This window comes from Thalia democratica, chromosome 6 (genome assembly GCF_965202585.1).
Source record: "Thalia democratica chromosome 6, ktThaDemo2.hap1.1, whole genome shotgun sequence".
Taxonomy (NCBI): Eukaryota; Metazoa; Chordata; class Thaliacea; order Salpida; family Salpidae; genus Thalia; species Thalia democratica.
In genome coordinates this window covers 24,474,300-24,535,247 of record NC_139170.1, presented here as the reverse complement: position 1 = coordinate 24,535,247, position 60,948 = coordinate 24,474,300, and the positions used below count along the sequence as shown (strand labels likewise).

Genomic DNA, 60,948 nt, shown 5'->3' with positions numbered 1-60,948 from the left:
AAAGTGTACCTTCGTGCATAATTGACACCTACCCACTCGTTAATACTAGCTCTTTTAGACGCTTAAGGTTGAGAAACTATGGCTTTCACAACCGTTATATTTACAAATACTCAAGTTATAGAGTTATACTATGCTTTAAATGAGCAACAAAATTTAATGACAAGTCTAGCAATAACTTTTTCGGCTGCTATATATCGATTTTGCTAATTAGATTTCAAACATCGTTACTAGATTATTTATTAATTTAGAATTTGAAGCAACAATTTTATGCTCACAACGGTAAAAGTCAAATTAAATTGAAAGTATACATTAAGTTAAACTGTATAACTTAAGTTTTAACAATTAATCAGAATTTTCAAAATGGCCAGAGTGGATACTGTAAACTATCAATATTACATTTAAAAAGTTCTTAAACAAAAAAAAAAAAAAATTATACAAAACACTGTATTTTGATGTACTAAATTTATTGGTATAAAAGTAACTATTGCACAACAATTTAATAAAAGGTAAGCATTAAGTATGTGTGTAATTCCAGTTTTTTCTGCAATACAAATGGACTGCTACATCATTAGGATATCTAGCAAAGGCACTGAAAAAATTGTAATTAAAAACAAATACTGTTTATGCGTAAAAAATATATAATAAATGAAGTACGTTAAAATAAGACATTGAATTTAATTTTTTTTTAGTATTAAAAAAAAAAGTTTTGAACAAAAAGTTTTTAAAGTTAACCAGAAAGACAAGCATTAATTTAATTAAAACTTTAAAGGTAATCGACAGAAACCTTCTATTCTTAATTAAAACTATAAAATAGCATAAAACTGTTTTTTTTTGTTGTGTCAGATATTTTTGGTTAAAATTTAGTTATAAATGTTGTACTATTTTTAAATCCTAATTAATACATTAAGATTTAGTCAATAAAAAAAAGGAGTAGTTGTTATACAAAAGTAACTATTTTAAAGAGAGCCAACTTCCCTAACTACTTAGAACTTAAAGCGTTATATTTATATATTGTTTATATGTCTCCTTTTTAATGTTTCACATAACAATGTACTATAACATAAAAATTATATGATTTGATTTACTTATGAACGAGCATTTATTTATTAAAATTCCTACAATCCCTTCTAACTCCCATTAAAGCGTAACGTTTGCTTTAAAAGCACTTACTTTTTTCTAGTGTAACACATTACAAATATTTTAATGTACAAAAGCAAGTAAATTCATTAAATTTTAAAAGTATATAAGATATTTTATTTAGCAAACTTCAAATTAGTTAAGTAAAAAAATATTGCTTACATGTAATCTTAAACTTCGTTTTTTTTTACTACCTTACATGCAATAACTAGTTTTTCCTCGACGCGTAAAAACTAAAAAAGAAAAATAGTACATTATTAGGATTTATAAAAAGGATATTTTAATTTTTACGGTATTGTTTAATAAAACAAAAACAGTTCAAATGTTTAAATATTCTTTCTTAACCTGTTACCGACTTGCTTTCCACAAACACCACACTTTTTATCTTTTGTTACGCAACATTGAACATTTTCTCCTTTTATTTTGTTCCTCTGTACCTAAAGTAATAATATTTAAGTTTCTTAACTCCTTAGTATGTCAACCGTTCTTTGTGAACTTTTTGTATTTACCTTATATAAAGAAAATATATATATATATAACTAAAAAAATCAACAAAGGTTTAATTTTAAATTTATTATTATTATTACTTTGCCAGAAAGCAGATAAATTTTACTGCCTGAAAATATCTGTACTTACAGTTATTATTTTGCTTGCATGCTACTAACAAAACTTTAAAAACTATTTAAATCAATAATAATGAGTTTAAAAACAAAAGCTTTTTTTCTCTTTGAAATATAACTTTTTTATTTTGTAACTAGTATTCTATACTAAAGAAAAAACTAGATTTAATCAAAGTTGATTAAAAATCTACATAAGTTTTACTAATACTACAAAATCCTATAAAAAATACTGTACGTTATATTAAAAGCCTAATTATATCTACAAAGTATATAAAAAAACAAACTTGTAAGTTTTCAGACATTAATAAATTATTTAGCATTTGTAATTGGTGTTTTTTTTTGCTCTGGTGTTCTAGAGTAGTGCAAATAAATTCTTCTAATACATTTAGTGGGGCACATTCAGGTATTAGCAAGATAGCCTATAAGTTTTTGATTAAAATAGCTTTTTATTGATATTTAAAAAAGTACAATTAAAAATACCATTTTAAGATTAAAAGTCGGTAATGATTAATTTGGAGTATACACTAGGGTGCTTATAAAAATTTTAGTGATCTACCGGATCTAAGATCCGGTTACGCCCATTTTTTTCTTGGATCCGGACTCGGATCTGGATCCAGTTAGTTTGGAAAGACTCTGTTTTCCGCGATCAGCTTCTTTCAGTTTTATATTCTTAGATTATTGTGTTTTGAACATTTAGTATTTATAAAATTAGTCAACCGAAACAGACTAATTAAAGTTTAAGTAATTCAATCATTTGTTGTAAAGATACAAGTACATACATCCGTTAGAGTAAAAATATTGAATTGTTATTTTAAAGTTTCTTGACGATTAGATTTTTCTACTGACTGTATAACTTAGTTCTATTTATAAACTTAAGATATTTTCTTTTGTTAATGAAAACTATATACTTAAATTTTGATATATTTCAATTTGTTAAAAGTCTTTAGAATTTTAATTTAACTATTTTAATCTCATTTAATATTTGATTACTATAACTTTAAGAGGCAGCAACTGTTCAACAAAATTTTCTGCGCGACAATGCATTTAACATAAAGGCTAAATAACGGCTTTAACTATTATGTTGTTTTTAGAATCCTTTTCAGCACCCTGTTTCATTCACAAGCTTCAACTGATAATTAAAGATTCACTGTTTTCAAAAAACAACATAACAGTTAAAGCCCGTCAAACTGTTAGCCACTTTAACTATTCTTCTACAGTGTGCGAGAAACTTAAAACAAAACCAAGTCAGTAAAAGTGCATAAGTGTCAATGCAAAAAGCCTTGCTACTTGTGCAAGATGTTGAAACAAGGTGGAACTAAAACTAACTTATGCTGATAAGATTAGAAAAATCACGAACAAGCGTCCAGAACTACGTCACTAAGAACAAATTTAAACCCGAAAATATTCTAACAGCCGATAAATGGAAACCTGTTAGCCTCTTAATGAACTGCTCGAACCTTTTACATAGTAACGCAGCAGTGTAGTAAAAACAACGCATTGCTGTCAAGTGTAATCCCGCATGCAGCAGTACTAAGAAAACTCTAATCATAAAGCTTTAGTACACCAGGTCAAATTAATTCTACGACCTTAGCAACCTTGGCAGAAAATATAAAAGAGCTTTCGAAAGAAGGTTTTATACTATTTATAAGAGCACACGAATAAACATTTATGATAACAGTTTGTTTTTACTCACAGCAGCTGTTAATCCACGGTATCGACTTGACTTTTTCCCTGCTAATCTCAAACAGAAGGTTGTAAGGCTACTAAAATCAGAAGTAAAAAGTTATAGTTGTCGTGCGACTGGTCAAAGTTGTCAAGTTTCTCTAGTACCGCCTAATAAAACTAAAGCTCAACTACTTAAAATGATGTTCCAAATTTTTTATGTCAGTTTATTCTACTTTTAAATCGGAAACAAGCGCAACACTCACGACAGTGAGCAAAAAGATTCAGTTGATCAAGAGATTGAGACAGAAATTAAGTTTTTTTCGGCTGAAAAAAGCTTATTTGCTGAAGAAGTTAAAAAAGCTGAAGTCTTGTTTTGGTGGAATTCAAACAAAAACAAAATACACACATGTTGCCAGGTTTGCAAAAAAGTATCTTTTAGTACCATCATCTTCTATTTATTTTGAAAGGTTATTTTTAGAAGCTGGTAAATTGTACGAACAAAAGCGAAACCGATTGCTTCCAAAATTGGCGAAAAATTGTATACCTTCATAACAACTTGAAAAAACAAGAGTAGGTTTCTTTGTAGCTTAATGACGTTGATATAAGCAAATTTTATTTACTATATTACTTACTTTCATTTATATAAACATAAACAGTTACTAAAGAAGTTATTGTTCATTTGATAGTTCGAACTTTTATAAAAAAAAGTATAATGTAAAGCTTAAGGGCATAGGGGGGGGGGGGGGAGGGGGAGGGTAAACACCAATTTTTGGTTTTTGATCTTATTTTATATAGTTTTTACTAAGTTACAAGATGCTTTTTACAGATTTAAAAAATTCAAAACAATTTTTGAGATATAGCCGGTCAAAACCGGAGGCAACAATAGGTTTCTTATGGGAGGCGCAAACTAAAACGGCAAAAATAGACTATTTCACTAAAAATCTATCTTCTCCTACGTTTTTTGAGATAACTACCTTAAACTTTCAGGAAACGTTCCTTGATATATTTAGAAAATTCTGTCGGAAGGAATTCTTAAAAAATTAAGAAATAAAAATTTTATAAAAAAATAAACAAAAAAAAACTGTTTTTTTTTAGTTTTTTTATTATAAAATTTTTATTTTTTTTAAATTTTGTTCCGACAGAATTTTCTAAATATTGCAAGGAACATTTCCTGAAAATTTGAGGTAGTTATCTCAAAAAATATAGAAGAAGATAGATTTTTAATGATTTCTAGTTATTTGCCGTTTTAGTTTGCGCCTCCCATAAGGATCCTATTGTAGCCTCCGACTTTGACCGGCTATATCTAAAAAATTATTTTGAATTTTTAAAATCTGTAAAAAGCATCTTGTAGCTTAGTAAAAACTATATAAAATAAGATCAAAAACCAAAAAAGGGTGTTTACCCCCCCCCTATGCCCTTAACATAATTAAAGTATTTAAAGTTTGGTATTTTATAAAGCATTGTTACATTTAAATTCTTTTTATTGTACGTCATACAGGGTACAAAATTCAAGTTTGGTCGTATAAGTAGCTTGAAATTTAACATTTAAACAGAGATTTCATACAGGTAGATTTTTTTATTCTCCATTGAAACTACATAAAACTTATGACAATTAGGATCCAAATTTAGATCCGGCCGGATCTTGAATTAGAAAAAAAAATCCGGATCCGGTAGATCACTGAAAAATTCGTCCTTCGAGTTTTCAGCTGTAAAATTTTACAAGTAGCAAGTACCAGAAAGACACCTTGTTAAGAAAAGTTCATAAAATATTGGCCCGATTAAAAAAATCAATATTATCAAAAATATACCTCTTTTGTAAGTTTTAGCACAACATTAAAAAAGAAAACTTTGTGCATTAGCTTTGATGTTTTTGGGTATCTTGAAAACATTTAAGAATTAGTTTAGCACCATTTTATACAAATTTCTTCAAAAATATGCAACATAGAAGTGAAAAACATTTAAAATTCAAACTTAAAACTCTAAACATTGTATTCGTTTGAAAGCTTTGTATTTTTACATTACAAAATTACTATTCTACCCTACCTCAGCTGATCATACCAGTAAAAGTCCGCACTTTGTTTTTGATTCTAAAAACTTAGTGAATCTAATGTCGGTATTTATTGTTTAGAAATATTGATTAATCTGCAGCATACACTTTATGATATTTTTAAGAAGATATAAACTTAAGAATTCAGAAGTATAAAACTAAGTTAAGTTCTGTTGTATGAAACAAACTAAGTTTTTTTTAGATGAAATAATTATATGAACTTTGGTTGGTAGTGTCGAATAGAAAAGAAGGTTGTCACAGTATCGGTATTAAGCAACTAGGAGACATTCTGAGCCTAGGAACTAAATTAAAAGAAAAGTTTGCACAATAGCCTCGAGTGCTATGAAGAACGAACTTGACAGCTGGAATTGCACAGACAGTGCTTTAAAAATGTTATTTTATACCACAAACAGTAACATTGTTTTTACCAGTGGTGTTTGTTTTCAGTTTTAAAAAGCAAATTTTAATGGCTTGCTTGCCGTTACCACGTTTTTGAAGTAGTATTAAGTCATGTCCGGAAATTCCTTGATGATGAAACATTTATAACTCGAAAAATTTGATTTTAAAGAGTACAAGAAAACTTGAACAAAACTAATTTTACTATAAAAGACTACCTTAAACTTGTTCAGCTATATCTGTTTTATTGAGGGACTGATAATAGCATCAAAACCTGAAAGTGTCAGCATATCAAAACAGATTTAGAAAACTTTTTATTCCCTGAATCTTTGCTGTCAACACAAATAAAACATCCGTGTTTAACCCACCTTTAATGAAAATCATAGAGCTCACAAACTTTTGTTTTTTGTGTGTGTTTTATGATAAATGACATCACTTTTAGAATTTTAACCTCCATATAATGATTTTAACTTTATGCAAGAGCTATTTGCTTATGCTGATGCTAGTATATCATTTGCATTTTCTGAAGTAAATTGTTTTAACGTGGTTTGTGGTACCTTGCTGGAGAATTTGTTCCTATGTTCTTGTTAATAAGAAACTAAAAACAAAACAGAAAGAAATTGCTACAAAATTAGGTTATCTTAAATGATTATATTTTTATGGGTAGATGTGAGAAATGCACAGTGCACCACTAATGCACTAACTGAAATTTGTTTAATCAAAAAGTCCAACTTTAAGTTAAATTAGCAAACTATATTTTATTTATTGAAAAACAACGTTTTAAAGCAAAAAAAAAACATATATAAGTTCTTAATCAGAACAGTTTAAGCTTGTGCATTTGTGACCTATTCCCACTTTTATAATACTTAACTATACTTGATTGTAAAATATCTCAGAACTTTGTGAACCCATATTTTTTCTAAAATGAAAGAGAGTTAGAAGTATAATCATTGTCAGAGTTTGTGCAGTATTTATTATGGATGTTTTTTTTCAAGCTATACAATGGTGCAATGCAATGGTACTTTTCTTTAAAAATAAGAGTTGTCAAATTTCATATGTATTCTGTATATGCATTTATTCTGTATATGTATTCTGTATATCTGTATCTGTATTCTGCAGGTGATACTTTTCATTGGCCCCAACCCATTTAAAATAAAAACATGCTCGCGGGCAGAACTTTTAGCTTTTATGAGCTGCATGTGACCCACAGTTTGCCGAATCCTGTGCTAAAGCTAGTAATAACTACTTTGTATATTTATGATCTTCATTTGAATTGAAACTTTGTTAAATGTGTTTTAACTAAGTATATTTATGTAACTAAGTATGATGTAATTATAAGAATATATAAGTTTAAAATTTTCTTCATTTTGCTACAACTGTATATTACACTGATTAAAATTGTAGATATATATTAAAGTTAAATAAAATACTTCGTTTGTTTTTAATTAAGTATAATAGTACACTAATATCAAAATTTTTATTTATCAAATTTGGTAAAAAAAAAAACAAAAATAATAACAAATTCTAGGTTTTTTCACGATTTTTGTAGAAAATTTCAGGTTTTATGCTTTTTGGCCACCCTGTTTAAATATTTTCTAAAATTTGTTGAATAAAATTTAATATTTCTCCTTGTATTTACAAAGTTAAGAACTTTATATTGTTCAATCTAAAAATAAATTACAACATTGTAAACTTATTAATTAAAATTAATTCTACAAAGTATCTTTTATTATAATTTCACTTACTTGTAACGGATCTAGTTTTTCCGAATGTTTATGTAAAACTCTTAAAGCAGCATCAAAGTTTTCTTTTGACTGTAAAAACATCTTGAACAAACTTAAGAATACCTGCGAAATGGTTTAACTTAAAAATTGTCAATTACAAAATATTTTAGTAATTAAATATACTTCAGGTTCATTGAACTCAACAAGATAGTCGAAAAAAAATTAAATAATGCTTTGCTGCAGTTTTTCGCGTATGTACACTAGTATGACATTTTTTTTTGCATATAGTTTTACAAAAACTTTTTAGAACTATTGTAAGAAAGTTCTTAATATTTTTCACTTTTTTAATATGCTTCATTACTAGCTTACAGGGTTACCGCAGATCGAGCTGAAAATTAAAACTTGTGACTTTTATAAATCAAATTCTTAAGACCGATTTAAAAATACATAACGAAAGACTTTTAAAATAAAGAAAATAAATATTCTAATTTATTTCAAAAATTCATTTAGACCCGGGAAAAATAATTGCAAAATCAAAAGTTTTTTGAAAATAACATTAGCAAAATGCAGTTTATAGATAGTAATGATAAACTTTCTCATTAAGAGCATGTTTATATCAAATTCCTGACTTCTTTTCAAAAACCAATTTTTTTCCTCACTTTGTGGCAACTCTGAGATTTAGTAAAAGTATTTATAAAAAATATTATTTTTCATGTGAAGATTGCGCTGACAATAAATTTTTATCAACTTATGAATACAAATACTAAAAATTAATAAGTATAGTGCATCTTGGTCAGTTTCAATCGCTTATAATCAATTCGTTTCAAATCAATGTTTTCACTTTAAAACTTAAAATTCCGAAACGAAAATATTTTGTTTATCATATTGTAATTTGCTTTTAATTAAACAATATTAAAGTTCTCAACTTTAGATAGTTATAAAGACGAGTTATATTTTATTCTCATACAATGTTTCACTCTTATATCAAATATATTTTTAAATTAAAACATTGTATTTTAAACTGATGATCTCATATAATTTGATACAACAGTGAAACATTGTGCTAAGAAATACATATCTGAACAGCTTTTTTCCGGTGCATAACTTATCTAAAAATATAACAGAATACATTTAATTTTTCTTAAATTTATTTTAGTACTTTCGTAGTAAGGCTTATCAGAAATTGTATCTTACTAAGTTAGAATGAATACAAACTAAAATAAAACCATACTGTAGTTTAAAGTTTTAAAATATAAAATGACATAGTAATCGAATGTTAAAAATTAACTAAGTGCTTATGCTATATACATTTGGTATAACTGTTCAAAATATAGTTTTAATTGTTTGCTAACAAAAGATCCTAGTAAAGTAACTTCACTGGAATATAAATAAAAACAAATTATACAGTAATCTTCCTTTATTCTACCAACATATGTTTCTGTGTGTCAACGAATCAACACACTTCAACTGGGTTGTTAATAGGAAACTGGATTTAGTTATCTTTAACTGGATTAAGTTATCTTTCCTATTAACAACCCAGTTGAAGTGTGTTGATTCGTTGACACACAGAAACATATGTTGGTAGAATAAAGGAAGACTACTGTATAATTTGTTTTTACATTTGGTATACTAATAAAACTCGTTAGAATCAAAACAATCTAAAATAAACAAGCGATAAAAATTAAAACTATGCTTTGAAAAAAAATTTAAAAAGAAACTAATTATTTTAAAATTACTTAATATAAGGATTTAAAAAGTCTAGTTTGGTATTAAACTTTTTCTGCTTACATAAACTGGGCCTTAAAGATTGAATACATAAGGCTTCCAGAATATGCAGTTGAAAAGAGTTCTCCGCTCTAACTGAGACTGAAAAATTCTCCTTTTTATAATTTTTAGCACACTCAGGATTGTCCAACAAATGTTGCCCAATCGCCGAGAAGTATTTTTTTGTTTGTTTTTCCGACTTTATTTTTAGTTGATAGGGCTAAATATCTGCGTTTTTTTCATAATCTCAACAAAAAGACACTGTCGGTTGTCTACTGAAATTAAAAAATAATTATGTTCGATATTTAAACGAATATTTTTTGAGATAAGCTTTTTAACTGTTTTATTCCCTAAACGAGACAAAGACTGAGAGAACATGGACAAGAATAAAAGACCATTTTGTTCCTCGACAATTGCTCTACCCATCCAATGAGCACGAACTAATATCAACTGGTGGCAAAATATTTCCAAGTTTCTACCTTCAAATGTTACTGCACTCTTACAAAGGTGTGCTCGAGTCAGTCAAAAAGGTTATAGAAAGTTTATTCTAAGAGATTTTGTATTGCAATCAACCTTCAAAATACAAGAGCATACTATCGTTGTCAACTAGAAGCCACATAAGAAAGTATGCCACAACTTATGCAATTTCGTGAGTTTTCTGCTAACATACGAGAAAGCACTGTCAAAAAAACCTTCAATTTTTTCCTTTTCGGTAAAAGTTCTGATATACATAAAACTTATTACAGTGGTATTTGTTTTGGTTTTATTGAATTTAAATTTTATCAAAGTTTTGTTTCGTTAATTTTTGTCTGTTTTAATAGCTTGTTTCGTCGAAAAAAATAATTAAATTAACGTAAAATTAAGTGTGCGTTTTTTATATGCATTGCATAATACAAAAGACGCAGATTATTGAAAACAAATAAAACAGTGTTTCGTACTTATCTGGCTATAATTACATAAAAAGCTTGCCCAAAATGGCCGTATAAACGAGAATGCACTGTACATTAAATCAAATACTTTATCAGAAAAATAGAAAGTATTTCAGTTTTTTGTGTAATTTTTAATTTTTATGTATTATTCTTGGAGTGTTTTTTGTTGTGTTTAAACATAATTTTCAATTTGATATCATTAATGTTTTTATTTTATCAAACATAAACAAATATACAGAAGTACTTTTCAACCACGCTCATCACTCGTGGTTAAATTTGCTGTAATAACATTAAGTAGTAATAACTAAGAAATTTAAATCTTTAATAAATTAATAAAACGTAACCCAACTGTACTAATTAACTAAATAAAGCATACATTTAATCACTTTCAATTTAAGGAAGTAAATGATATGGTCGAATAAACAGTTTTCTTTAGTTAGCATACTTTTGGTTTTAGGCTCAAGATGTAAATTCCTTCTAGAGTTTAAAAAAAAAGTCATTACGTGCACTTGATATTATTGTGAAGTTATCCACATTATAATAGTCAAAGCATTTCAAATTAATAATCAAATGTTAAACAATTTTTGAAGTAATGTTTACTTTCTGTAGTTTACCGACATCCTTCTCCCGCTTAGACAAATTAATCCTGTTTCAAAGATTTTTTGGTAGATGTTACTTAATTTTATTTATTAGATTGTAATTGGTACTACCTACGTATCTTTTTTTACAAAAACATACAAATTTATAGATTACATAGCTGGTTCAATGATGGGTATTACATATTTATTTTCAATCTTGAAGAGTTTATTAGTTTTATACACTACTCTTAAATTAAATGACCAGAAACAGTTCTCTATCAACTTCTTCAAACTATTTTGGACAGCTGGGTTTTAATTTTATGGTAACTTAAGATATACCAGACATTTTTTAGGTTCGAATATTAACAAAACAAATCTGGATTTTGTTATGATAATTGTAGACTTATGAGTCCAGTCGATATCCTAGAGCTAAAAAGATGTCTTCTACATTTGTCAGTTCTGTTTTAAACTTCTGCCCGAACAGATTTTCATTGCTCTATACGAATAATATAATGATAAGAATATAATAAATAGACTCTTTTTTGTTTAATAAGGCTGTATTAGTTGTATGGGATATAGTTACCACAAAGTTACTTTTTCTATAGATGTTTGTATAGAAGTTCTAATTGTGCCAGACTAGTTATTTTCCTTTAGTTTTTATTTTACACGAAGCTTCACCACTTAATTTTTTTTACAAAACTATATTCAAAGTTAAGAATTTTCAAAATTAATTAAGACATCATGACGTATTAGTATACAATTAAGCTTTAAAAAGTCTTATCGTCCTAATGTGAGTAAGAATCAAACTAAGCATATGTTAATAAATAAACAATTTAAAATGTTACTTGTCCTTCAGACGCAGTTTAAGTGTTTAGCTTTGGTTTTCGTTTTTAGATCAATATCGATTCCAAAATGTAAAGTACACACTGCTAAATTCAAGACTCTAAAACTTATTCAAATATTCGCGTTTTGGTACTGTGTAGTACTAAATAGTGTGTAAAATACTGTGCTGTTTCTAACAGTTCCGCTATAGTCTGCATTACTTCGGAATACTTGACGTGATGTCTCTCCTATATAGGAGATGCTTGATCGACTACGCAAACGTATTTGTAGATGACATTGCGTCGAACACTTTCAAACATTTGTTTTTTGTTGTTAAAATAGTTAGGTACTTATTTTTCAAGTGGATGTTAATTTCATTACTATAGCGTGTTTTTGAGAATCAGATTTGATAAGTTTTTGTAATATTAAAAGGTAATTTAACTAAGTAAACTGTTGTAAAATAAGAGAATCTTCCGATTTCAAACTTCAATTCAGTATTAATCTATTAGATTAATATAAATGAGTGACATAATAACTTTCATTGACAATATAATAAACAATACGTGACTTGTTAAAAATTACAATATTCATTAGAAAAAGTAAATCATTGCTGTAAAGCATTAAGTCTTTACTATAAAAAAAAATAAATATTTACTACAAGATTTGGAGTAAAATATATTATAAGCTAATAAAAATACTATTTATGGTTTACTGTTCAAGTCAAACATAATTAATTTTCAAATAAAAATAATAGGACAGAATAGCCTAAAGTTACAACATTATTATAAATTTAATAATATATTTTTCAAGCTAACTGTTACATTACAAATAACAATAGTTAAAACTCCAGGTTTTTAGTGACTTTTTTTTCGAAATTTCAGGTTTTTCCAGTGTTTTTTTTTTTGCATAAATTGTCTAATTCCAGGATTCTAGATTTTTTGGCAACCCTGATATTAGCTGTTGCTTTTAGACTTGAACAAAAACTTGAGACAACACGAATTATCATCTTGAAAGAAAAGCTAAACTTCTAACGTTTAATAACATTATAGATATTACTATCAGACAATTTTTCTTGGTTAATAGTTATTTAAGACAACACAATATTTTTTAGGAAAAATAATTTTAAAAATATTTAAATAGCTGATAATTGGTAAAATTGTATTTTTATATTATATTAGTCAGTTGAATATATTTGTTCTCCTTCTATTAAGTATAGATATGTTATTGTTTTTTTACAAGCAAAGCTATAGTATATAACTATCATAATCTAATTTTTTTTAAACTATTTATAAGTTAGTAAAATATAGTTTAAAAAGTTAAACAACAATAATTTGAAGTATACTACAAACAAACGCACAGTTTTATTGTTTTTCGGGTCTTCGTCATACAAATTTGTACAATAATGCTCTGCTTTATCAATATTGTGTAATTGAAATATGTAAATAGCGAGAGCTTTCTCGTGACTTCCCTGCTTTCCTAGAATCAGTGCTCGTTCCTCGTGCAACACTAAATTTAGAGTGAATTGTTATAAGTTAACCAAAAATATGTATACAGTTGACAACATAAAACTCGTTTATTGAAAAAAAAAACTTTCCATATGTCTATATAAGATACTGTTAAAACTAAATAATTAAATACAAGTTTATATAAAAATGAAACTTAGAAAAAAAAACTACTTATGAACATGTTTTAATACGATTAAACATTGTTCTTATAAATAGCTAAATATATATTTGTTGAATTAAAGTTAATATTTATTAACTAACACATGTTCCTGTTTGTTAACAAGTTAACAAACTTAAACGGAGCTCTAAAGAAAATAAACATTGTAATGAAGAATAGAAGCTAAAGTAGGTCTATATATGTGTTTTTTAACAAAAATAAAAACGAATACTATAGGTTATTGTGAATAATTTATACTTTTAATAACACATATATACACCTACTTTATCTTCTATTACTTTTTACAGAGCTCCGTTGAAGTGTGTTTTGTTTACACACAGAAACATGTGTTAGTTACATAAAGAAAGAGTACGGTTAAAATTTGTTATTGTCATAAATTCCAGTGAACTTGTTTCACTAGGATCTTTATTAGCAAACGATTAACTTTAAATTTTATAAAGTTATTTATTTACTATATCTTTAGGAAACAAAATTAAATATATGAGCCACAAATAACTATTTCTTTTTTAAAATTGTTTTAAATTTAGTTGTCAATAGAACAATAATAACAAAATAAAAATAATGAAAAATCAAGTATATTATAATTTGTTATTAACAACTGACTGTCTTCGGGAAATTCACTTAAAAGACACTGGGGATTGTAACTTTTAGAAATTTCTAAAAAAACAGTAAGCTTGCTTCGAGCTTCAACAAGACCTATGGAAGTTTCATGAACATCAAGATTGTTGTCTATAAGCAAGACTACGTCTGAAACAAATAAACTGATTGTATTGTAAGTTAACAGGTAACTTAATTATTTCATTTATTAAAAATAACAAAATAATAAACAATTTTATTGCAATATTATTAATTTTTTAAAACATGTTTTCAGAGTATGTTTATTTTTAACAGGGAAGTGTCCAACAAATTGATGATGGACTATCTAAGGGATTACCACTGGCTACCCTTTTAGCTAACTGTTTTTTAGTAAACTAGAAGATCTATTAAGCAGGGTTCGTGCGCGAATTTTTTTTCATTTAGCCTGACTGAGACCAATTTAGCCTGACATTTTTTCAAAGTAAGGAAAATCCCCTTTAGAATTCATTTTTGGTATTGGGAGGTCTTGATTAGTACTATTGTAGTCTTTGACTTCAACAAGTTTTATCTCAAAAATATTCTAAGCTTTAAAAGTCTGCAAAAAGCAACTCATAGCTTATTTACAACTCAATAATATAAGACTAAATTGTGAAAAAGGTGATTGACCCCCTATGCCCTTAACATAACAAATTCAGTGATAAGTTTAAATATAAGTGTTATATCTCATCTATTACTAGTGTAAAAATTTTGTATATAATACTAAACACAATTGTTTAATTTAATTAAGCACTAAGTAAAAACATTATAACCAGAAGATTTATAATAAAACGACGTGCATTGTTGCGTTTTATTAAAATTTAAACGCTTACACAAGTATTAAAATAAGTATAAAAAAAGTATTATAGTATTTTGACTAACACTTAAAATTGATACATAATTATAAATACTAAACTCTAAATAAATACAGTGATTGTTGATGTTGTATCAAATTTAAAAAGCTTACACTTAACAGGGTTCGTGCGCGAATTTTTTTCATTTAGCCTGACTGAGACCAATTTAGCCTGACATTTTTTCAAAGTAAGGAAAATCTCCTTTTAGAAGTCGTTTTAGGTATTGGGAGGTCTTGATTAGTACTATTGTAGTCTCCGACTTCAACCAGCTTTATCTCAAATAAATTTTGAGCTTTAAAATCTGCAAAAGCAACTCATAGCTTAGTTACAACTCAATAAAATAAGACTAAATTGTGAAAAAGGTGATTGACCCCCTATGCCCTTAACATAACAAATTCAGTGATAAGTTTTAATATAAGCGTTATATCTAATCTATTACTGCTGTAAAAATTTAATATATATTACTACACACAATCGTTCAATTTAATAAAGCACTAAGTAACAACATTATAACTAAAAGATTTATAATAAAACAACTTGCGTTGTTGTGTTTTATTAAAATTTGAAATGAAAGGTTTACACGAGTATTAAAATTCAAACAAACAGCTAAGTTGTTTAACTAAGCTGTAATGTTTAAACTGTATTTTTTAATGAATTTTCATAATTATGACGTATATAATTTACTAAAAACAAAATAATAAAGATTCTTAAAAGTTTTTTGAAGATTCAACAAAAGGTTTTAAGCCTTTATTTTTACAAATACTGACTGATTTTGTCTTTAATAACTAAATCATCATTAAAAAATAAATTCACATCTCAATTTGATCTTGAAAATATTTCTCAATTTTTTTTAACCAAAACTTTTTAAGCATTTGAACTGAGAAAAAATGAGATTCTCAAATTTTTAAATAGAAAAACTGGTTTAGCCTGACGCGCACGAACCCTGACTTAAATTGAAAAGAAAAAACCTTTAATATTTTGTTCTTGTAAATAAAAATGAATTGTACCCAAAATTTGTACTCCCACAAAACTTAGTACTTATATATTAAAGCTAAGTTTTAGTGTTGTGAATATCTCTAATTACTTTAAACAAACAGTAAAATATATGAATAAACTGCTAAGAGTTTTAATCTAAAAAGTATTTGGTATAAAGCCTTTAATTAGAAATTAAACAGTTCAATCAACTAAGCTCTGAAATACATAACTGATGTTGACAAATTCAAACAAACAGCTAAGTTTTTGAACTAAACTGTAATGTTTAAACTGTATTTTTTTATGAATTTTAATAATTATGACCTATATAATCTACTCAAAATAAAATAATGAAGATTCTTAAACTTTTTTTAGAGACTAAACAAAAGGTGTTAAGCATTTACTTTTACAAATACTGACTGATTTTGTCTTTAATAACTAATTATTTATTTAGAAATAAATTCACATCTCAATTTGATCAAGATTATGATTTTAAAAAGATTTCTCAATTATTAAAAAAAATAATTTCAAGCATATGAACTGAGAAAAACTGAGATTATCAAATTTTTAAATAAAAAAACTGATTTAGCCTGACGTTTTTCAAATTTTTTCAAAAAAATGATTTAGCCTCACTTAGCCTGACGCGCACGAACCCTGATTAAGGCAAGATAAACCTATATAGTATTGTAGGTATGTAGATGAAATATTTACTATATTTTCTAATGATAAAAAGGCAAATGAGTTCAATCGAAAATTGAACAATTTTATGAAGATCTTATATTAACTAGGGAATCCAGTATGTCGAACTAACTTCCCTTTCTTGACATAATGTAAAAATAAACAAGAACAAATTTACTACCTCAATTTACAAGAAACCATTAAATACAGGCGTTTTCCTAAATTCAAACTATTGTGTCCCACAAACATGGAGGAAAAAACTAATAAAATATTAACTTATCATAAATTGAAGGACTATATCAAAAGAATCAAAGAACAAAGAAATAAATAAGATAAAAAATATTCTACTAAGTAACGGTTATCAAATAAGTTTATATTTAATGAAACTGAAAAAGTTTTATCAAAGCCAATAAAAAGCAATACCTTCCATTAAAAAGGTTTCAGAAAATTCTATTTGAAATATGATAAAAAAAATTTAAATGATTTATATAAACATATAAGTAGCCTCTATAACAACAAAATGCTTCTCATTGAAAAATAAAATCAACAAATATTACAGGAGATGACTCATTTGTACGTTTAAAAGTCCAGGAGATATGGATACAAAGTATATTGGAGAAACAAAGCGATAACTGTTTGGCAGAACTATAGACTGAAGAACATACTAGACTAGACCAACAAATTAAGCAGTATTTTCCAATATTAAGCAATGTAAATTTTGTTAAAATTATGATGATATTCAAACTGTTTTGATGTAATTAAATTTGGTAAAAAATGAAGAAGTTTATTAGCGTTTTAAGCAATTCTGATTAAAAAAGTTTACACCAAAACTTAATTATCAACTAAACCCTGATAAAGAATCTAGAACTAAATTTAATTTTTTTGATAAGTCCATTTTTGTTCTTTTTATCTTTAACTAGTTTTTTTTTAATATGATTTATATTTTACTGACTGTTTTTTAAATTTACTCGTATTTATGTTTTATTAAACAGTTTGGTGAGTATTATTTGCTTTGAAAAGGAAATTAGTTAAAATTTGAAAGCATTGCTCAAATAAACCTGTTAAACAAAAAAGTATTTTTAATTGCAATTAATTGGTATCTTAAATCATGTAAACATTATTCATTACATTCATTTTACCACAATTTTTAAACTCTTCGTAACAATACAAGTATTACATATTTAAGAAAAATAGTTTACATATATCATTTAGCGATTGTTTCAATTTGTTAATTTTATTTTAAGTCACATTTTTTATTACTAATAAAACTTTTAAAAAAAGTATAAAATTTATTTTATACTTAATTTTTCTATGAAACCTAGCTACATCTAAACTACATAGTAAATGGGCTAATCAAAAATTCATTTAAGTAACAGCAATTTATTTTGTAAATTATTAAGACCCCAGATTAAGGGCATAGGGAGGGTAAAACAATTTTTTTTTCGAAATTTGACCTTATTTTATATATTTATATTTTCTATTTGTATAAGATTTATTTAAGCACTGACGAGGTCTTTGACAGAAACTTAGTTTGTAGATTAAACTTTTGAAAGAATAAGTTTATTATTTTATATAGTTTTCACTAAGCTACAAAATACTTTTAACAGATAATAAAAATTCAGAATAATTTTCGAGATATAGCCGGTCAAAGTCGGAGGCAACAATAGGATTCTTATGGGAGACGCAATCTAAAACGGCAAAAATAGACTATTTCACTAAAAATCTACCTTCTCCTACATTTTTTGAGATAACTACCTAAAAATTTTAGGAAGTGTTCCTTGATATATTTAAAAATTTCTGTCGGAAAGAATTTTTTAAAAAATAAAAAATTAAAATTTTATATTTAAAATAAACAAAAAAACATTTTTTTTTTGTAATAAAATTTGTATTTTTTAGTTTTTTTAAATTTTGTTTTGACAGAATTTTCTAAATATTGCAAGGAACATTTCCTGAAAATTTGAGGTAGTTATCTCAAAAAACGTAGGCGGAGATAGATTTTTAGTAATTTCTAGTTATTTGCGGTTTTAGTTTGCGCCTCCCATAAGGATCTTATTGTTGTCTCCGACTTTGACCGGCTATATCTCAAAATTTGCTTTAATTTTTTCAAATCTGTAAAAAATATCTTGTAGCTTAGTAAAAACTATATAGAATTTGATCAAATTAAGAAAAAAAAAGTGTTTTACACCCTCCCCCCCTATGCCCTTAATTTAGTCTATAGAATTAACAAAAAACATTTCGTAAAGTTTATATTTGTGTGAAAAGGAATACAAAATATTTATAAAAAATTTTTTGTTATTAGTATATAAGGTACATTACCTTCAGAATGTGTTAAATTTAATTGTGTATGTAATTTGATATAAAGGTCTTTGTACAATATTGCTAAAGTATTGTGAAATTCTTCGGTTTCATCTTCTAAAGAAAATATCAAATGTTCCTGTTTTGTTTTTGTTAATTATTTTTTAAAAATTTAAATAAACTTTTTAGAACTGTATACAGGGTTGCCACTTATTTTTTCAAAAATTTTCTAGGTTTTCTAAATTTATTTAAAGTTTTTAAAAGTACGCACTTTTGGGTCTAAGGTAAGATAATGTGTGTAAAATAGTGTAAAAACAGTGAAAAGATAATTTAATGAAAAAAATTTTTGATGAGGAGTAAAAATTTTTATTTATATGATAGAATTTTTGAGTCAAATCGAAATTTTACTACTGAACATGTGAAAATTGTTAAAATTCCAGGTTTTTTATTCAAAATTCCAGGTTTTTCCAGTTTTTTTTCAAAATTTCTCAAATTCCAGGTTTTCCAGGTTATTTTTGCCTAAATTGTCGAATTCCAGGTTTTTCAAGGTAAAGTTGCAACCCTGTGTATATATAGTCTTTTACCAAATACAAGCTTTAGGTTATTCTTAAATTAGCTTTTACAGTAATCAATAAAAATAAATAAACTTTTTAATGCACTAGAGTTTTTGATATTTGTTTTCTTTAAAATACAGTTTTATTCTATGTTTCATTCTTAATTAAAATATTGTATGTAGCTAAAATTTATATAACTAACTAGATAAGGTGTAACAAGGTTAGTAGCTTTTCCTTGAAAATAGTCAAGAACCGTATTTCTATCTAAAGACTCTGACTCAATTGTGTCAGCAGTAAAAATCTAAAAATATATTGAAACTATAAAAACTTTACATCATAGAGATATTCATAGAAATTATCTACTGGAAGAGAACAGTATGTATATTTTTATTATTATTACCTATAATAATTTTCTAGTTACAAATTAAACTAAATTAAATTAATTATACCTGAAGTATTAATTTTTGTCAAAACGCTTTTGTTACAAGAAAATGAACAAAGTGTTTAAAAATTAATTGATTTAGAACTAAAAAATCCATTAAAACTTAAGAAATACAAAAATAAGTATTGGTGTGTTATATACAGAGTTGTCAAAGGTTTTTTAAATATTTTTTGCCAGGTTTTCTGAATTTCTTTAAGGTTTCTTAAAAACAAAGTTTTGGTTTATTTTTAAAATAAAACAGAATTTAAGTTTAAAAAATGTCATAAATAGTATAACAAGATTGAAAAGATATTGTTAAGCTAATTACATGTGTTTTTTTATAAATTAAATTATAAATGCTACAAACAAAATTATCTATATGATAGATTTTCGTATCTAATCGAAATTTCATAACTTAACATGAGGTCGTAGGGTTGTCTCTGATGCTGTTGTTGTCGGTCATGTGGTAACGTTCATTATTTATTATAACTTAATATATAAAAACAGTTTAAAATTTCAGGTTTTTAAAAAAATTTAAGTTTTTCTAGGTTTTTTGGCCTAAATTGTAAGGTTTTAGGTTTTTTCAGGATTTCCATGTTTTTGGTAACTCTTTATATATAGAAGAAAAATAAATATGAATTAATAAATCAATATGCTTTTATCGGTCCGATTAGGGAAAATATATGACAAAAAGTGGAAGCTGAAGACTTTCTTACTTTCCATTAAATATTTTTAGATTTTCTTCAGTAAAAAGAAAACTTTTTTTAAATACTGAAATGGTCAACTATGTATAAATTTAAATTTGAGGTTCTAAATTGAACAAAAATAGTTCTCAACTTATTTGAAAATAAGGAGAAAAGTATACAACATTAATTAATCAAAATTTTATTTGCAAAACTCAGTTTCACCCTTTAAGGGATCTTCAGTTACAATTTAAATCTAAAAAATAAAAGTAAAACAAAACATGGAAGATACTAAAATGTAAAACATAACAAGTAAATTAGAATTTGTAACTTATATATGATGTTTAGAAAGTTTCGAGTCTTAAACATTAAAATTGTATGTACTAGAATTACTTAATAAATTGAAAACTTTAACTTAGGTATTGAACATAAAACTACTAAATTAAAAAAATACAATCAGCTTGAAGTAAATAAATAAACTAAATGACTTACATTTTACCATGAATAAAGGGATTTGAATTGAATATATAAGTTGATAAACTACTAGCTGTCTGTAGCTAAATTATACTAATTTAAAATTGCATTGAAATTTTTTTAGAATAACATCGCTTCTATTATTATGACGTAACTAATGTATACTTTGAACTAAGTTAATGTTATAATTTAGTTTTTATAATTTAAAGCTGGGGTTTTTTTTTAACTATTTAAAAGGGACTAAAAACGTTTTGCACTAATAAGTTAAAATGAATTTTAGTAAATAAAATGACATGCAAAACTAAATATCAAGCGCTTAAGTCTTGAAGTGAAGTTTTTTTAAGTGTGGACAATTAGCAAACAGTTCGTATCTTTTGTTTAAGTTCTTTATTTTATTGGCTCTTATTTCAATTATGTATTATTGTTGGAAGGTTTTTGTTCTAAATAAATAGCATTTGCAACTAAAAAGTAAAATGATAACCATTGTTATTTCGAAGCTTTTCGTCTTACTTCCATAAAACTTTATTAAGAATGAAAGATGAGTTAGTAATTAATTTGCAATAAGTTTGTAACTTGTAATATTATGACGTAAACAATAGATATTTTAGATTTGAAATGTTAATAACTGTAGATAGTAAATATAATAACTAAACAAAATTTAAAACAAAATTATAACAAAAAACACTTAAAACATTTAAATCAATATCTACTTGAAATAAAAATCTTTCGATGCGAATATCATTTACAAATATACTTGCTCTTAAGATCAGAACATCTCCTACGTAGAAGAGACATCCAGACAACTTTTCCGACAAATCGAAGACCACAAAGGATACGAAAAAAACAGCGCAATATTTCAACACATCTACAACTGTAAATCCTGCTAAAACACAAATATCTATGACAATTCTAAAGTTTTAAAGCGATATAACCTTTATAGGTTAGAATCAATGGTCATTGAGAAAGAAAACCCTGTATTAAATACGCAAATAACTTTGAATGGAAAACGAACAGTTTTAAGTATATATTGATTTAAATCTTTCAAGTGTTTTTTGTTATAACTTTGTTTTAAACTTTGTTTAGGTATCATATTTACTATATACAGTTATTAACATTTAAAATCTAAAATATCTATTGTAAACGTCATAATATTACAAGTCACAAACTTATTGCAAAATTAATTACTAACTCATCTTTCAGTCTTGATAAAGTTTTATAGAAGTAAGAGGAAAAGCTTCGAATTAAAAACGAATAAAACTATTTTACTTTTTAGTTGCAAATGGTATTTATGTAGGTCAATTACTATTTGTAAAAGTATTTCATACTTGTGAATTTTTGTAATTGATAGCTATTTAATGAATAATTTTATAGCAGAAATAGTATCAATGTTTTACAACAAATTAAAACGTACTTATATTACTATTTTATATATTATAGAAACTTTGAATCTACAAAAATACTCCTGGTCTTTCCAATTAATTTGATCCGAATGGAACTAGTTCTTTTTAAAATTAAGACCTGGCTGCACCCGGTATATTAATAATTGATAGATTATACAAATTTTGTAAAATATTTAATTGGTACTTATATAAAACCTACTATAGTACTATTTTTTTACTGAGTTGAACTACAATTTAAGGTAATAAAAAGCTGCTGTAGCATCATATAAATATATTTTATAAAGCGGTTGTCAAGTAATTTAAATATTGATATCTATTAGTATACTTAGCCATAAAAAAGAAACACTTGATTGAATTATAATTATTAAATAAGTTGTTTCAAAGTTTGGAAAATTAGAAATTCAATATTAAAAAATAATAATAATAAAAATTAACAAACTTTTAAACAATCCTGGGGGTTAATATCAAGAAGTTCATCTGCAAACCTTAATATCAAGTTCATGTGTGTGGGTCCTAAAAATAAGACTTTTGACTTTCATAAAAATACAAAACTATTACAAAATAAAATTACCAAGGTGTTGTAAGTATTCAACTAATTCAGATGCATGTCCGAAATTTTTTAATCTTTCAGATAAAACCATCAATGCTGTAAAAAAAAAAACATTTTAAAAACTAATTTTAAAAGTCAAAGTTTAAATATGATGTCTGTACAAAAAAAAACTGTTATAATCAATAATAGGTAAAAAAAATTAACCTTTTTCGTGTTTGTTTTTTCTTTTGTAAAGCTCAATTAGTTCTCTTGTCTTTGACATTTTCTTCAAAACTTTTTCTGACTCCTCTAAATGACAGTAGTTTTCTACTCTTAGCAAAGGACCTACCATTGCATCGTTAGTCTAAAAATATACTCTTTATATACTCTATTTAGAAACTTTTTATTTTTAAAAAAATTTATTGACTTTAAGTCTTTCAAACGGATGTACTAAAACTTGTGTTATAAAAATTAAAAAAGTTTTTTTTAAATATAAACGTTTAGAAAAGTTTAACTTGTAAATAAACACTTAAGTTTAAGAATAAAAAAGTAACTATATAAAGTTTAGAAATTAGGTAAGCAAATAAAATTCTATATTATATACACATAATCCAGCTATAATTTTGTTAGTAATATAAAAAGATATATTTAATCTGGTTAACATTTAATACTTAAGGTATTCCTTAACCATATTAATTATATGAAGTAGATCAAAAAAATACTTTATGTTTTCCATTACAGTAACCTGCCGCTTGAATATAAGAACGGAGGCATCATTCGTGGAAAAAGTTGATTTTATTTACACGCACACTGACAAGTCTACGTTTCACCACCGTCTAGCAGAGCACTGCATACACAGGCACAACAAACATTAGACTCGATGCGTATACTTGGTTTTTGGTTATTCTAAAATTTTGCAAGTCTAGTAAACGTGTCTAAAGCTTTACCGATGTGACAATTAACTTTTTTGACCTATGATGTATTTGACGCGTTACTTGAGTAAAGTTACAGAAAGTTTTTAACATGTTCTACGTATTGTCATCGATCTTGAGTATTGGTAGAATATATTTTCCTTGGACTAGGACTTGTTTTTTAAGGCTAAATCTGACTCAGTAGTATTGAACATTTTGGGTTGAGTAAGCTACGAATGCAACATCATAAGCAAAAAGAAGATTTTGTATTGTTGTTACTTGACTAATTATTTTTTAAAGATACATATATCAGTAGTGGACTTACAGTAAAATTTTAAGAAATTTGTTAAAAATTAACCAGAATATAGGTTTCTAGTGAAATAGTCTTTTTTCGCGTATTTTTGCACCTTCTATAAGGAAACTACTGAGCTCTACGATTTTGATTGTTTGAATCTCAACAGTTACCTTGAATTTCGTCAAGAAGTTTAAAATAGCTGATAGTTAAGACAAAACTCGACAAAACAAGATCGAATTGTTAAAAACTTTTGACTTAACAAAGTTGAAAAGAAAATTACGAGAAGAGTAAGAGCAAGTACGCATATTTACTTTAACCCACTTTTGAATTTTAATAAATCAGATACTTCCGTTATACTGGATAGTTGTCATTGTGTTTGTGTGAAAATACTTAATAATGTTAAAGAAACTTCGAGAAAATTCAATCTTTAACAATACCGCAAAAAATCCTTCCCTACTTAATAATTATTTTTACATAATATTTGAAAGTTTACTGGATTTAAGACAAAAAGATGTGAAAAAAGTACTTTTTTTTGTGAAAATACTATTTACTTTTCATTAAAACAAACTTTATATTTTTATTATACTTTACATAAAACATCATTTTAAAATAATTTTTCACTACTATGAAAAAATAGATGAATATGTATGCAAAGTTATTAATTAAAAAGTTTTTTTTCAAGGGTTGATTTTCTAACTTTAAAATTATCCATATTTGATTTAGAATAACCCCTTCAAATGACCTTGCGCCGATTGACAAAATTCAGTTGAAGAGATGTTTTTTTTGAAACTGTAATTTTATTAGAATCTTGAATTTCTGATTCTCGACAGCTAACATTTCTTACTTCTATTTGCGGCCGCAATGTGTGTTATATATATACTTACTAATAATACACTAAGTTTAACAAATACAATTGCTTCACTATTCTGTTAGACAAAACATCTCTTCAGTTTGTTTATTATAATAACATTTTAAAACACAAATCAAAATGTACATGAAATTAAGCAAAAAACTTTACAGAATTGTACGTCACTAAACAAACCATTAAAAATATAAGACACACTAAGTTTGCATAAACGTTCTAATTTATTTAAAACAAAATCTTTAAAAATGTTTACAATTACTAAAAAGTTAATTTCGTTTGTATAAAGCTAGACATGAACAAAAAATATATTTAAAGATTTATCTAATGCAAGATACAGGGTTACCAAATTTTTTTATCTAGTTTTCTCCAGGTTTTCAAAATTTAACGTTTTAGAGTCTAATTCTAGTTCAAATTGAAGTTTAAGATAAAAAACTGTGTTAAATAGTATAATTGTAACCCTAGGCCTGTATAAGAGATTACCTTTAAATAAAAAAGTTTAGTTAATTTCTATAGAACTAAATACAAGTGAAAAGTAGTTTATTATATTTTATTTTAAATTAATAACAGCAATGAATGAACAGTTTATAAGAATATATACAAAATTAGTCAAAATTACTGCTTACATCAACAGCTCTATATACAATGAAAACATTAACCGCCTAATGGCTAAAACTCAAGTGCAATTCAATAACAAGGCAAATCTGTTACATAATAACATTGAAAAGATATCTTAAAGCTTTTTTAAATGACAACTTTTTTTAAGAAAAATGACAACTTTTTTTCATCTTTACTATAGATTTTTCTATTTGAATAAGATAGATTTTTCTATGTCAAATCGAAATTTTACTACTTAATATGTAAAAGTTGTTTAACATTTCAGGGTTTTTCAAGGTTTTTTAGTAATTTTTGTTTAAAATTCTAGTTTTTTTTCAAAATTTCCCAAGTTCCAGGTTTTTTTAGCCTAAATTGTCAAATTCCAGGTTTTTCCAGAATTTCAGGTTTTTTGGCAACCCTGAAGATATTACCTATATATAGACATTACAGTAAGCAATAAAACTTTTTTAAGAAAACCATACCTTTTATTTTAATTAGTCTAATTTTTAAGTACATAAGTTTTTTAAGTACATTTTTAAGTACATATGTTGCATTTATTATTAGTAGTGTTTTTTAAATGCACTAAAAAAATAGTTTAAACAGATTTTTTTGAAGCCAAGAATGAAGTTTAACATAAGGTTTGATCACACTAATTTGATCATCAGACCACAAGCCTTCGTCCTTATTAGGACTCATCAGTCAATCACAACCTAAAAAACTTGCAGTCTTCAATAAACAAACGGTTTATTATGCCATCTACTAGGACAATGTATTAAATGTAGCACGGCAAAAGTCAATGCTGGCGTCACTGATCAATTACCATTAAACGATTGCTTCATGTGAAAGCATCATAGGCCGTTTGTAGATTGATGAAGTTTTATTCGATTTCGACTGACTTATGAGTCCTAATAAGGACAAAACCGGTCTCAGTCTACCCAAGGCTTGTGGTCTAATGATCGGTGTGATCAAACCTTAAATTAAACTTGAGCTTGTCTCACGGTATACGAAAGTGCAGGCTTAGGCTCTGTAGACTTTCGCTAATGTTTTCGTTGATCACTAAGAAAAAATATATACTTTGAAAAAACTATTTCAAAATTTAGAATTAGTCATAAGTAAACTAGACAAAAGAATTATTTTTACCAACTGTGTAACTATGATATTTTTTTTTGATAGTAAAATTTACATAACTTAAAAAAAGATCCATCAACATCAAAACTTTAAATAACATATTGTAAATTAAACTTATTAAGTTTTTTTTTTGATTGACTATTGTGACAGTTCTGTATGCAACTTTTGTTGTAGAGCTAAATATTCATTTATTATATAAGAATAATCAACTCTATTTCTATAGATTTGATATATAGTTGTTAAAACTTTAGAATTCTAAAGATTATTAAAAATTAAGTACAAAATATGCTAGTTTGAACAAAGCATAAATTTTTTACAAACCTTTAAAAAACACTTCAACAAACTAGTGTCAATAATTGTTAAAAGAGACTTTCTTGATTTTATTACGTTGTTACTAGGCATAATGGACTTTAAATTGTGTATTGTTGACGAAGATGATTTTAACATTTCAATTCTTTTCTGAAATTAAAAACAACTTCAATCTTTATAATAAAATAAAATACTTAAGAGTGAATAGCAATGTAATTTAAAATAAATTTTAAGTTATTGAAAATTTAGCTAACAAATTTGAAACACTATGTATAGCTTAATATTTTGTTTTTTTTTCATGTTTTACAAACTAAAAACTTATTTATAACAATAAAAAATTCAATAAGTATAAAACTTAAACGAGACTCAAATATTGACTATAAAGTACTTATACTTATTTTAAAATATAACAAAAATATCAAAATAAATCTAAATACGATTTGGTTCAATCTATAGTTTGAATTAATTTGTTGGCAGCGTCTTTCCTTTGTAAATGATAAGACTTTTTTCAATGTGTTCGATTAACATTTTTTGGTCTGTTTATTGTTAATGTGCTTGGGGCTTTGGGTTTTAATCTTTGTGGTCAGTCAATGCATTTAAAAGTTTGATGTTTTTCTACGATTGTCTGTACTTTAGCTCTGAAATTATACCATTTTAATTGTATCGATTATGCTTTGGAAAAAGAATAAAAATAAATAATTAAAAACAATAAAATACTGAACGGTTGCACAAATATGCAGAACCTAGTTCTGGAAGTCTGGATGTGTATATCGGGTCGATGTTTGTTCAAGAAAAAAATATGTCTTTATTTTTTTTGTCGGTTTGAGTTATGGCATTCTGGTGCGTTCGAATGACTTGGATAAATGTTACTTTTTTTATGTATAAGTGCGTGACTGTGTTGCTGATTGACTTAAGGGCCTCGAAATGTTTTGCTGAATTTCACAGTGCAAGTGAACTTTTTTTTTGTTGGCTAGAAGCTGGAAATTGATGATAAAATAAAAAATAGTGCAACTATGTTGGCAGCTGTTAGAACTCTCAAATCACTGAAAAATGTTGATGATCAAGTTACTTATAAGGACGTGAAAAGATAAGGTTGGCAAGATGTTCGGAAAACCTTCTAAGCCAAAGCGTAAATAAATTAATTAGCACAACTTTTATGTGTTAAAAGTCTTGTTTTTCAATGTTTAATCATAAATTTTAAATTATTATGCTTTTTTATTTAAAATAATATGTACTTTTTGTATTACTATTTTTAATTTTTGTCCATCTTTGTGTCTTTCAGTTTAAGTGACCCGGGTTTTGATGCCTGGGTCGAGCAAAAATAATAAACTTGCAATAATAATAACAAAAAATATACATTTAACTAAATCGTTTGAGTTATATGATGGAGTTTGAAACTATAAAGCTGTTTGGTTGGATGAAATAAAAGCTTTAAAGATTATCAAAAAAATTTAAAATAATTAGGTACTGTGTGAATTGAAAATTTTTCTAATGCCCGTTCTAATGGGTAGCTGTCTAAATTGCGCGAGCGTACGAAATTGCACGGAGATATTTTTGCACGAGGGGATAAAATTGCACTAAGATACTTTTGCACGGGTTATTTTTTTTTGTTTTGTTAACAATTATTTTTTTTAACTTAGTTTTTTTTTTACTATCACCGTTACCCCTAACCCTTACCCTCGGTCGGTAACTTTTTTTTTTAATATTTTTTTTATCGGCTATTTTTTTATTTTTACTATCACTATTACCCCTAACCCTTACCCTCGGTCAGTAACTTATTTTTCACTTTTTTATTAAATATCTTTTTAGTTTTTTTTTTATTAATAAATTTTTTTTTTTTTACTCAGGTGCAAAATGTAACTCGTGCAATTTTCTTCCCTTTTGTAATTTTGTGCCCTCGTGCAATTTTGGCTTTGTACAAATTTGGCTTCGTGCAATTTTGTACTCTCGTGCAATTTAGTCCCCTCGTGCAATTTATTAACCTCGTGCATTTTTGTTTTCGTGCAATTTAGACCCGTTCCCCGTTCTAATATAGTAACTAAAAAGCTAGATATACTTGACTGCGGATACTTATTCATCCATAGATCCTTTACCGAGAGATGTAGGTAATAATATGCTATGTGAGGCTTCAAAGAATGTAAAACTTAGCTTTAATGATCTCATGTTGGTCAAATTGATATCGTGGCAATGGGAAACTCTTTAAGCCTAGCTCATGCTAATATTTTTGTTAGTTACTATGAAAATAATCCTTTTTTAAGAAATAATATTTAGCCAATTGCGTATTACAAGTTATATTGATGATGTTTTTATTACTTTCCCTTCTAAAAATATTGTTAGTATATTCTTCACAGTGCAAATAAAATGCATAAATGCCCTTTAAAGTTTATACCATAAAAAAAAAAATTCTAAAGAGAATAATCTTAAACATAAGAAACAGCACAACGCCTTTTCTACTTTAGTGTTAATATAAAATAATTTCGAATTACATTTCTTAAAACTCTTTTTGACCAACCAAAAAAAATTTAAGATTATCCAATCCACTTCAAACAGAGCTATTGCGATCTGTACGGCTCACTTTTTAGACAGAGAATTAGATAACATTCACAAGATTTTTCTTCCATTAAATTACTTCCTTAAGCATTTATTATAAAAACAATTACGACAGATCTGACCAAGATTAATAGTTAAAGCTTTTTCAATTTAAATACTAGCCCAGTTTATCTCCGCCTTACTTACATGGGCGAAGCCACAATTAAGTTGGCTAGGCAAGCTTCACTAGCTACTAAATCGAGTTTTAATATCATATCGTTACGTGTTTTGGATAATACCAATCGTCTGCTTAATGGAATAATTAAAGATGCTACACCTGACCCATAAATAAAGCAACTTAGTATACGTTTTTAGTTGTCATAGTTGAAGCGATACGTAGGTCGTATATTTAAAGTTTCCATATCAAACGAGAGCAGCATGTAACGATAAGCTAAATAAGATTATTTTTAAATGGTGACGAAAAGCCCAAAGGTGAACAAACACTCATTCATAAACACCTCCTCAGAAATCCTAGTTGTGCTAAGAACAACATAGTTAGCATATTCAAAATTCTATTTAACTCAATTACTATTCGTTAGAATTCACAAACTAAAAATTTGCAAAAAACAAAATGTCTTTAACTAAATACTATATAAATAGTGTGTTTTTATAATGTCAGTTTTTGTAATGTTTTACTTTTTTATTCAGTCCTAATGTAATTTTTGTAGTACTTAACATTTTTATTATATCAATTTTATCTTAAACTTAACTTTAAATTACTAATTAATTAGTTAATTCCTAACTAAAACCTTTAGGCAGACTTGTTTTACAATTGACTCTTTAATATGTAACAAACTATTAGTAGGAAAATTTAAAAAATTTATAGCACAAATAAAATTTTATTTATACGAATGTTAGTTTTTATTTACCTTTTTCTGACGAGAGCTTACAAGAATATCAAAAAAAAAATTTAAATGAGTAACTTACGAATAAATTCCCTAACAAAAGTTAGTACAAAACAAAGCTTTTAAAAATTTTCAAGCAAACTAAAAAAAGATTTATATAAACTTTTATTTACATATGAGCAAATATAAAATATTACATTTATAGATAAGGATAAATACTCTCAACATCTACACTAAGCATTGCCATGAACATGGTTGCCACTGATCAAGCTGAGAAAAATTTACTTACTTTTCCTGACTTTTTACAAAATTTTTCCTGACTTTTCTAAATCAAACTCTTAAATTAAACTTATTCTAAAATACATAATCTAACACTTGAAACTATATAAAGCTTTCAATCTAATTTTAATACAGGTTAAAAACAACAGTTTTTGCTGAATTCTATCATCAAACTTCCAGTACACCACTTAAACCATCTATGTATGATTGATGTTTGTAATAAACAGCTCTATCAGCAAAATACTTGTATTATTACCTTATAAATAGAGCTTGTCTGAAAAAAGACACGATTTTGTAGCATTGCCTATCATATATGTATCTAAATAAACGAAACGACATATAAGGAACTTTAACAATTAATACCTTAAATCAATAAGGAATTTTTACAACTCAAACAATCAAACAATAACGAACTTTTACAGTTAAAACATCAAAACAATAAAGAACTTAATAAAATACTGTTTTTTTTATGTATGTACTAAAGTTATTTTCTCAGTTTTTTTATTAGCACTTAAACATCTTCATCAAATGAAGATATGGTTTCCTTCATCTGAACTGCATTCCGATTCATTTTCTTGGCAGTTAAAATCATTTGCCTCATTTTATTTAAATCGTTGAAGAGACTTGTTGAAGAGAATCTTTTCTCTAAATCAAGCCACAACTTATGGGCTTCATTTCTTTTTTTTTGGCACTCATTTATTTTTACATTCATTTATAAAATATTTTCTCATTTAGTTTGAAATTGTAACAAATAAGTTATACTCTTATTTACTTTAAAAACTTAAGTTACTCTACAAAAATACAAATAATAAGTAAACTTAATCTTGGCATATACCTCTCTTATAACTTATATTATAAATTTAAACAACTTTGAAAAAATTATAAAGAGGTCAAGTATACACATTAAATTGTTACATAAAATACTAAACTAGCTGCTTAGTTGTAGAGAACTCAATTATTTACTTAAACAAAAAACACTTTGACTCTAAAACTATGCTAGATAAACTTTTGTGTATATATCACAGTTTCACTATGGAAGTGTCCTTGCTACAGATCATCAATACTAAAAAGCTTACAAAATCTGCTTGTTCAAGTAGGGTACTTGTTCAATATGTTAATAGAAAATTTTTGCAGTTTTGTAAAGGATATTTTACTAATTTATACCAGATGAAAGAATTGGAAATAAAATTAAATATTTTTATAAATTTCTAGGAAAATTTTGTATTTTTTTTCTGATTTTAAAGGACTTTTAATTAATTTTTACCATTTGAAGGCTTTGGAAAACAATAAATTTTGTAAATTTAAACTGACAAAATCTGACTTTTTTTTTAATTTATCAATTTTCCTGACTTTTTTCAAAACCCCCCATTTTTTCCTGACTTTTTCTGACTTTTGTCATTTTTTTAAATTTTTCCAGACTTTTCCTGATTTCCTGACTTTTCCTGACCGAGTGGCAACCCTGCATGAAAAAGAACAATACACCTATTTTAAGTTACAAACATTATGATGTTCTACAAACTGTAGTGTTTTTAAAACAACCTTTATAACTTAGCGCAAAACAAAACTTTTTTTTATCTTTTGTAAGACTGGCTAATTTTATGCTTTAGTTTGAACAAATTTAAATCTTTTAAAATGAATATAAAAATTAGCAAATGTACACTGTACTCTTTGTTTATTAAACTAACACATGTTTCTGTGTGTTAGTTTAATAAACCAATAGATAATACGGCCATCATCAACAGAGTTGAGATGTTTCGCGCCATAGTAAGTGATCTCGGATGCTGTTGTTGTTGACTTTGCGGTATAGTTCATTAATTATTAGTTTTAGAGTTAGTTAGTTTTAGAAAGAGTATTGTGCAGGGTTGCCACAGATCAAGCTGAGAAAAATTTCCTGACTTTTTACTAAAATTTTTCTGACTTTTTTAAATCAAACTCTTAATTTAAACTTATTCTAAGATACATAATCTAACATTTGAAACTATATAAAGCTTTCAATCTAATTTTAATACAGGTTAAAACAACAGTTTTTTTTTGCTGAATTCAATCATCAAACTTCTGTTAATCACTTGAACCATCTGTGTATGATTGATGTATTTGCAATAAACAGCTCTATCAGTAAAATACTTGTATTATTACCTTATAAACACAGCTTGTCTGAAAAAAGACACAATTTTTTAGCATTTCCTAACATAAATGAATCTAAATAAACGAAACGCCATATAAAGAAATTTTACAACTAAAACCTTAAATTAATTACAAACTATCACAACTAAAACCTTAAAACAATAACGAACTTTTATAATTAAAACCTTAAAAGAATAAAGAAATTTATTAAACACGGGTTTTTTTATTGTATGTACTAAAGTTTATTTTCTCCATTTCTTTATTAGCACTTCAACCTCTTTATCTAATGAAGATATGGTTTCCTTCATCTGGTCTGCATCCCGCTTAATTTTCTTTGCAGTTAACCATTTGCCTCATTTTATTCAAATCGTTCTCATCTGCTGCCTCTACACTTGTCGAAAAGACTATTTTCTCTAAATCTACCCACAATTTGTGGGCTTCAACTCTTTTCTTTTTTCACTCATTTATTTTTTACTTCCAATTTTGCTGCCTCAATTATTTACTTAAACAAAAAACACTTTGATTCTAAACTTATGTTATATAAACTTTTGTGTATATATCACAGTTTCACTATGGAAGTGTCCTTGCTACAAATCATCAATATTAAAAAGCTAACAAAAACTGCTTGTTCAAGTAGGGTACTTGTTCAATATGTTAATAGATTAATTTTGCAGTATTATAAAGGGTATTTTATTAATTCATACCAGATGAAGGCATTAGAAATCAAATAACTTTGTAAATTTCTGGGAAAACTTTGCAATTTTTGTCTGACTTGAAAGGATTTTTAATTATTTTTTTACCATTTGAAGGCTTTGAAAAATAAATAGTTCTATCAATTTAAACTGACAAAATCTGACTTTTTTTTTAACTTTGTCAATTTTCTGACTTTTTCTGACTTTTTTTCATAAACCCCCATTTTTCCTGACTTTTGTCATTTTTTAGTTCTTCCTGACCTTGTGGCAACCCTGATTGTGTTATTTTTATATAATCCAGTGAATTTGTTTCGATAGGAGGTTTACTAGCAAACGTTTAACTTTAAACTTTAAGTGCCTATAAAAATTAGCTAAATTTTAAAATCTATTTAAGTTTTTAATATATCAATTAAATAAAACTAAGTGTACTGTACTTATAAAAAATATGCAAAAAATTTCCGACCAATTTAATTTATAGATTTTAGATAACTTTTTATAAAAAATTCAAAAGTTCCAAACTTTAGTAAGAAATTCAGTAAGAGCAATTATCCCGTTTTCTAACTCAGTGCCATGCATTTTATCAATCTCTTCGGGATATTTTAATTTATTTTGTTGTTTCTCAGGCAACAAATCAGAAAACAATCCTATAACTTGATGAGGATCTATATAAATATTTTACTTTGACTAACGACAATTAATTATTGTTTTTATTATATTCTATAAAAAAACTCAGCAGTTATTAAAATTAAATTCATTTTTATACTTGAATTGTAAAATTATACAGTAAAAAACATCTTGTTAATAGTTGAAACATTTAAGTTAAACCTTAAAAAATCTAAATCTTACCAACTAAAAGTACGAGAAAATTTTCTAAAGACTCATAAAACTTCCGTTGTTGAAACAAATCAAACGCATTCAGTATTTCAATGTGTTCTATTGTAGATATTTTTTGCTTTTCTGTCGACCATTTAGACAATTTCTATATGATAATAACTATAAGCTCAAAATAGTTTTATTTATAAAATATTAGTTCTAAATAACTTAGTAAAGTATAAACTTTAAATAAAACAGGACGAAAAAAAAACAAATTGTAAAAATTTTAAACTTGATAATTATAACAAACTGTATTTTAAACTAAAATATCAAACTAGATAGTTTTAATCTTACAGCTATTTGAAGTGCGAGTTCATATTCCTTTGCTTGAAGTAAGGCGGGAAGCTGCTTGCTTGCTGGCAGCTGCTGAAGCATCCAAATACTGCTTGATGATGAAACTATCACCCAATTACTGTTTAAAAATGTATACATACTATACTACAAACTTGTTTCTTTCCTTTAATAAGATTCTTAAAAGACACATCAATTTAAAACTTAATATACTCAATTTGTTTTATACTTAGCTTAAAACTAAATAGTGATTAAGTTTAAACATACAATATAGACTTTTTGAATATACGTTTTGGAAAGTTGTCTAAAACGGACATAATGAAAAAATATATTGTTATATAGCAGAATTGTACATTTTTTAATTTTTAAACTTTAGACATAAATATGTAACTTGTATCAAAACTAAGTTGATTTTTTTAACAAATATGATTATTAAAGACAAAAAATATTCTAATATTTATTTAAAGCTTGATAAGGTACTTGAAGTGAGTAGGTGCAAGTAATGTACGAAGGTACACTTTTGCACCGTACTACTTTTGCACTTATTGACGACACTTTAGCATGGTGTTAAACTTTTCTTCGTTTTGTTCTATACCCTTATCCTTTATCGGTAATTTTATTTATTTTCCCTCTTTTTTTATACCTATATATTTTATTACCACTTTTACTCCTAAACCTTACTCTTGTCAAAGTGTTTTTTTTTTTTTGTACAATCAGTGTTACCCCTAATGCTTACTCTTGATCAATATTTTTATTTTTTTATTACCTTTTTTTACTATAATTGTTACCCCTAACCCCTACCCTTGACGAAGTCACCGTGCAAAACTCACTCGTGAAAAAGGGACACTTCTTGCAAAAGTTTCTTCGTATAAGACTGACCCGTCTTGACTTGAAGTAGTCTAATTTAAAGCTGCTTTAAGCTTTTATCGAAGTGTGCACAAAATTGTACATAAAAATTTTCTTTTTATTCAGCAAAATAAAAGTCTTTGGTAAAAGTGTTCAAAAAGTACTAAAAAATCGGTTTTGTATTGTTATTGTTATAATCTATACTTTTAAGTTTTATATTTGAACCAATGGATAATATTTAACATTAAAGAAAGTATTGAACTCAGTTATAGCTTGATAACAAATGCAAAACATTTTTTTATAAAGTCACATATTTTATTGAGTTATACAAACGCTTTATAAACACATCTTTTTCAGGTAACATACTTTTTAATACAGAAAAGTTTTTACTTACTGGTAACGATAGATATTTTTTGGCTTGCTCAAGTCAATGCTTTGTACAAACATTCTTGGATGCATTGTTCTAACTTCAAGTAAATTGTTCATTACTGACAACAAATAAGGTGGATGAGATGCTGTTTAATGCAAAACCTTTAGATTAGTAGTTCTAACTATCTTATTGATTCAAACTTAATGAGGCTTCTGCTCCAGGATTTAAGGTTTTTTGGCAACCCTGATACTTAAGTACTATTTTCAATAAATTAGAATTTTATTTCCTCATTTAACATATTTTTCTTAAAGCAAATACTTTTTAACAAAATAGAAAAAGTTTTAATAAAACGAAAGATATCTGAATATGTTGTTATTGTTTTTTTTAAATAGTTGAGACAGCTTTTTTTTTTATCATTTATTGTATGTAAAACTTTGAATTATAATTTATAAACTGACCTATAGCGATAGGAGTTTCGCTCCAAGTAAACATGTGATTATACGTAATTTCTCCTGCACTATTAAAGAAGACACAATTTTCATCTCTTTGAAGTGCTATTTCATTTGTTCCAACCAAACATATGACAGATTCAGGTGACTTTCCTACACAAAAGATTCATTTATACAACTTAAAAAACTTAATTTACCTTCAATATAAATGTTTACCAGTAGGTGAAAGGTCTTTAGTAGTTATTTCTCCACTTAGTTGAACAAGCAAATATTCTCTTTTAAGAGCAACACAAACTGAATCTTTACACCAAGCCAAAGATTTTGGAGTTTCTGGTAATTGTACATCTGACTGGAAAAACAAAAGCCGAAGGTTTTACAAAACTTAATTCAATATAAAGTGAAATTGAATGAGTAAAGTTTTTATACCTTACGTACTATTAATACTATAAAAAAATTATTTAAACTGGTTGTTTTAAATATAAAACAGGCATTATAAGAAAATGACTATGGTAGATTTTGAAAAAAACTTTCTCAGAGAAAACAATGGTCATATGATAGAGCTAATATAAATCTAATTTTGCACGAGGGCACTTATGAAAGAGTCCTCAACTTTTCATGGCGTCCATTTCCACGTATTTATCCTGACCCTAACCATCATTCGTAACCATAATTCTAAACCTGATCCTAACTTTAAACCTGACCCTAACCCTGACTCTAACCCAAACCCCAACACTGACCTTAACCCTGAACCTAACAATAACTTTAACCACAACACTAACCCTGACCTTTCACCTTTGTGAAAAGTGATTCCGTTCAAAATTGTCACCCGTGCAAAGTTGTCACTTGTGCAAAATTTACCCTCCGTGTAAAAGTGATTTCATTAAAAACTAGTGATGTACCGGACTCACTATCCGGGTCCGGATCCGGCCGGATATTGCCATTTTTTTCTGATATCCCGATCCGGCCGGATCTTGATATGAAAAAAAAAATCCGGATCCGGCCGGATTCTAATTTGAAAAAAAAAGTCCGGATCCGGGTCCGGCCGGATCCTAACAGAGATCCAGCCGATTCGGATCTAGTTAGTAAAATAGAGCATACAAAGTATTTTTTCAAAAACAAACCCTGTGTAAATTAAAAAGAGTCATTTTCGTCAGAAAATACGATCGAAAATTAAACACCTACCGTGATTGGCTCATTTTGTACACGTGACTAATTTACATTTGTTTGCATTTAAACTATGAAACAAACATTTCAGAAATGCAACTCTTTACCTATGTTGTAAAATTAAAAACTTTACTACCAAATTGTCAACCTTATGGCTAGCTGTTCTACTGATTATTAAATTAAAGTAATTTTATACTCAGGCTAGTTTATACTCACTCTAGCTAATTTTTTTTTTTTGACTTAAACAGTGGCAACCCTGCTAGTTTGAAAATTTTTTGGAATTTTTGATAATCTAAGGCTGCCTCAGGCTAGTTTATTTTTTATAAAAACTCAGGCTAGTTTTAAGACTTTTTGAAAAATTCTGGCTAGTTTTCTTTTAGATTTTGAATGAGTTTGAGCTGATCCAGTTTTCAATATTTTGTGATTTTCTAGTTAATTTTGTTCAAGAACTTGATTTCAGATTGTTAATTGTAAATATTACCTAGAATTGTCAACCTTGAGGCTAGCTGTTCTACTTATTATTAGATTTTTTTTTTCAATTTTTAAAAACCTTATTCTGACTCAGGCTAGTTTATACTCACTTTACAGGGTTCCCATATCCCTAGATTTCTCTAGATATCCCTAGATTTCTCTAGATTTCACTTTTTTTTTAGTGCTGGACCAATTTTATGATATATATATATAATTTATTGAAATGATTATTCAAATTTATGAAAAATTAAAGCTTTATGAAACATATGTACCAGAATTTTTAAAATCGCCATTTCAATAAATTATTTAAAAGCCCTCCAAGTGGGCTCAGTAGAACGTGTTTAAGTTTGAACATTAACCTTATTTTATATGTATATATATATATATATAAATTAACATAATTTTTTTTATAAAGTATATTTTTATTTTAGATCCGGTCCGGATCCGGCCGGATATTGCCATTTTTGTCTGATATCCGGATCCGGCCGGCTCTTGGTATGAAAAAAAGATCCGGATCCGGTTCCGGCCGGAATTTAATTTGAAAAAACTATCCGGATCCGGGTCCGGTACATCACTACTTAATACACATATCCTTTAGTGTTTCTTGAAATAAAATCTTAAATTTAAGAAAAGTTTTTTTACAATATTTATAAAATCTGTTGAAACAAATTTTCTAAAAATAGAAAAATAAATATTAAATGTTCAAAAAAAGAAAGTCCAATTTTTTTAAAGTTTAAAAAGAAAAAACTTGTTTAATTTTTTTTAATTTCTTTAAAATAATATTCTAAATTTCTGTACAAACTATATAAAAAAGTTTGAAAATAATTGCTCAACAATTGTTGGAGGTGATAGAATTTAAGTGAGATAGTCTTTTTTCATGCTTTTAGTTTGTGCCTTCTATTAGAAACCTATAAAACTTTTTAATTTCGATCATTTTATCTCGAAAGTTGCAATGAACTTTTTTTAAGAAAAAAACAATTACAGTAACCTCTCGGATCTTTACGCACTCGTGACTTTACGCACTCTCGTTTAGTTACGCATTTCAGAATTCTATAAAATTCAGAAAATAAAATTTTAATTTTTTATAATATTGCACAAATTAGGTTTAATGTATATTTTTAAATTAAAATATGTTTTTGAATGCTAACACACCTCTCTATATCTTTAGACTTTGTAAATTTATGTTCTTTGACTAATTGATAAACATTTAGTTATACCTCCGTATATCAGAAATTTTGTAAACAATAAGAGATTAAATCAAAATTCTGAAATAAACATGACTGTTTTTAATAATGAAAGTATAATGAAATAATGAGAGTTTGAAACACAAAGAAAAAATACAGCAGTCTTGCATTATATATTAATAAACACCATTTTATAGTTGTGAAGAAATACTTAGTTATAAATTGAGTTTGCTAAGTAGAATAGAATATAAATGTCACATATAAATAAAGATAAAGATAATTTCTACTTATTATTAAAATAGTAAAACTATTTCTACTCGTATTATTGTTTTATAGAAATTCAAATCCTTTTTTTAGTATATGAATAGTTTTATCTGTTGTTTTCATATTTATAAATTAAGTAAACAAATTGTTAAAAGTGGGAAAGTGCCCAGTCTGCTTTTAACTAGAAGCAATATTAAAAAACAGCCATTTTAGTAAGTATATTTGGTACCTCTCGTTTCTTTACGATCTCTCATATCTTTACGCACTTTTTCTGTGGACACAATGTGCGTAAATATATGAGAGGTTACTGTAATGGCTTGTAAGAATAAGACTAAAAAAACAAGTTTTTATTCGCTAGCCTTAGCCGAGTTGTAATCTTAAGTTGTAAATTCTCTTATAATATAAACTTAGGTGTTGTTTATTTATTTTTCCCTTAAAAACTATTCAAATTTAACTATGTTGCGGAAGGAATTTTGTTGTATTTAAATAACACTTGCAACTTAACAAGAATATATTTTTCATTTTCAAAAATTTGTAAAACCTTAAGCCTTTCAAGTCTACTTAATTCTTTTTCAAAAGTTGAATGAATTGTAAAAAAAAAGTTAAATATTGATATAAAAATTTAAACTAATATAATAAAATAACTTTATAGTAAAACAAAAACTAATAACAGTAATTGAGTAAATATATTGTTAATAGGGCTATTTTTCCATTTCAAGAAACTTTTTATTTACTTTTGGTTTTTCTTTTTCAACTATCATCGATTTAAAGTTATAAAGCTCACTTCGGGCTCACCTTTTAAGGACTTTGAAACTATCATCGATATTGGAGTTTTGACATTGTATACAATGGTGCAAGTGCTCAAAAATAGCACTGCGTTTATCATTTCCTTTGTGGTCAGCAACTCTTCTAAACATTTGACGCGAGGTCTCCCAATATAGGAGATACTCTGGTCTAAAGGGCAGTTATACTTATATATGACTATTATATATGACATTCGCGTCAAATATTTCAGAACATTTGTTTCAGTGTTGAAGTATTCAGACACTTTCTTGGTGGTTTATGATGGTTTATTTTTACATTGTGTTTTTGAAAAACAGTTTTTATTTGTACAGTAACATCTCGCATCTTTACGCACTTATGACGTTAAGCACCCTCGTTTTATTACGCATTTTAGAATTCTAAAAAATTCAAAAAAAAAAATTTAAATTTTTTTCAATATTGCACAAATTAGGTTTATTGTATATTTTTAATTTCAAATATATTTTTGAATGCTAACTCATCTCACTATATCTTTAGATTTTGTAAACTTATTTTCCTTGACTAATTGATAAACATTTAGTTATACCTCATTATGTCAGAAATTTTGTTAACAATACGAGATTAAATTAAAATTCTGAAAGAAATATGACTGTGTTAAATAATGAAAGTATAATGAAATAATGAGAGTTTAAAACACAAATAATAAATATAGCATTCTTGCCCTATATATGAATAAACATCTAAAAAAGAAATCTAATGAAACTTCCTAGCAAAAAGTAGCAGTGATAATTAATAAATATAGAGCTTACAATTAAGACAAATCTCAATTGTTTTTTTTTAGTAAACATATCACTAATTTTCATTTGACGGTTTTTTTTTTTTTAGTTTAAGTTCTTCTTCTGTAACACTTGCTTTGCACAGCAAGCGTTGAAATTAATACGTGTATAGTTTTATCTTTTGTTTTCATATTTATAAATAAAGTAAACAAACTGTTAAAAGTGGGAAAGTCCCCAGTCTGATTTTAACCAGAAGCAATATCAAAAAACAGCCATTATAATAATCAGGGTTGCCACTCGTTTTTTCAAAAATTTTTCCAGGTTTTCCAAATTTCTTCCAGGTTTTTAAAAGTACACATTTTTGGGTCTATTTTTAGTTTTAAGTTAATTTCTATTTAAGAAACTGTGTTAAATAGTATAAAAATATTGTAAAATTACTTTAAACGTGTTTTTAATAAAAAAATTGATGATGACAAAAAATCTTAATTCTATGATAGATTTTTTGTATCAAATCAAAATTTTACTACTGAAAATGTTAAAATTATCAAAAATTCCAGGTTTTTCTAGGTTTTTTGATCGAAATTCCAGGTTTTTCCAGGTTTTTTTCAAAATTTCTCAAATTCCAGGTTTTTCCAGGTTATTTTAGCTTAAATTGTCAAATTCCAGGTATTTCCAGGTTTCCAGGTAAAGTGGCAACGCTGAATAATTATATTTGGTACCTCTCGTATCTTTACGATCTTTCGTACCTTTACGCATTTTTTCTGTAGACACAATATGCGTAAATAAGCCAGAGGTTACTGTACTGGCAAAAACTCTTAAATCGACCAATGATAATGTTTTAAAAATAATAACGTGTAAAGATTTTAAAAACGAAAAACAACTGTTTTTGAAAAACTCAATGTAAAAATAAAACCAGCATATACCACTAAGAAAGTGTCTGAATACTTCAACATTAAAAGCAAAATTTCTAAAATATTTGACGGGAACGTCATATATAAGATATTTAGCAATTTTTTTATAACTTTGTATAACTACATCATAATTAGTTTAGATTTTTATATTAATCTTTAAATCTGTTATGCAATTCATTTAACTTTTGAAATAGAATCAAGTACATTCAAAAAGCTTCCAGTTTTACAAACTTTTGAAAATGAAAAATACGTAAGAATTATCTGCTTGTTCCGAGAGACTTGAAAAAAAGAAAATATTTTTTTACTCCAGCTTAACACTATATAAAGCTGAGCGCTGCTCGAAAAAGGAGTTTTTTGCAGTTTTTTTACAATTTTAAAAAAACCATTTAAAACCATATAATATATCAAAACATTACTAAATGGACTTGTTAAAAATATTCTACCATGCTTTAAAAACTTGCTTAAAAAAGCTTTTGCTTACGCCAGAGTTAGAGTTTTGCGAAGTTAACAAAAATCTTGCGATAAAACAACTTCGACGCGTTTTCACATGCTGAAGTCGACAACAGCAGAAAACTTCTATTTTAAGTTGAGGTTAAAACTACATTAAACTTAAAATTATTTTTCAGGAATAACTTCATTTCACATTTAAATTTTTTGTTTCCTTAGCTGAATAGCTATCAAATATAAGAAACTTGAAATGGTTTAAAATGAAAGACAAACTTTTTGCTAAAGTTAGTAAAAAACAACACTTTCAAAACTAAAACAAAAAATAAAAATGCAGCTACAGATCTTTAGCTGTTAAAAGTTTTATCTTACTTATTTCCTTTATTACACAATTTCCCAGCATTTCATTTCACAGTCAAATTCATTTTTGTTTTCTTGTCTTTTAGAACAAAAAAATATAAAAACTTCAATATTGGGAGTCACTGAACAATATAATAATTCTTTATATAAAAAGTTTGAAAAAACAACTTGTCAACACTGGAAGATCGAAACTTACAAATGCAGCTGCGAAAACTTAGACTGTTAAAAGCTTTGTTTTATTCATTTATATTTCAAAAATTCCTAGCTAAGGAAACTTCATTTCACAGTTGAATTTTTTTAGTTTCTCGAATAAAATAGCTATACATTTTAATATTGAGAATCAGTGAACAGTACATTTAAAATTATTTAAATAAAAATTTTTGTCTAAACTAATTTTTTTCAATACCAGAAGATAAAATAAATACATACAGCTGAGAATTTTGGACTGTCAAAAATGATCTTTCATACAAATATTTTCAAAGTTCTCTAGAAAACGAAGTTTCATTTGGTAGTTGAATTAGTTTTTAGTTTTTATATAAAATATTTATAACATACTTAAATAGTCGGAGTATGAAACTTACAATATATTTTATCTGAAATTTAAAATGTTTCTTGGAAAATATCTTTTTCAACACTAGAAGATAAAAGTTAAAGGATGGAGCTAAAATTTTTCAATTTGATAATATTTATAGTTTAACTGTCAAATAGATAGTTTCAAGACCTTTAAAAATTCAACTACACCACTGAGAAATATTGTTTTTATAAAAAGAAAACAACTAAAAATTAAAAGAGCATCTCTACCAATGAAGTAAAAATACCATAAACAATGCAAGCAAATTAACAACATAAACAGAGGAAGGTATTAATAAGCAACATTACTAAATTATCGACGGTTGATTTGATTCATATCACTTAACAAATAACATAGGCTGAAGTTTATTAAAACCGAAACTTAAACATGCTTTGGTAGTTAAAAAATCGTTTAAGCTGACAGAAAAATAATTCTTTTCTTATATTGCCTTCAATAAACGCTTCACGCTGAAATGCAAAAACTTTTTAAATCGCTCAAAAAAGTTGAACATGATATTTTGAAGTGATATTGACAACAGTATTGTATTTTAGCGAATATATACGTTCAGCTTTCGTTGTATTTTAGCGACTGTTTGCTCAGCATTGCACTTATTTTGTAGTCCTCTGACTTCAATAAACAACGCTGAGAAACGAAAGCAGGTGTAATTCATTGCACTTTCCGACTTTCGTTGATCGCTACAACCGTTTTTAGAGCTCAATTCTACGAAGAATTATTTTCCTGTAAGAATTCTACAGTGAATTATTTTCCTGTAAGAATCGCCAAAAGACGGAAGCAAGTGTATATTTGACCGGTATTGATTTCCAGCTTTCGTTGTTTTTTTAATAACCATTTCTCAAGTAGAAACTTCTATTGTAGTTCAACAAAGCGGACTTTTATACGTTTCATACGCTTTAAATCCTAGCTTGGCTCTGACTTCAGTAAGAATAGCTGAGGACTGTAAACAAACGCTAATACATCGAATAAAAGTTGCCTTGCAAACAAACCATCGAGCTCTGACTTGCATGTGTGTGAGTGTTATTTTTTATCGCTTGTTGTTAAACATTGTAAAATAAACTTAGAGTGCCGAACCTATACTTTAAGTATTAACAGAAGAAAGTAGTTAAGTAAGTGTAATATTAATCTAATTAGTGTATCGTATTTTGTGCTCTATTAAAATTATATAGTAAAGTATACGTTGACATTCTAGTCTATATTAAGATTATATATTAAGTAAATTATAGAACCTTTAAAGACTAAATTAGATTGTCAATAATAGAATCAGAGGATTATAAATATATTTTTGTTATGTTGCAAGTGGTATTTAAATATTTTAAATTTGATAACGACAACTTTACAGATTAAAACATTAATTTGAATCATCTTTTTTTTCATTCTTGTTTTTGTTAGAAATCTAAAAATATTGGTTACTGTAAAAACTAAAAAATTTCACTCACATGAAGTTGACTAAATTCACCATTTTTCCAAAAGTAAAACTGCAAAGTTCTTCTTACTGATACACATAATTTCAACTCATATGCAACAACTCCAGTAGATGATACTTGCGACTATTTTTGGTTTAGTAAAAGTAAGTTTTTAGTTTAAATTAAAAATACACATATTACCCAATGTTAATGTTTGTAAAAAAAAACACTTTTCCCTCAATGCCCTTATAAACTAAGAATTATTTAGAATTAGAATTAGTTATATATATTATACACTGCATTTGGTGCCCTTATATTGTAGTTGAGCTTACTTAATTTTTTTGGGGGGTAGCCATAAAAACAGCACAAAAAATTAGCTTTCTAGCTGTTGGCTAATTTGAGGTAATAACTTAATACATTTTTTTTAAAGTTAAGAGGCGAAGGGGTCATTTACTTTCTTTTGATAAGTTAGTTACATTTTGTAGAACCTTATCAATACTATAAATTGCTTTTGACAGTTATCTAAAAATAACCTTTTTTTAAAAACAAACAATTAAAATTGCAAAATTAATTTAGTTTCTTATGGTAGAAGCAAACTAAAAGATCAAAAAAACTTTATGTTTAAATGTTATTGTTTCCTAGAAGATATAGAAAATATACTTTTTGAGTAATAAATTGCGACCTTATTGTATGCAAGTGCATTTTACTTGAATGAACGACCAATTGAACTAATTAACTCAAAACGGGTTTATGAATGGACTAATGACAGTAGAAAAATGATAGACTTGAGGTAAAATTCTCTCAGTTAGTGAAAGTGAAATATGCTGCAGTACAGTTGTTTTCAATGAAATAAGTTTTGGTATTATTTTCATTTGTAAAGCTTATACTTTGTATATTTTTTATTGGTCATAAAAGCTTTTATTTTAAGGAAAATTATTACTTTAAAGTGTTTTTCATCTAAAGTTAACAAACTAAATTTAATTTCAGTCTATATTGTATCAGGATTGCCAAAGGTTTTTTGAATTTTGTTTTTAGATTTTCTAAATTTCTTATACTATTTTACTATCTCAAGAAAAAAAAAACACCATCAAAATTAACTTGCAGTATCTTCAAAGCAAGACAACTAACAGAGTAGCTACATTCCTTATTGGATCAATTGTAATGTATCTTTAACATCTCCTTGCAAAGACTTAAGATACAATAAACACATTACCAGCTTACAAAAGTACTGATAAATTGTGTGCAGTCTCTGCATTATTTGCCATGCATCACCATATTTGGTATCTTGTTGAAGAACTAGTTCTTCTGAGTTTGTTCAATTATAATACTAGTCTTTTAGACAAAGCTAAGGCTTCTGAAGCTTTATAAACAATCAAATAAATCAGGATCAGCCCACAATCTTCAGAAATAAGTATGATTTACCTAAACTTACTGTTTGTGCAGACTTTGTTGGAAGTCATTCAATGTTTTTCTTAAAATGTTAACTAAAATCATTCCTTTTCTTGATAAACCTCCATGACAATGGATTAACAACAAAAATTACTTAGAGGCAACAGCAATAATAAATGACATGAGTGTTATCAAGGTGTTGAACTTAGCAGCTGCTGTATAACTTCTTCAAGAATTGAAAACATGTTTCCAATAAAACTTACAAGTGACAAAGACAGATAAGAAGAAAAACTTAAATCTCAGAATAAAGCAGAATTTAAGAACCAGTCTAGTTTGATAATAATGTCAAAACTTTGGTTTACTTATGATTTTATAAAAATATCAACTACTACACTGAAATTTGTGGTTAGTGTTTTTTTTAAGATACAGAACTCCAAACGAGTGTTTGAAATCTTTTTGCAGAAAAGTACGAACAAATTATAAAAATATTTTAAACATAATATTATAAACAAAGCGAAAATTGTAAAAATATTTTGACCGAATTATCTACCTTTTAAAAATATCAATAAAAAAAATTCTCAAATTTCATTAGCTCAACTTAGTGCTTTTTTTATTTAGGAGTGCAAGTTTACTATAATTTCTAACCCGCGATCATTTATAACCCAATCATATCTAACCCTATCGCTTCAAACCTGATCTTTCCCAACCCAATCTTATCTAACCCAATCATTTCTAATTCTAACCCAATCTTTTATAACTAGATCTTTTCTAACCTAACCATGTTTAACTTGATTATTTTCAACCTGATTAAAAATAGTCATTTACAACCCAGTCATTTCTAATCTGATTAGCAAAAAATGTTTAAATTTAGACTTTTTTTTACTGAGGTTTTAATTTAATATTTAATTTAAAACCTAACTAACGTTAACTAAATTGTTCTTATATTAAAATTTAGTTGACTTTGTCTCAAACAAAACTTAATGTTTAGATAGCTTTATTAAGAAATACTTTGAATGTTAATTTTTAAATAACTTATTTAATCTTAAACTATCTTTATTGATTTTACTTTTTTTTATATCAATTAGCTTACATGGAACTTTTTTTTTAATTAAATAAAATTTACTAAACTGTTGGACTACTTTTCAAAATTATGTTCTGAAGGATTCTTAAAGTAAGCTGTTTTGACTATATATAAGTTAAATATATTTTTCCATGGGTAGAACAGTTGATGAAAGGAAAAAAAGTACAGTGATGAAGTTTTTTTGAGCTTTTTCTCGTAATTATACTTTATTTAACGTTAATTAATTTAAACATTTTCATTAACAAAGTTCTTTTTTTGGTTTTATTTTGTTTGGTCTTACATAGTTTCAATTCTTTTAAATGAAGTAACTATGAAAAAATGAACATATTAACATAAGTCTTTTTTTGGTAGAACTTGAAATAAAAAAGTGAATAAAGTTATATTAGTTTTCGGATTTTATATAAGAAAAAGTTAAAATTTTAAGTGAATTAACTAGACCTTTGATTTGATCACCCTTTGACTTGTTTTAGAAATAAACAAGTCTGTTTAAGTGTCAGTGACTTTTTGTGTTCTAGGTCTAGGTAGAAAATTGTTAATGAAATATAAATACTGTCAGCTGACATTTCATTTTTTGTGGTTTGTCAAATGAAATAAGTTTTATTTAGATAGGTTATACTATCATTTTTAACTAGACAAAATAAAAGTATTCAAGTTCGCCTAATTTTTGTTTAAATTCCATTATCTAAATAGGTCTGTGCAAGTTTTAGAACTATTTAGGCAAGTTTTTAATGAAAAGTAACTAACTATAAAATAGTTTAATCAATATTTACAGATTAGCAAACAACTATACTACGTTTGAGCTATACTTCAAGCATATCTTATAGAATGTAAAATGAAGATTTTTGTATCTGAATATTACATTTGCAAAGTTTTAACTTTTTAATTTACTTCGGCGTTTAAATATTCTAGCTACGTAAATGACAAGAAGATCTAATTTATAAATAGTTAAAACAACTTACTTTAAGAATCCAACAAAGCAGAATTTTAAAAACTGTCAAACATTTTGGTAAATCAATTACATTCAAAAAAAATAGTTTCTTATAAGCAGATTTATATTAAAAATAAAGTAAAAATAATGAAAATATTTGGAAACTAAAATAAGTTCAAATAAATTTATATATTTTATGTAAAACTATATAAACAATCAGGCTAAATATTTTGTTTGAAACAAAAAAACCAAATTTTAATATAAAAACAGTTTTATTAAGATTTGTTTGTTTTTTAAGTAAATCTAAATCAAGAAAAAAATATATATATAAACAATTTTTTTCTTATAGGGTTAGAAATAACCAGATTTAAATTGACTGGGTTAGAAATGATTGGGTTTGATATGATCAGGTTTGAAATGATTGGGTTAGAAATTATCTCTTCTTCCCATAGTTAAAAGGCAAATTCTGGATATTAAATTTCTCTTAAAGCTGGCATTCAGTAAAAATTATGTTAGTGGTAAAATATTTAGACCTTTTTTTATGATTTAAGACATAATTTCAAAGCTTCACACATTATAAAAGTTTTACCAGAAGTTGTGAAAAGAAAAAGTTCCTTGTAGTTGATGCAGTCCGACATAAAATTCCTACTTTTATACAAAGTTATAATATTTCTATATATGTCATGCACGTCTGGTGAACCTATACCTTTTCTCTCTAATATTTGATTAAAATTTAATACAGAATGGATGACAAGCAGGACTTGCAATGTTGGAGAAATTCCACTAATAATTTCTCACTGACTGGTACTTTTCAAAAAGCAGAGTCAGTAATAACTTTACTGAGTTCTTAAATAATTGGTTTGCTTTCCACATGTTCCATCATTAAAACACTTTTCATTTACTAAGTACTTAATAAGAGTGAACAAATCTTCTACACGATATCTTTGAATATATTTTATAAGAACCTTAACTTGTAATCACATAAGTTTAAAAGTAGTATATTTTTTAATTTAATTTTAAAAATTATCACAAAAAAATTGTAAGTATAACTAAAAATTGGTTTACAACTACACTAAAAAATTAAGTCTTTAGATATCTTATTTTGAATTTTATCAAAGGAAATCTAGTGTTTTTTTTTAATGCAGTTATGGAGTGAAATACAATGTTGTAAAAAACAAGTCTTACCCCATTTTTACCTAAAGTGTTATACTTTAAAATTAGTACTCTTTTATGTGTAAAAGTAACAACCTTTCAAAATAAAAAGCAAAATTTAGCATCCAATTTATTAAAAGCAACAAAAAAACTCACATCTATACCAGCAGAAAAATAAGAAGCACCTTTTGTTTTAGAAACAGTTGCAATTTTTTCATAATTGTCGAGTCTGTGGATAGATACTAAACCACCAGAAAGTGATAAGATAATGTCAAACTCATTTATTGCATACAACTGAGTAATTGGTTTATTACTTTGTGAAAACTGTTTATATTTTCCTAAAAATGTTGCTTCAACTCCTCGAGCATACTGTACTTGTAGATTCACCTGAAAAATATTTAGTAAAAGTAAACATTTGTGTATTTTAAAATATCTATACTGAACTTCTTTGAAGACATGATACTTTAAGGCCATAGTCAGATGAAGCACAGTGGGCTTGATTTGCCTTAAGTGGTAACAGTAAAATAAATATTTGTAAATAACTTAAATAATGATTTTTTATGTAGCAAAAGATTATACATAGAGAATTTCCAAACTAAAAAAATTCCTTTTATGGCCACTGATTTTTGAGAAATTTCTTTTAGTTTTTTCAAATTTCTTACAAACTGTGTTAAGTAGTATAATAACATTAATTAGATGCTGTAAAGCTAATACATTAATTACTGTGAATTTTTTATAATTAAAAAGGTATTTATGATGAAAAAAAATCTTTATGACAGACTTTTCATATCTAATCATAATTTCTTTACTGTAAATTTAAAAATTGGTTCAAATTTCAGGGTTTTCTAGAATTTTTTAGCCTAAATCGTCAAATTTTAAATTTTTCTAGGATTTAAGTTTTTGTAGCCCCCCTGTATTATAACAAAAGTTATCAGGCATTACCTAGCTCTTTAAAATATTTCTGCTATATATGTTTGTTTTATGTTAAATTATTTTTATGAAGTAAATAAAAATGAGGCAAGTTAAACTCTCCTTTTTTTTTTTTGGTTTATAATAGTTTTTAATAATGATCAGTATACATTAAACATTAGTTTTTGATTTAAAATATAAAATTATATCAAATTTATTTTGTTAACTTCAAAATTATAAATTCTGTTTGGTGTGTTTGAAGAATACATCCAAATCAGAAATCAAAAATAAGTTAATGGTATGAGGGGTGGGGGTTGAAATAAAAGAAGAGATAGATTTTTAGTGAAATATTCTGCTTTTGCTTTTTAAGTTTGGCCTCAAAAAAAAGAAGTTTTAGAACTCTTTAACTTGGATAAGTTATATCTCATAAGTTATTTTGAACTTCAATAAGCAGTAAAGATTCAGTGGCAGCTTTATCAATTTTGCAAAAAATGAGACAAAGTTTCATAAAAAGTATTTTAATCTCCCTATGCCCTTAATTTTAGCTACTAACTGTAAACATTTTATTAATTTTCTGTAAATCTAATAAACCTGAGGATTTTAAAAACGTATACATGTATATCCTGAGCTCATGCTTAAAGTAGTACCTCTACCTTTAAAAGATCACTAGAGTTTAACAAAAAACATGCAAAAAGTATATATACTTTTTTTCCAAAAACTAATGAACATTTTTTTTATAAAACTACTAAATAAACAGGGTTACCACTCATTTTTTCAAAATTTATTCCAGTTTTTTTAAAGTACACATTTTTAGGTCTATTTTAACTTGAAAGTTAAGTTTAAGGTAAAATATTGTGTTAAATAGTATAAAAACATTGAAAATATACTGTAAAGCTACTTTAAATATGTTTTTTATTAAAAAATTTTGGTGATGACAAAAATTTTCTATTTATATGATAGATTTTTAGATTCAAATCGAAATTTTACTACTGAACATGTGAAAATTGTTAAAATTCCAGGTTTTTTCAGGATTCTAGGTAAAGTGGCAACACTGAATAAAGCTTTAAAACACTTTTTTTAAATATTAAAAGAGAAATAAAATACTGCAGTTTTTTCATAGTTTTATCTGCAACCATTGCTTTTCTATTTTCAAAAACTTCTCAACTTGAACTGAGTAAAAATCCTTCAAATTTCTTTGCACTAACTAGCATAACTTTAGTCATAGATAGACTTTTTTGTTTTATTTGAAGCTTTAAATAAGGGTTTTTGAATTTTTTTCATAAAGCTACTTTTGAAGAAATAAAAAAAGCTATGGTCCCTCCAACAAAATTTCTCAAAAAACTACACATAAAGTACTTAAGACCTATTTTTATTTTTTGCTCTTCATCAGCATAGCATCAACATAGAATTACATCAGCATAGCCTAAAACAATGAAAAAATTAAAAATATTCAACTCGTGCCAACTTTTAAAAAATATAGTTATCATGCTTAAACACCTAAAAGTCGTAAAATAATAACATAAGGACTTAATAAAAAATAACTTATAAGAAAAAATTAAGTTATAAAATTAGCTTTAGATTTTAGAAAAATATCAAAATTAGCAGCAGTTTTGCAAAAAAAAATCAAACAAGACTAAGTTAGTTTGAGTTAATAAAGTTCTAAATTAAATTTTTTTGTAACAAGTCAGTATTTCTTATATTTAGTTGGTGTTAAATTTGCATGAGGGGACAAAATTGCACAAAGATACTTTTTCACAAACATACTTTTGCACGAAGACACTTTTGCACAAGCAGACAATTTTGCACAGAGTTTTTCATGGGTTAATGTTTTTATTTGATTTTTTTATTAACTTTTTCTTTCTTATTTAGTATCATGTTTTATTTATTTTTTATTCTTTTGTATCACTGTTACCCCTAAACCTTACCCTTGGTGGGTAGCTTTTATTTTTGTTTTATTCTTATTTTTTAATTTAATTTTTATTTGACATTTATTATTCTTTCAAATTCTTTCAAACTATATAAACAAAACTCAATTTTAGAACAAAATATATTTATATAGTTTATATAGTATACAACTGATGAAAGAAGCATGAAATATATTTTGTTCTAAAATTGAGTCTTGTTTATATAGTTTGAAAGAATTAATTTTTATTAGTTATTTTTCTATTTTTATTTTTACTATAACTGTTACCCCTAACCCTTACCTTCGGTCAGCAGCTCTTTTTTTTCTTAAATTATTTTTTAGTTTCTTTTTTCTGATTTTTTTTCGTATTACTCTGGTGCAAAATTGACCCTTGGTGCAAAATTGTCTTCATGCAATTTTGTTCCCTTGTGCAATTTTGGCTTTGAGCAATTTAGACCCGTTCCCCTTATATTTTCTTAAGCATTTAGAACAAGGTTCAGGGTCCGTGCGCGTCAGGCTAAGTCAGGCTAAATCAGTTTTTTTTTTTTGAAAAAACTGAAAAATGTCAGGCTAAATCAGTTTTTTTTTTTTTTAATGAAAAAAGTCAGGCTTAATATTTTTTTTATTTATAAATTTGAGAATCTCAGTTTTTCTCAGTTCACATGCTTGAAAATTTTTGATTAAAAAAAAGTTGAGAAATCTATTTTAAGATCAAATTGAGATGTGAATTTATATCTAAATAAAGATTTAGTTATTAAGGGCATAGGGGGTCACACCCTTTTTTGGTTTTTGATCTTATTATATTAAGTTTTTACTAAGCTACAAGATGCTTTTTACAGATTTTAAAAATTCAAAATAATTTTTGAGATATAGCCGGTAAAGTTGGAGGCAGCAATAGGATCCTTATGGGAGGGGGAAACTAAAACAGCAAAATAGACTATTTTACTAAACATCTATCTTCTCCTACGTTTTTTGAGATAACTACCTCAAATTTTCAGGAAATGTTCCTTGACATATTTGAAAAATTCTGTCAGAAAAAAAAAAATTTAATTAAAAAATAAAACATTTATATTAAAAATAAACAAAAAAACAGTTTTTTTTTTAGTTTTTTTGTTTTAAAATTTTTATTTTTTAATTTTTTTAAATTCTGTTCCAAGAGAATTTTTTAAACATTGCAAGGAATATTTCCCGAAATTTGGAGGTAGTTATCTCAAAAAACGTAGGAGGAGATAAATTTTTAGTGATTTCTAGTTATTTGCTGTTTTAGCTTGAGCCTCCTGTAATGATCCTATTGTTGCCTCCAGTTTTGACCGGCTATATCTCAAAAATTATTTTGAGTTTTTTAAATCTGTAAAAAGCATCTTGTAGCTTAGTAAAAACTTAATATAATAAGATCAAAAACCAAAAAAGGGTGTTAACCCCATATGCCCTTAAAGACAAAATCAGTTAAGATTTGTAAAAATAAATGCTTAAAACCTTCTGTTGAATTTCTAAAAAATTTAAGAATCTTCATTATTTTGTTTTGAGTAGATTTTATACGTCATGATTATGAAAATTAATAAAAATAATACAGTTTAAACATTACAGTTTAGTTCAACAACTTAGCTGTTTGTTTGAATTTGTTTGCATCAGCTATATTTTTCAGAGCTTAGTCGGTTGAACTGTTTTAATTTCTGTTTTAAGGCTTTATACCAAATACTTTTTAGATTAAAACTCTTACCAGTATATTCATATATTTTACTGTTTGTTTAAAATATTAGAGATATTCACAACACTAAAACTTAGCTTTAAGATATAAGTATAAGTTTTGTGGGAGTACAAATGTTAGGTACAATTCATTTTTCTTTACAAGAACCAGTATTTATTTTGGCCATTGTCAACAAGTTGAGATGTTTTATGCCATCGAATATAAACAATGAACTTCACCACACGATCAACAACAACAGCATCCGAGACAATCCTACAACCGGTTTTGTTCTTATTAGGACTCATCCGGTGAAGTTCATTGTTTATATTTGATGGCATAAAACATCTCAACTTGTAAACGATGGCCGAAATAAATACTGACTAAAACTGATAAAACGAGTGTGGAGAGTAAAATCTAACATTAAGCTGACAATGTCTAAGACGTTGGGCTGTGAAGATTTGCCATCGTCAATTTTTTGGACTTTACCCACAAACGGTTGCTTCAGTACTTTGTACTTAATCCCGCTTGGTTAGATCACGACAGTGGTTTCTCGCGACTATTTCTGCCTGATGAGTCCTAATAAGGACGAAACCGGTTGTTGGATTGTCTCGGATGCTGTTGTTGTTGATTGTGCGGTGAAGTTCATTGTTTATATCTTTAGAAGAACAAAATATTAAAGTTTTTTTTTTTTTAAGTGTAAGCTTTTTAAATCTGATATGACATCAACAATCACTGTATTTATTTAGAGCTTAGGATTTATAATTACCTATCAATTTTAAGTATTAGTCAAAATACTATAAAAAACATTTTTTACTTATTTTAATACTGGTTTAGTGTTTTGTTTTAAATTTTAACAAAACACGACAATGCACGCCATTTTATTATAAACCTTCTGGTTACAATGTTTTTACTTAGTGCTTTTAAATTGAACAATTGTGTTTAGTAATATATATTAAATTTTTACATTTGTAATAGATTAGATATAACACTTATTTTAAAACTTATCACTGAATTTTTTATGTTAAGGGCATAGGGGGTCAATCACCTTTTTCACAATTTAGTCTTATTTTATTGAGTTGTAACTAAGCTATGAGTTGCTTTTTGCAGACTTTAAAAGCTCAAAATATTTTTGAGATAAAGCTGGTTGAAGTCAGAGACCTTCTAATCAAGACCCCCCAATACCTAAAATGACTTCTAAAGGGGATTTTCCTTATTTTGATTTAAAAATGTCAGGCTAAATTGGTCTCAGTCAGGCTAAATGAAAAAAATTTTGAGCACGAACCCTGAAGGTTGCTGAAGGTTTTTTGAAATTTTACTTCAGGTTTGCTAAACTTCTTCCAGGTTTTTAAAAAATAAGTTGTTTAGGGCCTATTTTAGTATAAAACTAAAAGTAAGTTTAGAATACTGCCTTGTATAGTATGAAAACATAGATAAGATACTGTAAAGCTAAAACATGTTTTTTAGTAAGTAAAATTCTTAGGAACAAAAAAAAAAATTATCTATATGATATACGATTTTGTATCTAATCAAAATCTTATTATTTTACATGTGAAATAGTTTTTAAATTCCATGTTTTTCAAAGTTTTAAAATGATTTTTGTTCAAAATTTCAAGTTTTTCTTGGATTTTATCAAAATTTCGATTATTTTCAAGAATTCAGGTTTTTTGGTAACCTTGTTAGAAGCTTTTTAAAATTTTTATTCAGTTATGATAAAATTTAAGATGATAAAAGTTTAATTAAAACTTAGTAGTAAACTTATAACTCACTTTATAAACATAAAGATGACCTTTGGTTCCAATCAAAACTTTGCTCATAAAAACTTCTTTTAATTGGTCAGAATCATTTGTAGTTTTTGATTGGAAATCTAAGAAATCATTGATAACTAGTTTTAACATATATTTAAAATTTAAAACTATTTAGCAATCATTTACTTATAATAAAATATGAACAAAAATTAATAAAACATTTATTAAATAAAATGAATTTTAAACCTACCACAAACTGCAACAGATTCAATACTTACAGGTAGTTTTTCAACAATTGTGATTGTTTTATAAGCTTCATGCATGTTTTCATTATATTTTAAACTAAAAAACCTTTAAAAAAATTCAGCTAAAACCACATATTTCTAGCTTGAAAATTGTTTTACTCAAATATTTGTGAGATTTTCGTTTTTTTTTTTTGAGTTGAATTTTGTTTTAGCACACACAAGTTCATTATTATCATTTATTTTATTAATATTTCTTTGGAACAATTTTTTTATATAATATTTTCAAAAACAGGTCTTGAAATTTATATGTGGTTGCTTAAGTCACAAGAATCAAAGGGTGGATAGAATATTCAGTATTTTTTAGTACTTGTCATTTCTATCACTACTTTTCTATCTAACTTTTGAGTTTGTCTTTTTTATTTTATGTTTATTATTTGTTTGAGGGTTACTTGAATTAAAATACTATTTTGTTTTAGAAAAATCCCCTATTTAAATATGCAGCTTATATTTGCAAACTAAGTTTAGTAGAAGAACATGACTGATCAACAGAGTAGTTGTTGATTGAAAGTATTAAGTTGAAAATTTTTATACTCTATAATATAACATAGTTATAATAATAAATGTTAGAATTATTTTTGATTTTTGAAACAAATAAATTAAGTTAAAAATTAGTTATATACAAAGTAAAAGGCATTGTAAAGTAACAAACTTAACCTACGGTTCTTATTAATCATAAATCTAAAACTACTGACAAACAAATTACTTAAGAATGTAAATTCGATTAACAATAATTGTTGAAAAATTCAAAAGTTTAACGGAATATCAGCTTATTTATCAACTTAAACAATAAATATCTAAATTGTATAGCAACTAAAGACGTTGCAGCATTTAGTGTAGTATTCGCCAAGTATTCGAAGATTTTTTAAAAAGATAATTTATCATATATAAATAAAGTATATAATAAACAAAAAAATACTTTCTTGTTCTATAAGGTCTGAGGTTTTGAAAACAGTTTTTGTTTTTAAGTATAAAAGTTTGAACTTACCTTAAATTACGTCACAATACTAGTATTTCTTTTTCTCTATTTGATATCCTAAAAATACTTTGTTTTGGTGAATTCTCATATAAAGAGTCAAAGTTGGTCTTCAAAAAAGGTATGGGCGTCTTTCTTAAGGTCTGTAGTTCGGCAATTCAGTCTTTGATTTTTAATTTTTGACGTATTTTGCTCAAAAATGACGTTACTAAAAAAAGTCAGTTTTTGCCTTAAAAAAATAGTTCCGGAGAATTCTCATATAAAGCGTCAAATATGTACTTAAAAAATGGTAAGGGCGTCTTTCCCAAGGTCTGTTATTTTGCAATTCAGTCTTTGATTTTTAATTTTTGACGTATTTTGTTCAATAATACGTCACAAAAAAAGTCAATTTTTACTTTAAAAAACTAGTTTTAGAGAGTTCTTCTATAAAGATTCAAAGTTGGTCTTTAAAAGAGGTACTGGCGTTTTCCCTAAGGTCTGTAGTTTTGCAATTCAGTCTTTGATTTTTAATTTTTGACGTGTTTGTTCAAAAGTGACGTTCGCCTTAAAAAACTTGTTTCGGAGAATACTCTTATAAAAAGGTAAAATTGTTTATTTGTAATAGTGTAGGCATCTATCTTTTTAAGAGTTTTATTTTTGAAGTTTTTTTTTGGCTATCTATTTTTTTAGAATTAATTCATATAAAAATAATTGTTTTTTAAACTTTTCTTAATTTTTTTTCTTCATAGTGAAGATTAAATAGTACAAACATTTAAGAATCTTTCTCAGGTTTTGTAGTTTTGCAAATTAGTTTTTGATTCTTTTAAAAACCTTCCAAAAATGACGTCACAAAAAAAGTAATTTTTTGCTTTTAAAAACTTGTTTTGGAGAGTTCTCCTATAAGAGACAAAATTAATTATTCAAAATAGAATAGGCGACTTCTTCAAGATTTTTGTTTTTTAAATTTAACTTTTGATTATCGATTCTATTAAAATAAAGTCATAGAAGAATAATCGTTTTTTCAATATTTCATAAGTGTATTTCCTCAAAACGAGGATTAAGTGATAATAAAGATTAAAAATCTTTATCAACTTTTGTAATTTTGCAAATCAGTTTCTGATTGTTTTAAAGTCGTTTTATATTTAAAAAATTTAAATTTAATCTTAAAAAAAGTATTAGCGTTCTCTTTTACCTCTTTAGTTTTTCAAGCTAATTTTAAAGTTTTAAATTAACTTGTTCAACCTAATTAGATTATATCCATGATTCTTAAACCAATCTAATATAAAATGACTTGTAAAGTTTTTTAAATTGAAAAATTTTTAATGCTTAAATAACAATTTCCAAAAAGATTTAAATTCTGTTTGGTACACTAGTTTTTATTATTTATATAATTTTTAGCAATATTAATCAATAAAATAAAGTTTAATTAGAAAGAGTTTCAAAAAATAGTAGAAACGGCACAAAAAAAAATTAAAATAGTTATAAAAACAAGTTAATAAATTATATATTTGTCAAAGTAAAAATATTTTTTAAAACACCAGTACAAGAAGTAGTAAAAACAAATAATAATTTTAAAGATAAAAGTATAGTTAATAGAGTAACTGACTAAATTAATTAATTCAGATTGAAGTTAACTAAAACAAGTTTGTACTTTGTTTTTTTAAATAGAGTAAAAAGTCAGCTATTTACTGATAGCCGTTTGAAAATATTTTTAAAGTTTGTAAAACAAACTAGATAAATTGTGGTGTAATTTGGGAAAGTAAAGTAGAAGCGCAGTGGGTTTCAGGTTAGGTAAAATTCCCTTTTTATATTGTTTACAAAATTTTGATATTTATATCCATGTTTACAAACTTATATTCAAATTGTATCTTTACCAGGGCCTAAATTGAAGATGAAAATTTAATAATGTAGTTTATCAAACGACAAAAAAAAAACGCACAAAATTTTTGGTCCTAAGATGTGTTAAACGATACAAAGAACCTTTCGATTATTGAGCCTTGCACGACGGATATCTTTTGTAATATATAATAATTATTTTATAACTGTAATTATTATAATAATTATTATTATAAATTATATAATAACATATAATTAATAATAAAGTATATATAAATTATAAAAGTTATTATAATAAATAAAATATATAATAATTTTTATATAACTGTAATTATTATACATTATAATAATATGCAAAATAAATTTAAAAAAATAAATTGATTTATTAAACATTTAATTGCATTAATAGTTTTTAAAATATTGCATTTTAATGACTATAATATAACAAAAATTAAATATCTCAGATTAATTTATAAAAATTAAAGCTTTAGCAGCATGGAACATTAAAACGTAAAATTAAATTAAAATATTGCAATTTATATTATACAGTTTAAATTTAATTTGCTTATAATATAATATTAATATATATAAAAAAAATATACAAATTAAAGTATCTATGAAATGTATTTAATTGATTTTTTTTTAAGTTATTAAAATTTTACTATTTTTATGTAATGCGATTTAAATTTATAGTTTTAGAGAAATGCATTAAAACTTTAGCTGCATAATACATTATATATTTGATTAAATTAAAATATTTCTGTTCAAAAATAATTTATTTATAATATAATGTTAATATGTATAAAAGATAAAAATGAATTTAATTTTACCTGGGGTACACCTTAATGAACAACTTACCATGAAAATAACAAATCAAAAATTAAAAACAACTTCTAATTAAAAACTCAATACAACTTTTCTAATTTCATCAAGAAAACAAAGTTTTTCACGTTTGAACTCAATCAAACGAAATCATCAGTGGAAAAAGTTATGTAGTTTTTTTTTAAATATAAACATGCAAGAAGGCATTAGGCTAAACTATTCATATAAAATAAAAATATATTCATATAAATATTTTTTAATTGCAATATATCATAAAACATATGCTAAAATATCTAGTCAACAAAATTAAAAAAATTGAATTAAATTTATATTTATTATAACAAGTCATTATTGATATTAAAAAATGTTTTCAAAATAACAATTTGACGTAAACTAATTTACGTTATTTGCTTATCAAATTTAAAATGTATGTTTAATATGCGTTGTATAATAATATTATATTGTTCGTTTCGTATTAACTTAAAGTGCAATATTGAGTTTTATTGCAATATGTTAATAGCAATACGATTATAAAACATTTGCAATTAAATATTTATTAGTTACATAAAATTGTATATTCATTTTGTATATAATTATTATGTTATTAGTATATTTTGTTTAAATTGCAACATTTTAGTATAATTAATTAGATAAAAAAACTTAACTTTCGTTCTATTTAAAGTGACAGAATTGAAATATGTTGTAAAAATTACGATGAATTTAATTTCTAAAATAAGAACTTTAAATTGTACATTCTTTTACATGTTAATGTAATATAAAATATATTATACTAATATGTAAACTTTAATTTTAAATTTATGATTGGTATATAAATAATTTGAATATAAATTTGAAAAATTGAATATCAATATCAAAATGTAATATGTAACTATAAATTCTCCTTTGAAAAAGTTTTGATATTGAAAAAGCGTTTTTCTCTTAAGATGGCCATAAGATAGGGGTGGGGAGAAGGCTAATTTCAGCTTGATATTGGTCAAAATCATTAATATTTCAGGAAATATTACCAATATTTTATATTTAATGTAACAAAATTGTTTTTAATATGCTAAAATCTGAATTAATAGTTTACTTTCCACATGTGATGATGTGACAAAACAGAGTGCTTGTACTCAAAAAATATTTTACACAACAAATAAGTTATGAACACAATGCAGCCTGAATTATCATGTAATAGTGTAAGGTAATTTAACTAAAAATTCCTTAGGATTAATTTTATTTTTGTACTACAAAATGTAAATTTTTATACACTTTAATTAGATTGAAAATATATCAAGTATAATTTCAGCTTGATATTAGTTCAACATCATCCTAGCAGGTAACTACTAATATTATAGTTTATAATCAATTTAATTAATTCTGGTTATGGTTAACTTTAGGTGAGCACCAATACAAAATTGAAAATATAATACATTCAATGTCTAATTGAACCATAATTTTTGACTAAAATAATGATACTTTGTTTCAAACAATTTATATAAATACATAGAATGAAAACTAAAATAAAATATTATAGACTTAAATATTTGACCAATTTTATTTAACAATATCATAATCAATATAAATTATGTATTGCTATAATCATTTTATATTGTA

General features: G+C 26.0%; 1 protein-coding gene across 2 annotated transcripts; it reads right to left on the bottom strand.

Annotated features, from left to right (window-relative positions):
* Positions 1–470: 470 nt before the first annotated feature.
* Positions 471–55,767, bottom strand: LOC145839513 (vam6/Vps39-like protein). 2 transcript variants are annotated; one of them, XM_082947110.1, is made up of 22 exons: positions 55,670–55,767; positions 55,441–55,538; positions 49,332–49,562; positions 44,659–44,769; positions 36,514–36,646; positions 36,307–36,450; positions 35,873–35,993; positions 34,636–34,753; positions 34,315–34,447; positions 33,988–34,130; positions 26,952–27,089; positions 23,063–23,201; positions 22,880–22,954; positions 22,748–22,821; positions 19,533–19,631; positions 18,798–18,915; positions 13,969–14,112; positions 13,040–13,188; positions 7,611–7,712; positions 2,042–2,176; positions 1,483–1,574; positions 471–589 (listed from the first exon to the last, which is right to left on the bottom strand). In XM_082947110.1, the coding sequence occupies exons 1-22, from the start codon at positions 55,740–55,742 to the stop codon at positions 514–516; spliced, it is 2,646 nt and encodes an 881-aa protein (XP_082803236.1). In that variant the 5' UTR covers positions 55,743–55,767; the 3' UTR covers positions 471–513. The 2 variants fall into 2 exon arrangements, with proteins under 2 accessions (XP_082803236.1, XP_082803237.1); XM_082947111.1 differs by having other exon boundaries at positions 55,698–55,759.
* Between the last annotated feature and the right edge of the window lie 5,181 nt (positions 55,768–60,948).

Excerpts from the sequence above, each read along its gene's own strand:
- LOC145839513 (XM_082947110.1), bottom strand. The coding sequence starts at position 55,742 with ATGCATGAAGCTTATAAAACAATCACAATTGTTGAAAAACTACCTGTA. Across the intron at positions 44,770-49,331 it reads ATTTTTCTGCTGGTATAGAT|TCGCAAGTATCATCTACTGG; the intron begins GTGAGTTTTTTT and ends AACCAAAAATAG. Across the intron at positions 22,955-23,062 it reads AAAAAACAAACACGAAAAAG|CATTGATGGTTTTATCTGAA; the intron begins GTTAATTTTTTT and ends TTTTTTTTACAG.